The sequence below is a fragment of the Petromyzon marinus genome, unplaced genomic scaffold, assembly GCF_048934315.1.
Source record: "Petromyzon marinus isolate PM22_M1 ecotype Great Lakes invasive population unplaced genomic scaffold, UKy_Petmar_22M1.pri1.0 PM_Scaffold_25, whole genome shotgun sequence".
Taxonomy (NCBI): domain Eukaryota; kingdom Metazoa; phylum Chordata; class Hyperoartia; order Petromyzontiformes; family Petromyzontidae; genus Petromyzon; species Petromyzon marinus.
Genome location: NW_027423224.1, coordinates 736,967 through 809,055, shown reverse-complemented (window position 1 = coordinate 809,055; position 72,089 = coordinate 736,967). Strand labels below are relative to the sequence as shown.

Genomic DNA, 72,089 nt, shown 5'->3' with positions numbered 1-72,089 from the left:
TCGAAAAGGATTGCTCACAAAGATATGTTGTAACAAATGGTATAAAAAAAATCCAGGGCTTTCTTAGCAATAACTGGATACTTGTTCATTTGTCGACACCAAAACGTTGAGAGCGTTGTTGTTCTGAAGAGTTGCTGTTGAACCTGGCTCTGCTGAATTTCAATGATTTCGTCGAGGAATTCATCATTGACATCTGCTGTTTCAACAGCAAACGTGAACGGCTGTCTCACCCATGCTGGATATGACTCTCTTGTAGGGAAATATCCGTCGAGAGACTTTGCAAGCTCATCTAAGTGCGTGGCAATTGTTTGCTTCAGTTCCGTGGATACAGTAATATCTCCGATTCCAGACACATCTTCGATCTTACTTGCACAGTCGTCCAGAAGCGGGAAGTTTGCGAAGTTATTGTTCTCTGTTCGTCGTTTCCATAACGGTAGGTTTTTTTGAAAAGCCTTCAGGTGTTCTTCCGCTTCCATGATATTGACTCCACCACCCTGCATCTGCTGATTGAGATGATTGAGAGCTGCGAATATATCAGCCATGTACGCTAAAATGAGAATTAACTCAGGATTTTTGAAGCAATCTGCATGGCAGTGTTGGTGCTCTTGCAAAAACAGGGCTAATTCCACACGCATGGCAAAAACACAATTCAGCACCTGTCCCCGGGATAACCACCGAATATTAGAATGGAGCAGAAGTACCTCAAATTCAGAGCCCATTTCTTTACAGAGCTCACTGAAGATGCGGTGCCTCAGAGCACTTTTTCGCACATAGTTCACACATTCCACCACAGTTTTTAATACTTCTGCCATTTTTGGAGGTAAGGTTTTTGTTGCCAACGCATGCCTGTGCAGAATACAATGCGTCACAATGATGTGTGGTGCATCGGCCTTTACTAGCGCACCAAAACCAGACTTTCTTCCCAGCATGACTGGAGCTCCGTCCGTACCAACTGCAGAAACCATATCCCATGAAAGATTGTTGTCTCTGAAGAAGTCATCCACAAGCTTCTTCACATCGGCTGCCTTCGTTGTTGTTGTAAGAGGCTTACAAAAGAAAAACTCTTCTTTTATCATGTCGTCTTTCACATAGCGTACAAAAACAGCAAGCTGGCTTAGATCAGAAACGTCTGTGGTTTCGTCGAGTTGAAGGCTGAATTTTGCCGGGCTTGAAATCAGATCCGCGACTACTTGAGCCAAGATGTCTTTACTCATGTCTTCTATTCTGTCACTGACGGTGTCATTTGAAAGGGGAATTTGGGATAATTTACCTTCGGCCGCTGTTCCGAGTATCAGATTCGCCATCTTTAATGCAGCTGGTTTCACAAGTGTTTCACCAATGGTGTGTGGCTTGCCCTGCTTTGCGATCAGGTAAGCAACTTCGTACGATGCTGTCAGGATCGGTTTGTTAACAGGTACAAATCCAAGAGCAGGCAGAGTGGCCCTTTCATCGAATCTGGCTCTCTTCACCCTGAATTCAGCAAGTGTTGTGTTCTTGTATTCCCCGTCTCCATGCAGCTTCAAGAAGTGTTCCTTTAGTTTTGCCGGTGCAAGACTAGAGTTGCTCAACTTGGTGTTGCAAATCATGCAGATAGGACGCTCACTCCCATCACGTTCCGTGATACATGAGAATCCATGTTGTACATATTCGTCCGACCACTTTCTTCTTTTGCCCGACATAGTTAGTATGGATAAAATATTAAAGAAATCACACGACGTACGACAACAACAGTCACACGTTGACTACTGAGTACGCACTAAATTCCCCGCAGCGCTGATTGGCCAAGCAGTGTAGCATGATCATCTGCAGCCAGTGATGGCCAAGCGGGCCGTGTGTGTCATCACAAATTTACACAATAATTCAAGTGTGTCCGGACCTCTGTGGCGGGGGCTCTGCCGAACCCCTGAGATCGACTCACCGAACCCCTGGGGTTCGATCGAACCCAGGTTAAGAACCACTGTGCTAGTGTGATGCGAGTATGCCAGAGTCAACTCAGCTTCGTTGTTTAACTTCTTATTATCGATCAGTATAATACAATTATTCTTGCTTTAACATTTACTGAGTATGGATTAGAGTGTTTATGTAAGGTCACCAAGTTCATATCTCAACGCAGAACCAGTTCTTATGCATAGATTTCAGGAAAGAATCAAACAATCACTTATGCGTTAATCAATTTCATTTTCTAACTAAACTTTAATTCTAATATAATATTCGAACTCTCGAACTTGGAATTTCAACACAGTATCATCACAGTAACCATTACGACTGCGTTGTTTCACTTTGACAACAGCACCTGTGGTTAATTCCGCTGCATAACGCGAGCTCAGTTGGTGAGAGAGAGAGAGAGTCGTTAAACATCTAAACAAAACAAACCTTGATACTCTATTATGAAAGATTATACTGGAATTTGCACACACAGTACGGCATTCATTCAGAGATCCATAAGAAACCCTTATCACGTTGTTAGCACATTGGGTCATGGAACAGTTGAGTATTCTGTAGAGTACGCGAGTACATGCGGCAATCATTAACGAAGGTGTTTAAAGATTACATGACGAAATTCATACGAAAAGGCGATCAAAACAGTGATTATTCCCAAAGGCACAAATATATCAATAGATCCATCGGCAAGATCAGATGATTACAGAAATGGCTTGGATTGAGGTTGTGTGGTGGGGTGCGTGCTGTCTCATGAGAGATTAATTAATTCGTGGACGGAATTGTATAAGGAAACCGGTTTAATACGATTTCTCCCCGTGAGCGAAGCTCCGTGGCGAAGATGTCAGGAATTAATTTGGATTGATGGATCTGTTGGTAATTTATGCGATTAGAAGTACAATCCAAAACAAAATAGTTAAGATGGAAAAATGATTACTTATACTTATAAACGACGGATGGTTATCACTCGGTCTGTCACGATACCTTCACGGCCACTGATGGTTCCCGTCTTGAGAATTAGGCCTTTGTCAATGACTCGTGTGTTTTTAGTGATATGGATGGTGTACAGTAGGCCAGTGTTCGGAACGAATTCTTTGCGTCAAGCAGACGCCAGACTGGTCGTGTGGTGGGGGGCAGAGTACATCATACGTATCGTTTATTTCTTCTTTCACGACAGTCGGTTCGGGTTCGGCTGACGTAGGTTGACGAGTTGACACGTTATTGTAGTTGCGATGGTCGTCGGTAGATTGCTGGCTGCTGGCACGGTGGTGTCGTTGGCGTGATGACCACTGGTTGCACTATCGGGCGCTGGCGATACGCGTTCGTTGCGATGCTACTTTTGATGGTGCGACTCGCACCATGTAGCCCCGTCACTAAACAGTGAGTCCCGCCATTCTGGCGGGCGGTAGAGACTTCTTCTGCGTCGGTGGTGGTGGATCTTCTGCAGGGATGAGTTGAGCTGGTAAGCTGGTCTTGTCCGCTTGCCGATGAGCTGCTCTGCCAGCAACAACAGCGGCTGCTACTGCTGCACTCTACTGCTGAGAGTCGCTCCGCTGATGAGAGTCGCGCTCTGCTGATGAGAGTCGCGCTCTGCTGATAAGAGTCGTACCCTGCTGATGAGAGTCGCACTCTGCTGATGAGAGTTGCTCTCTGCTCATAGCAACAACAACAGATCCACCGGACAGATTATAGGATTACCGAAATGGCTTAGAGTGAGGGTGTGTGGCGGGACGTGCTATCTCACGGGAGATTAATTAATTCGTGAACAAGATTGTATGATCAGAAAACCGGTTTAGCACGATTCCTCCCCGGGAGCATAGCTCCGTGGCGACAGTGCCAAGGATTAATTTGTAGTGATGGATCGGTTGGTAATTTATGCGATTAGAAGTACAGCCAAAAACAAAATATTAAAGAAAAAATTACGAATATACTTATAAACGGAGTGTTCACCCTTGTCCGCTGTGGTGCCCTCACGGCAACTGATGATCTACGAACTTGAAAATTGTATTTTTGGTCAAGGACCCATGTATGCGTAAGTGATATGAATTGTCTTGGCGCGTCAGTGTTCGGAATTAATTCTTTATGTTAATGCAGATCCCTGACTTGTCGTGTAGTGGGGGGCAATGTGCGTCATACGTATTCGTTGATTCTTTCAAGGTAGTCGGTTCGGTTCGGCCCACACACAGGTTGACAGGTTGACGAGTTGACAAGTTGACACAGGTTGAAAAGTTGACACGTTGTTGTAGTTGCGACTGGCCTTCGGTAGATGGCTCACATATAGCATGCCCGTGGCGGCGCCGTGGTGTGCTGTGGCTTTGATGGCTCGCTGCTCTCTGGTGGCTGACGGCGCTCTGTGGCTGACGGCGCTCTGTGGCTGAAGGCTCTCTGGGGCTGATGAGCAGTTGAGCTGGCCCGCTGATAAGTCGAGCTGCTCTTAGCCCTTGCTGATGATGAGGTCGTAGCAGAGCCGACCCGCAGATCGTAGCTGGTGATGAGCCGAGCTGCTCTTAGCCGGCTGATGAGCTCGGTTGATGAGCCGAGCCGAGCTGGTGAACTCAGCTGATGAGCTGAGCTCCGCTGATGGTAGCTCAGCTGAGTTCCGGACAAACTCAGCCGAGTTCCTGACGAACTGAGTTTTCAATGTAGTAGCGTTCTCTTTTATGCCAAAATCCTTCCTGTTGGCTCCTCCCCACAAGGTGGGGCTTCTTTTGATTTAGCGGTGTGTCATGGTCTGGAACGTGTGTTCGTATGTGTGTTCGTCCATATGTGTGTCCTTGTGTGCGCCATTTACGGCATAGTTCTGTACAACCTTCTTCTTCCATAAACCATAACAACAGGTGTTCCAAATCGTTACACAGGCATCTCTGTCTGTCTTACACAATCTCTCCTTTGGCCTTCCCTTTCCATAAACCAAAAAAACCACAGACGTTACAAATCGTCTCAAGGCGTCTTTCTGTGGCTCCCTCCTCTCAGCTTGCCCATGGCGGCGTGTTATCCTGGCTGTGGTGGGGGAGCGTTATCTACGTTTTCCCATCCTTGTGAATGCAGGTGACTGGAATAATTGCTTGGCGTCTGTACGCTCTCTCACACTACGATTTAGACAAAGGCCCTCTGCTTCTCTCCCCACGCCCTTGAGTCAACACTGTCCTAATATTCGTCTATGTCCTAAAGCTACAGAATTCATTTTGACTTTAGTAAAACTCTGTGTTTGTCATGCTCTTTGGTCAGGTTGTACAGAAACTTATTAAAGATTAATTAACATTCAGTATTGGATTAACAAATGGGCAATGGTTCATTGATGTAGCTCGTAACTTGGTCTCCAATTGGAGCGAATGTGAGGATCGATAACTTTAGCCTACTCGTTGTTGAATTCGAACTTTTAACGTTACTGCAGTAGCAATGCAGGTCTATGGTTTTTAGCTGCTTCTATGTCTATCTGCTCTCTGCCTCTCTCCTCTCTGCCTGCACTTGGTTAAATTATTACTTGTTTTATGTTCAAGGTAGTTTACGGAGTCCTGGCTTTCTCGTGAGCGTAGGTGGCCATCATTATTCTGTTTGTCTCTGGTTTCTATCATTTATTTATATATTTCAATTCAACGGCCCTTTCTACGTTTTACGTGTGGTGTGCGCGTCATTCATTAGGCCCTATCTCTCCCCTGGACAAGGTTGCGAGTCCGTCATCCTGGCCCTCCTTCCGATGTATTAATTCTCAACACCTGGTGTTTTGCGAGTGCAGTTAGCTGCGTGTTTTCTTTATTAAAAAGACATATCTACCAGCAAATTTTATTAATTTTAATTTTGGTCACGATTATTAAAAATATATATGCAAATATGATTATTGATATAAATTATGGAAGAAGGTACATATCCAACAGAGTCCCAGCCTTCCCTTGAACACAGATAGCCGGTGATAATTCCTTGCCTTCTGATGTTATCTTTTCTCTCTCACGCTGCGGTAATCTCTCTTTCCCTCTGTTGCCCTTGAGCGCAGGTGGTTGCGATAATTGCTTGGCGTGGTTTCTGTCCTTGAGTCCACACTGCATCATTATTTGCTTAAGTCCTCTCTTCTGTCTGCTGTGAGTCTGGCGTACGTGTTTTCATTATTATTTCTTGTTAAAAATTATCGGCAAATATTAATTTTCATTTTGGAAAAAGGGGCATATCCAACAAGGTCTTTTGCCAATGTCAATACTCTCTCGAGGACCAGTGAGTTGACTCCATTGTGGTCCATCTTCGGGAAGGCAGGCTTTGCTAGCGCCAATAGTGTGCTATGGAAGGTGAGGGGCATCTAGGCCTTCCCTCTCCTCCGCGCAGCAAAGTTATGGCGAGCGTTTGATGGCGGTTCGTAGATTGCCACCATTTGAGCACAGGCTTGTTGTAACGTGGCCCTCTCCGATGGCGGGATGGTGAGAAACGCCACTAGGGCATCGTTGTCAAGCACTGCGGGCAGCACTCTCAGCACCTCTGCCTCCATCCACCCCGCCAAGTCACAGTTTGTCTAGAACCGGCGCCTGGGGGATGAAATCTCAACAGGCGAACTCGATGCAGTCTCAGATTTTGCGGGCTCGCCGCCCCACTCCACGAACAAAATGGCGGCCGAATACACTGGCTGCACCACGGAGCTTTCCCGCTGGCGGGAAATGGCGATGGGATGCTCGACCCCGCGGAGTCATGCGTCGGCGTGCTGTATCCCTTTAATTATGCACGAGACGGGGTTTCACTCCGCGGGCACGCTCACCGCAGCACGTCCGCCCCTGAGCCCGCGTAGCGCGTCAAAAGCGTAAAGCGGTCAGTTCCACTAAGTGAATCATGAATATGCGGGGGGCAGCAGCAAAGTCGGGGGTACAGGGGAGCGAGGAATTGGGGGGCGGTAGCCCGCACCCGACAGAGCAGTCGGGAGCAGTAACTCGGTCACGATGGAGGAGTCGGGGGACAACGGCCCCGACAAGTGTGTGTGATGAGTGTGTTAATGTGTTTGAGCGGGTCAGAGGATGTGTCTGTGTTTGGGTTGCTGAGAAGATGGAGTCTGCCTCAATGGCCCGCGATCACAAATCCCTATTTAGCTCCATCAAAAAAGTAACCTGCAGTGCCACAATTATTACCATCATTAGGGGTAAGAACGGTGATCCAATCTGCGACCCCCAGGAACAGGTTTGCAGATTTGCTGAGCATTTATGTGAGGTCCTGGGGGAGGGGAAATCCCTCAGCCTGGAAAACATCATGGAACAAAGTTGGGATGACCCTGCTGAGGCTGCGGTGCCTCAAATATTGGAAAAGGAAGTCACCCCCTGTGAGTGGCTGGCTGAGGTGCTATCTGTTGAGGAAGAACTAAGGCCGATCCAGAGTCTGAGATCAGGAAAGGCACCGTAAAGAGATGATCTCCGAAGAGAAATGCTGAGAGATGATGGCGGTTGTGCACAGACTGCCCGACATGACATCATAACAAGAGTCTGGGCCACTGGACGGGTTCGGCAGGATTGGAAGGATGCCCTGGTAGTCCCCCTATTTAAGAAGGGGGACCGCACAGACTTTAACAACTACAGGGACATATCACTCCTCAGTGTGCCGGGAAAGGTCCTGGCAAGGATTATTCAACATCGCCTTGCTAGGCACGCTGAGGAGAGGCTTGCGGAGCCCCAATGCAATTTCTGGAAAGGGCGGTCCTGCACAGATGCCATCTTTTCTGTCCGTCTGCTACAGCAGAGGTGTAGGAAATTCCAACAAGACCTACATCTCTGCTTCATTGACCTGGTCAAGGCCTATGATACCATCAGCAGGCCTGGGCTCTGGGTTGTTCTTCGTGCTTTCAGAGTCCCTGACCCTCTGCTCACGCTCATTAAGGACCTTCATGATGGTGAGCGGGCCCGGGTAAAACTACGTGGCCGGGAGTCAGAGACATTCCCTGTACACCTTGGGGTGCGACAGGGATGTCCTCTGGCTCAAACATTATTTAACATCTATTTTGACCACGTAGTTCGTGAAGCCTTCAATAGCAGTACCGGAGGAATTTCCATCAGGTACATATACCATGGGAGTCTGATCGATGCCCGGGTGTGGTAAAGGGATGGCTCCCTATTGGTCAATTACTTCACGTATGCCGACGACATGGTAATTGCGGCTATCTCAGAGGAGGACTTGGAGGCACTGCTGTTGAAACTGGAGTGTTCCACTAAGAGGTGGGGCCTTACCATGAGCCCTACCAAAAGGAAGCACCTGCCTGGGTATTTTGTACCATCGGGCACTCCACCCCCACAACTCCCAATCGGTGATGGGGCAGTTGTGGAGAGAGTGGAGCGTTTCCTATACCTGTGCAGTGTGCTCATGACTGGCTCCGGTTTAACAGCAGAGGTCTCACTCCGAATCAGTCGAATGGCATTATCTTTTCATTGTTTGCGTAATGCTGTGTGGAAGATACCTGGTTTGTCGCTCCGCACGAAGCCTCAGGTCTTCTCGGCCACGATCATTCCTTCCCGTCTCTACGCTTGCGAAACGTTGACCCCCCTAATGGAACATCTTCGCTGGTTGGAAACATTCAAGCTGGCCTGCCTACTATCAATCCTGGGTTTAAACAGGCTGGATTGTGTGAGGAGCTCACAAATCCTAGAAAGATCTGGACAAAGTCCCATCGGTGAGCACCTCCGGCAGGCAAGGCTGCGTTGGCTAGGTCATGTAACCCGCATGCCCAATCACAACATGCCTAAACAGCTTTTGTTCGGCCGGATAGAGGAGGATAAACGGGCGTGACACGGGCTAGAGAAGAGATGAAGTGATGTGGTACAGGAGGACGTGGAGCTGAGTGGACTTGCCGATGACTGGTAACATAGGTGTCAAGATCGGCCTCTGCTGAGGAGGCTTGTGAAGGACACTTCTGGGCAGTTGGAGGCAGTCGCCCTCCAACAACAACAGAGGGCGGAGGAGCAACGCTCACAATGAGCGGAGCGCCGGGTTGCTAAAGCACAGCAATTTGGCACAGTAGGGGGCACAGGTGATGCATCAGCCAGTCATCTCAGTAAGTCGACCCGTGGCACCTGGGTCTGGGGAGCGGTAGTGTAGCGTTTAGCGCACTTTTCTATGAACCTCACGACTCGGGTTCGATTCCCGCTCACGGCCAACACCAGAACCGATTATTTGAACTGGTCTTGGGCCTCCCTTAGGTCGACTCAGCCTTAAATGAGTACCTGGTGCGGTGTGTAAACATCGCCACTTGGGAGACAAAGGCGGTCGGGCGTGGTGCTGGCTACCTACCTCCTCGTATACCGTTCCGGCCTTCATAGGTGCTCGCTAACAGCACTTTCCCCTACAGTATGTTAAGGCTATACGGGGGGTCTTTGATCTTTCTGAGGGAGTGTGTGTTACTGTGTGTGAGTGTGTTACTGTGTGAGTGTGTGTGTGAGTGGGTCAGTGGGTGTGTGGGTGAGGGAATGTATTGTGAGCGTGTGTGTGTGTTACTGTGTGTAAGTGGGTCAGTGGCTGTGTGTGAGTGTGAGTGCATCAGTGTGTGTGTGTGGGTGAGGGAGTGTCTGTAAGTGCGTGAGTGTGTTACTGTGTGTGAGTGGGTCAGAGGCTGTGTGGGTGAGTGTGTGTGTTTGAGTGTGTGTGATGAGAGTGTTAATGTATATGTGAGTAGGTCAGTGGATGTGTGGATAAGTGTGGGGTTGAGGGATTGTGTATGAGTGTGTGAGTGTGTTACTGTGTGAGTGGGTCAGTGGCTGTGTGGGTGAGTGTGTGGGTGAGCGAGTGTGTTTGAGTGTGTGAATGTGTGTGTGAGTGGGAGAGTGAGTGTGCGTCAGTGTAAGTGCGTGAGTGGGGAGAGGAAGTTAAGTGACAGGGTGCCATCTTTCGATTTAAAGCTTTCGTGACTGCAAGGATTCATCTTCTTTGGTTCTTTCTGTAAAGTCACGTAGAATGAGAATAAAATAATAAAATAAAATAAGATAATACAATTCTCACGACGTTTCGGCCATAACACAAGTAGCCTTCTTCAGGTGAAAGAACAGAACTGTCGGGACGACAGAGCTTCAATTAACGCTGCTAAGATTCCCAGCGTCTTTTAAGCTCGGTGAGAGGCGTGAAGAGCCTTGACAAAGGAGTTTACATATTAAAGCAGGAGAATTTAGCATTTAAAAAGCAGAGGGAATTAGCTCAGGGGTCGGCAAATTTTGAGACTCGCGGGCCACAATGGGTTCTAAAATTTGACAGAGGGGCCGGGCCAGGAACAGATGGATGGAGTGTTTGTGTGAACTAATTAAAATGACATGTAAAAATCATTACATGAAAGGATTTGGCCTTTAACAGGTAGCAAAGCATTTATTTGCACGGCAATTTAACAAATTGCACGAACATGAACAATTAAAAAAACATGTCGAAACTCCCGGTTAAAGTGCGCCATCTAATGGGGGCATTACTGGAGAAAGGTAAAATTTTATTTAATAATAATATTTGGACAAGTTCGGCGGGCCTGATGAAAAGCCCAACGGGCCATATACGGCCCGGGGGCCGTACTTTGCCCATGTCTGGATTAGCTTGTGACAGAAATAGCTGTGTTACAGTCAAAGTTTACAAATCCACAGAGGCATTTAGTATATGGACGATAAAGGCCTCCAACTACCAACTATCATAAAGTAAACAATAGCGTCTTTTAAGCTCGGTGAGAGGCATGAAGAGCCTTGACAAAGGAGTTTACATATCAGAGCAGGAGAATTTAGCATTGAAATAGCAGAGGGATTAGCTTGTGACAGAAATAGCTGTGTTAAAGTCAAAGTTTACATATCAACAGAGGCATTTAGTATATGGACGATAAAGGCCTCCAACTAACCACCTATCATAAAGTAAACCGATGTGAAAAAATTAAGTCTATATCACATCAATATAATAAATGTACTTAATATATTTTTCAATAAGCTGAGCTATTAATCATACAGTAACTGGGTATAAATTACACTATATAATGAATACCATATAGTAAACCAATAAAAAACTAAAATATAAGCTCCTCAATGTTATCATTAAACTCTATATACTCTCCAATCAGCTGAGCAACTAACAATACGTCGTTATATATCACAATGTTACATGGTGAAAAATGCGTTTTTTCTTCCACTCAACACCAGCACCACGGACAGCGACATTCAGGCGGACGAGTCAATCCATGCTCGGAAGGGAGGAGGGGGGAGAGAGAAACAGTCACAATGCCAGCGAAAGAGCTGCGGTCTGACGGTCACCGTAAAATACAATTAATTAAGAACCGAAATTGTTTAAAATATCTTTCCAATGGTTACTAAGCCAGAATCCATCTTCACGGTTGAAATTGCCTCTGTGCTTGTATATGTGGATGGCCTCATGAACGAATCTCTCATGGTAGCTGGTTGGCTTGCAAAGAACCTCCGTCTTGGAGAAGTCAATGTCATGTGAACCCACTGAATTATAACAGTGATCTGCCATGGCAGAAGAGTTCGTCCTACCTTGTTTCAAGTCTGCTTTATGTTCGCGGATGCGGTCTGAGATATGTCGTTTGGTTTCCCCAATGTAGTTGCTACCACAGAGGCACTTTAGTTTGTAAACGCCTTGGTACTGTATGTCTGGAACAGCATCTTTTACAGATGGAACCAGATCACGGATTTTATGTACTGTGTTGAATCGGACCTGGATCTTGTGTTTATTCAGGATTTTGGAGATCTTTTTGGTGACCTCTGCAGCGTTAATTGAAGCTCTGTCGTCCCGACAGTTCTGTTCTTTCACCTGAAGAAGGCTACTTGGGTTGTGGCCGAAACGTCGTGAGAATTATCTTGTCTTATTTTATTTTATTCTCATTCTACGTGACTTTACCGAAAGAACCAAAGAAGATGATATCCTTGCAGTCACGAAAGCTTTAAATCGAAATTTAATCGCCTCTACGGGGAGGGTTTCCACACATTCTTAAGATCATTCAACAGACTCCAGGACAAGAAAGCTCAACTAATCGAGTCTCTCATCTTTCTGAAGAGATTCCGCGACTCTAAGGTAATACCAACCGCATTTACACTAACCTCTGCTGCTGCAACTTCTTTTAATGCAAAACGAATTCTAGCTAGATCCAGCTTAACTTTTAGCTCCGAAAAAATCAGACTTACACGCAACGAACTAGATCAGTTAGACAAGATACTCTATAAATCACACTTAACATTGACAGCAACGATGTCTACATCGGATTGGGAACATATAGACAATATGACTACCTTGGCTGCCACTATGTCGACCAAATGTAGGGACAATTTGATTTCTAATTTGAATCGCCTCTCCAACAAAAAATCGGATCCACACACCGAAAAGATAGACGTTAACAAAGTCGTAATTAATCGCAGTAACAGTTCCATTTCTGATGGCCTGAAATCCGTTTTAGCTAAAGGGCTAAACTTTGCTGTGACACCGAGACACATACCAGTTAATGATATCATTGCCCATGTTGTCGTTGCACTCAACGGCCTGAGTCACATTGCTGCAGACGTAGCAAGATCTGAAATCGCTGCAACCCTCAAAAACGCTAAGATGCCACCTAGCAACATCAGCAAAGATGAACGCTTTGAATTATCTCAATTAAAGAAGAGAGATGATATTGTCGTCCTCTCAGCCGACAAGGGCAATGCCACTGTCATCATGGACAAACAGAATATAACAACAATATTCAAGAACTACTCAACTATGGCAGCTATACAATAATAAAAAGAGATCCCACCAACAGCCTGGTTACCAAAACGAACAAAATCATCTCTGATTCAACAGCATCAATTGATCAGACCAAACAGTTCTCGTTGAAACCCTCTGCTGCCAGACCACCAATATTATATGGCCTCCCAAAGATACACAAAGAAGAAACACCTCTTCGTCCCATCGTCTCTACTATCAACTCCCCCACTTATAAACTGGCACGTGTTCTGGCTGATGTACTGCGACCTTTTACTGGAAAAACCACCTCTGCGGTACTAAATTCTGCTCACCTGGTATCGGCAATCAAAAGCATTTCTCTGTCTCCAGACGACCTGCTTGTCAGTTTTGATGTGGTGTCCTTATTCACCAAAGTTCCGGTACCTGACACCATCGCAATCATTGAAGACTTGGTTCATCAAGGACTGCATACTGATGTACCCCCTCTGGTGAGACATTGCTTAACCAACACATAATTCACCTGGAATGGAACTTTCTACAAACAGACTGAGGGCACCCCAATGGGCTCCCCCTTGTCTCCGTTTGTAGCCAACATTTTCATGGAGAAATTTGAGACTGAGGCCATCCAGACTGCCACTCTACGCCCAACCTTATGGAAGAGGTACGTGGATGACACTTTTGTCATCTGGCCACATGGCCAGCCTGCTCTAGACCAATTTCTTGACCACATCAATTCCATGCACCCATCCATCAGATTTATCATGGAGGTCGAAAAAGATGGCAAGCTACCCTTTTTGGATGTCTTAATTAAAAGGAAACTTGATGGTTCAATGAGCCACTCTGTCTATAGAAAAGCTACCCATACAGATGCTTACTTGAAACCGGATTCCCACCCCCATCCATCCCAGAAGAACTCCCTCATCAAGACTCTATACCATAGAGCCCAATGCATTTCCGACCAGGAACACATTACCAGTGAATTCAAACACGTACACCAGGCTCTCAGGGCTAATGGTTACTCCAACTACCCAATCCGCAAAGCCATCACTCCAGTCATGAAGAAGGATCCTCTTGAGGAGCCATTCAAAACCATCACTTTACCCTACACTGCAGGGGTCACTAAAAAGATCTCCAAAATCCTGAATAAACGCAAGATCCAGGTCCAATTCAACACAGTACATAAAATCCGTGATATGGTTCCATCTTTAAAAGATGCTGTTCCAGACATACAGTACCCGGGTGTTTATAAACTAAAGTGCCTCTGTGGTAGCAACTACATTGGGTAAACCAAACGACATATCTCAGACCGCATCTGCGAACATAAAGTAGACTTGAAACATGGTAGGACGAACTCTTCTGCCGTGGCAGATCACTGTAATAATTCAGTGGGTTCACATGACATTGACTTCTCCAAGACGGAGGTTCTTTGCCAGCCAACCGGTTACCATGAGAGATTCGTTCATGAGGCCATCCACATATACAAGCACAGAGACAATTTCACGCGAGAAGATGGATTCTGGTTTAGTAACCATTGGAAAGATGTTTTAAACCATTTCGGTTCTAAATTAATTGTATTTTACGGTGACCGTCAGACCGCAGCTCTTTCGCTGGCATTGTGACTGTTTCTCTCTCCCCCCTCCTCCCTTCCGAGCATGGATTGACTCGTCCGCCTGAATGTCGCTGTCCGTGGTGCTGGTGTTGAGTGGAAGAAAAAACGCATTTTTCACCATGTAACATTGTGATATATAACGACTTATTGTTAGTTGCTCAGCTGATTGAAGAGTATATAGAGTTTATTGATAACATTGAGGAGCTTATATTTTAGTTTTTTATTGGTTTACTATATGGTATTCATTATATAGTGTAATGTATAACCAGTTACTGTATGATTAATAGCTCAGCTTATTGAAGAATATATTAAGTACATTTATTATATTGATATGATATAGACTTAGTTTTTTCACATCGGTTTACTTTATGATAGTTGGTTAGTTGGAGGCCTTTATCGTCCATATACTAAATGCCTCTGTTGATATGTAAACTTTGACTTTAATACAGCTAATTCTGTCACAAGCTAATCCCTCTGCTATTTTAATGCTAAATTCTCCTGCTCTGATATGTAAACTCCTTTGTCAAGGCTCTTCACGCCTCTCACCGAGCTTAAAAGACGCTATTGTTTACTTTATGATAGTTGGTAGTTGGAGGCCTTTATCGTCCATATACTAAATGCCTCTGTGGATTTGTAAACTTTGACTGTAACACAGCTATTTCTGTCACAAGCTAATCCAGACATGGGCAAAGTACGGCCCCCGGGACGTATATGGCCCGTTGGGCTTTTTATCAGGCCCGCCGAACTTGTCCAAATATTATTATTAAATTAAATTTAACCTTTCTCCTGTAATGCCCCCATTTGTCGTGCAAATAAATGCTTTGCTACCTGTTAAAAGCCAAATCCTTTCATGTAATGATTTTTACATGTCATTTTAATTAGTTCACACAAACACTCCATCCATCTGTTCCTGGCCCGGCCCCTCTGTCAAATTTTAGAACCCATTGTGGCCCGCGAGTCTAAAAATTTGACCACCCCTGAGCTAATTCCTCAGCTTTTTAAATGCTAAATTCTCCTGCTTTAATATGTAAACTCCTTTGTCAAGGCTCTTCACGCCTCTCACCGAGCTTAAAAGACGCTGCGAATCTTAGCAGCGTTATTTGAAGCTCAGTCGTCCCGACAGTTCTGTTCTTTCACCTGTAGAAGGCTACTTGTGTTGTGGCCGAAACGTCGTGAAAATTTTATTGTCTTATTTTATTATTTTATTCTCATTCTACGTGACTTTACAGAAAGAACCAAAGAAGATGAATCCTTGCAGTCACGAAAGCTTTAAATCGAAAGATGGCACCCTGTCACTTCACTACCTCTCCCCAATCACGCACTTACACTGACGCACACTCACTCACCCACTCACACACACACTCACACACTCATACACAATCCCTCACCCCCACACTTATCCACACATCCACTGACCTACTCACATATACATTAACACTCATCACACACACTCAAAGACACACACTCACCCACACAGCCCCTGACCCACTCACACACAGTAACACACTCACGCACTTACAGACACTCCCTCACCCACACACACACACTGACACTCACACACAGCCACTGACCCACTTACACACAGTAACACACACACACGCTCACAATACATTCCCTCACCCACACACCCACTGACCCACTCACACACACACTCACACAGTAACACAATCACACACAGTAACACAAACTCCCTCACAAAGATCAAAGACCCCCCCGTATAGCCTTAACAGACTGTAGGGGAAAGTGCTGTTAGCGAGCACCTATGAAGGCCGGAACGGTACACGAGGAGGTAGGTAGCAAGCACCACGCCCGACCGCCTTTGTCTCCCAAGTGGCGATGTTTACACACCGCACCAGGTACTTATTTAAGGCTGAGTCGACCTAGGGGAGGCCCAAGACCAGTTCAAATAATCGTTACTGGTGTTGGCCGTGAGCGGGAATCGAACCCGAGTCGTGAGGTTCATAGAAAAGCGCGCTAAACGCTACACTACCGCTCCCCAGACCCAGGTGCCACGGGTCGACTTACTGAGATGACTGGCTGATGCATCACCTGTGCCCCCTACTGTGCCAAATTGCTGTGCTTTAGCAAGCCGGCGCTCCGCTCATTGTGAGAGTTGCTTCTCCGCCCTCTGTTGTTGTTGGAGGGCGACTCCCTCCAACTGCCCAGAAGTGTCCTTCACGAGCCTCCTCAACAGAGGCCGATCTTGACACTTATGTTACCAGTCATTGGCAAGTCCACTCAGCTTCACGTCCTCCTGTACCACATCACTTCATCTCTTCTCTAGCCCGTGTCACGCCCGTTTATCCCCCTCTATCCGGCCGAACGAAAGTTGTTTAGGCATGTTGTGATTGGGCATGCGGGTTACATGACCTAGCCAACGCAGCCTTGCCTGCCGGAGGTGCTCACCGATGGGACTTTGTCCAGATCTTTCTAGGATTTGTGAGCTCCTCACACAATCCAGCCTGTTTAAACCGAGGATGGATAGTAGGCAGGCCAGCCTGAATGTTTCCAACCAGCGAAGATGTTCCATTAGGGGGGTCCACGTTTCGCAAGCGTAGAGACGGGAAGGAATGATCGTGGCCGAGAAGACCTGAGGCTTCGTGCGGAGCGACAGACCAGGTATCTTCCACACAGCATTACGCAAACAATTAAAAGATAATGCCACTCGACAGATTCGGATTGAGACCTCTGCAGTTAAACCGGAGCTGGTCATGAGCACACTGCGCAGGTATAGGAAACGCTCCACTCTCTCCACAACTGCCCCATCACCGATTGGGAGTTGTGGGGGTGGAGTGCCCATGGTACAAAATACCCAGGCAGGTGCTTCCTTTTGGTAGGGCTCATGGTAAGGCCCCACCTCTTAGTGGAACACTCCAGTTTCAGCAGCAGTGCCTCCAAGTCCTCCTCTGAGATAGCCGAAATTACCATGTCGTCGGCATACATAAAGTAATTGACCAATAGGGAGCCATCCCTTTACCACACCCGGGCATCGATCAGACTCCCATTGTATCTGTACCAGATGGAAATTCCTCCGGTTCAGCTACTGAAGGTTTCACGAGCTACGTGGTCGAAATAGATGTTAAATAATGTTTGAGCCAGAGGACATCCCTGTCGCACCCCAAGGTGTACAGGGAATGGCTCTGACTCCCGGCCACGTAGTTTTACCCGGGCCTGCTCACCATCATGAAGGTCCTTAATGAGCGTGAGCAGAAGGTCAGGGACTCTGAAAGCACGAAGAACAACCCAGAGCCCAGGCCTGCTGATGGTATCATAGGCCTTGACCAGGTCAATGAAGCAGAGATGTAGGTTTTGTTGGAATTTTCTACACCTCTGCTGTAGCAGACGGACAGAAAAGATGGCATCTGTGCAGGACCGCCCTTTCCAGAAATCGCATTGGGGCTCCGCAAGCCTCTCCTCAGCGTGCCTAGCAAGGCAATGTTGAATAATCCTTGCCTGGACCTTTCCAGGCACACTGAGGAGTGATATGCCCCTGTAGTTGTTAAAGTCTGTGCGGTCCCCCTTCTTAAATAGGGGGACTACCAGGGCATCCTTCCAATCCTGCCGAACCCGTCCAGTGGCCCAGACTCTTGTTATGATGTCATGTCGGGCAGTCTGTGCACAACCGCCACCATCCCTCAGCATTTCTCTTCGGAGATCATCTCTGTACGGTGCCTTTCCTGATCTCAGACTCTGGATCGGCCTTAGTTCTTCCTCAACAGATAGCACCTCAGCCAGCCACTCACAGGGGGTGACTTCCTTTTCCAATATTTGAGGCACCGCAGCCTCAGAAGGGTCATACCAACTTTGTCCCATGATGTTTTCCAGGCTGAGGGATTTCCCCTCCCCCAGGACCTCACATAAATGCTCAGCAAATCTGCAAACCTGTTCCTGGGGGTCGCAGATTGGATCATCGTTCTTTCTCCTAATGATGGTAATAATTGTGGCACTGCAGGTTACTTTTTTGATGGAGCTAAATAGGGATTTGTGATCGCGGGCCATTGAGGCAGACTCCATCTTCTCAGCAACCCACCCACACACACAGACACATCCTCTGACCCACTCAAACACATTAACACACTCATCACACACACTTGTCGGGGCCGTTGTCTCCCGACTCCTCAATCGTGACCGAGTTACTGCTCCCGACTGCTCTGTCAGGTGCGGGCTACGGCCCCCCAATTCCTCGCTCCCCTGTACCCCCGACTTTGCTGCTGCCCCCCGCATATTCATGATTCACTTAGTGGAACTGACCGCTTTACGCTTTTGACGCGCTACGCGGGCTCAGGGGCGGACGTGCTGCGGTGAGCCTGCCCGCGGAGTGAAACCCCGTCTCGTGCGTAATTAAAGGGATACAGCGCGCCGACGCATGACTCCGCGGGGTCGAGCATCCCATCGCCATTTCCCGCCAGCGGGAAAGCTCCGTGGTGCAGCCCGTGTATTCGGCCGCCATTTTGTTCGTGGAGCGGGGCGGAGAGCCCTCAAAATCTGAGACTGCATCGAGTTCGCCTGTTGAGATTTCATCCCCCAGGCGCCGGTTCTAGACAAACTGTGACTTGGCGGGGTGGATGGAGGCAGAGGTGCTGAGAGTGCTGCCCGCGGTGCTTGACAACGATGCCCTAGTGGCGTTTCTCACCATCCCGCCATCGGCGAGGGCCACGCTACAACAAGCCTGTGCTCAAATGGTGGCAATCTACGAACCGCCATCAAACGCTCGCCATAAGTTTGCTGCGCGGAGGAGAGGGGAGGCCTAGATGCCCCTCACCTTCCATAGCACACTATTGGCGCTAGCAAAGGCTGCCTTCCCGAAGATGGACCACAATGGAGTCGACTCACTGGTCCTCGAGAGAGTATTGACATTGGCAAAGGACCTTGTTGTATATGCCCCTTTTTCCAAAATGAAAATTAATAATATTTGCCGATAATTTTTAACAAGAAATAATAATGAAAACACGTACGCCAGACTCACAGCAGACAGAAGAGAGGACTTAAGCAAATAATGATGCAGTGTGGACTCAAGGACAGAAACCACGCCAAGCAATTATCGCAACCACCTGCGCTCAAGGGCAACAGAGGGAAAGAGAGATTACCGCAGCGTGAGAGAGAAAAGATAACACCAGAAGGCAAGGAATTATCACCGGCTATCTGTGTTCAAGGGAAGGCTAGGACTCTGTTGGATATGTACCTTTTTCCATAATTCATATCAATAATCTAATTTGCATATATATTTTTAATAATAGTGACCAAAATTAAAATTAATAAAATTTGCTGGTAGATATGTCTTTTTAATAAAGGAAACACGCAGCTAACTGTACCCGCAAAACACCAGGTGTTGAGAATTAATAAAACGGAAGGAGGGCCAGGATGACGGACTCGCAACCTTATCCAGGGGAGAAATAGGGCATAATGAATGACGCGCACACCACACGTAAAATGGAGAAAGGGCCGTTGAATTGCAATATATAAATAAATGATAGAAACCAGAGCCAAACAGAATAATGACGGCCACCTACGCTCACGAGAAAGCCAGGACTCCGTAAACTACCTTGAACATAAAACAAGTAATAATTTAACCAAGTGCAGGCAGAGAGGAGAGAGGCAGAGAGCAGATAGACATAGAAGCAGCTAAAAACCATAGACCTGCAATGCTACTACAGTAACGTTAAAAGTTGGAATTCAACAACGAGTAGGCTAAAGTTATCGATCCTCACACTCGCTCTAATTGGAGACCAAGTTACGAGCTACATAAATGAACCATTGCCCATTTGTTAATCCAATACTGAATGTTAATTAATCTTTAATAAGTTTCTGTACAACCTGACCGAAGAGCATGACAAACACAGAGTTTTACTAAAGTCAAAATGAATTCTGTAGCCTTAGGACGTAGGCGAATATTAGGACAGTGTTGACTCAAGGGCGTGGGGAGAGAAGCAGAGGGCCTTTGTCTAAATCGTAGTGTGAGAGAGCGGACAGGCGCCAAGCAATTATTCCAGTCACCTGCATTCACAAGGATGGGAAAACGTAGATAATGCTCCGCCACCGCAGCCAGGATAACACGCCGCCATGGGCAAGCTGAGAGGAGGGAGCCACAGAAAGATGCCTTGAGACGATTTGTAACGCCTGTGGTTTTTTTTGGTTTATGGAAAGGGAAGGCCAAAGGAGATATTGTGTAAGACAGACAGAGATACCTGTGAGACGATTTGGTGCACCTGTTGTTATGGTTTATAGAAGAAGAAGGTTGTGCAGAACTATGCCGTAAATTGTGCACACAAGGACACACATATGGACGAACACACATACGAACACACGTTCCAGACCATGACACACCGCTAAATCAAAAGAAGCCCCACCTTGTGGGGAGGAGCCAACAGGAAGGATTTTGGCATAAAAGAGAACGCTACAACATTGAAAACTCAGTTCGTCAGGAACTCAGCTGAGTTTGTCCGGAACTCAGCTGAGCTACCATCAGCGGAGCTCAGCTCATCAGCTGAGTTTACCAGCTCGGCTCGGCTCATCAACCGAGCTCATCAGCCGGCTAAGAGCAACTCGGCTCATCACCAGCTACGATCTGCGGGTCGGCTCTGCTACGACCTCATCATCAGCAAGGGCTAAGAGCAGCTCGACTTATCAGCGGGCCAGCTCAACTGCTCATCAGCCCCAGAGAGCCTTCAGCCACAGAGCGCCGTCAGCCACAGAGCGCCGTCAGCCACCAGAGAGCAGCGAGCCATCAAAGCCACAGCACACCACGGCGCCGCCACGTGCGTGCTGTGTTCGCCATCTACCGAAGGCCAGTCGCAACTACAACAACGTGTCAACTTTTCAACCTGTGTCAACTTGTCAACTCGTCAACCTGTCAACCTGTGTGTGGGCCGAACCGAACCGACTACCTTGAAAGAATCAACGAATACGTATGACGCACATTGCCCCCCACTACACGACAAGTCAGGGGTCTGCATTAACATAAAGAATTAATTCCGAACACTGACGCCCCAAGACAATTCATATCACTTACGCATACATGGGTCCTTGACCAAAAAGCCAATATTCAAGTTCGTAGATCATCAGTTGCCGTGAGGGCACCACAGCGGACAAGGGTGAACACTCCGTTTATAAGTATATTCGTAATTTTCTTCTTTAATATTTTGTTTTTGGCTGTACTTCTAATCGCATAAATTACCAACCGATCTATCACTACAAATTAATCCTTGGCACTGTCGCCACGGAGCTATGCTCCCGGGGAGAAATCGTGCTAAACCGGTTTTCTGATGATACAATCTTGTTCACGAATTAATTAATCTCCCGTGAGACAGCACGTCCCGCCACACACCTTCACTCTAAGCCATTTCGGTAATCCTATAATCTGTCCGGTGGATCTGTTGTTACATTTATGCCTTTGGAAATAATCACTGTTTTTATCGTGTGTTTATATGAATATCGTTGCATCTTAATCAATCGCCTGTGATACTGTGCTGACGATTTCAAGCATAATAATCGTTCATATTATAATGTGTAAGCTTTTGTTTAGCATAGCATTTGCATGTTTTAATAACTTATAAAGTTAATGTTTAGTTAGAAAATAAAATTGATTAACGCAGAAGTAGTTGTGTGATTTCTTTCTAAATTGCTGCATAAGACTGGTTCTGCGATTGAGATATGAACTTGGTGACCTATTACATAAACACTCTAATACACACTCAGTAAACGTTAAAGCAAGAACAATTGTATTATACTGATCGACAATACGAAGATAAACTATGAAGCCGAATTGACCAATCTGGCGTACTAGCATCACACTAGCATAACTGCATAAGAATAATTGTATGAATTCTGTTGATGACACAACCCTAAACAACGAACCGGGACCTAATTATCATAAAGACCATCATTAACATAACCACACCCACTCGCATAAATTAATATGATTATCTATCGATTTAGCATAATTTATGTGCATAATTGCACACATTAACATAATTTCGGATTAATTATGTAAATTACAATTTTCATTTTTTTTTATTATTTTGCATCAATTTTCACAACACCAATATATACAACTCCGTAAACACCCCCCCCCACCACCGCTGGACGAATGGCACGCCATGCCCGCGCGGGCAGAGAGGGGGTGGGGGGAGATTCCTTGTGAGCGAGGGCATCAGCGGACCTCAGCGGACAAATTAAGTTTAAGATATTGCACGACGTAGTCACACAGAAATTAATAACGGCTGGAGAAGGGCCAGGATAGCGGGGTGAATCACCACCTTGTTGAACATAAACAAAGAATAATTGAGTTATGGTAAGCGAAGGGCAACGGAGAGGCGAGAGGCGCCTTTGTCTCCCCGCAGCGTGAGGGAGAAAAGATAACACCAGAAGGCAAGGAATTATCACCGGCTATCGGGGTTCAAGGGAGAGCTAAAGCCTAATGAACAACACACACACCACACGTGCAAGCAAAGGGGAGGGGGCGTGGGGAGAATTGCCTTGGAGTGCGCAACGTGTGTCAGCAAAACCAGGCGAACAGGTTTTAAGTTGAAGAAATCACAATACATAATTCATACATAACATCAATGTTAACGTTATTCACCGTAAACTATATTCCGTTATATAACATTACAGAACCAAGGGATATGTCACAGAATTGAGGAACTTGCCTCATAACTCAAGATAAAAATTATTATTTTTAAATAAATAATACCTCCATCATAACAACGCGAATCTCGGTATAACCCGAGAGGTGCGTCGGGCGGACAGAGTTACAACAAACTGAACTTGATGGACGTAAAACGAAATGATGTTTGAGCGATGTTAAACCGGGGGCCAAAGAAAAAGAGTCTCCCGGCCGCCTTTGTCTTCCTGTAGCACATGATAAGAATATGCATACGTGCAAGACAGCACCTTCCCTTGAAATGAAATCAAACACCACGATGGAAAACTAACACAACAGACCTCGAATCACATACAGAATCATAACTGTAAGACTATGATGGAATGAACTATGGTGGGATAAAATGTAACTTAAAAACCTTAACCAACTTTTGGGCGTCGGGGAAGGTCATACATGACGCACATCGCCCTCCAGATTGTGTAAGACATAGAGAGGCCCTTGAGACAATTAGTAACACCTGTTGTTATGGCTTACGGAAAGAGGAGGGCAACCGAACCATGCCGTTAATGACACATACACGGACCCACATACGGACGGACACACATACGGACGCACATACGGACACACACTCCCGACCATGACACACAGCTAAATAAAAAGAAGCTCCGCCTTGTGGGGAGGAGCCAAGAGGAGGGATTTTGGCATAAAATAGGACACTACAGCATTGAAACGGTAGTAGGTCGTCGGAGCTGATCCTCTCATCGGAGAGGCAGAGGCAGAAGCAGCAACAGCCGCTGTTGCTGCTATGAGCAGAGAGCAACTCTCATCAGCAGAGCGCGACTCTCATCAGCAGAGCGCGACTCTCATCAGCAGAGCGCGACTCTCATCAGCGGAGCGACTCTCAGAAGCAGAGCGACTCTCAGCAGCAGAGTGCAGCAGTAGCAGCCGCTGTTGTTGCTGGCAGAGCAGCTCATCGGCAAGTGGACAAGACCAGCTTACCAGCTCAACTCATCCCTGCAGAAGATCCACCACCACCGACGCAGAAGAAGTCTCTACCGCCTGCCAGAATGGCAGGACTCACTGTTTAGTGACGGGGCTACACGGTGCGAGTCGCACCATCAATAGTAGCATCGCAACGAACGCGTATCGCCAGCGCCCGATAGTGCAACCAGTGGTCATCACGCCAACGACACCACCGTGCCAGCAGCCAGCAATCTACCGACGACCATCGCAACTACAATAACGTGTCAACTCGTCAACCTACGTCAGCCCGAACCGACTGCCGTGAAAGAAGAAATAAACGATACGTATGATGTACTCTGCCCCCCACCACACGACCAGTCTGGCGTCTGCTTGACGCAAAGAATTCGTTCCGAACACTGGCCTACTGTACACCATCCATATCACTAAAAACACACGAGTCATTGACAAAGGCCTAATTCTCAAGACGGGAACCATCAGTGGGCGTGAAGGTATCGTGACAGACCGAGTGATAACCATCCGTCGTTTATAAGTATAGTAATAATTTTTCCATCTTAACTATTTTGTCTTGGATTGAACTTCTAATCGCATAAATTACCAACAGATCCATCAATCCGACTTAATTCCTGACACCTTCGCCATGGAGCTTCGCTCACGGGGAGAAATCGCATTAAACCGGTTTCCTTATACAATTCCGTCCACGAATTAAATAATCTCCCGTGATACAGCATGCATCCCACCACACAACCTCAATCCAAGCCATTTCTGTAATCATCTGATCTTGCCGATGGATCTATTGATATATTTGTGCCTTTGGGAATAATCACTGTTTTGATCGCCTTTTCGTATGAATTTCGTCATATAATCTTTAAGCACCTTTGTTAATGATCGCCGCGTACTCTACAGAATACTCAACTGTTCCATGACCCAATGTGCTAACAACGTGATAAGGGTTTCTTATGGATCTCTGAATGAACGCCGTACTGTGTGTGCAAATTCCAGTATAATCTTTCATAATAGAGTATCAAGGTTTGTTTTGTTTAGATGTTTAACGACTCTCTCTCACCAACTGAGCTCGCGTTATGCAGCGGAATTAACCACAGGTGCTGTTGTCAAAGTGAAACAACGCAGTCGTGATGGTTACTGTGATGATACTGTGTTGCAATTCTAAGATCGAGAGTTCGCATATTATATTAGAATTAAAGTTTAGTTAGAAAATAAAATTGATTAACGCAGAAGTGATTGTGTGATTCTTTCCTGAAATCTATGCATTAGAACTGGTTCTGCGTTGAGATATGAACTTGGTGACCTTACATAAACACTCTAATCCATACTCAGTAAATGTTAAAGCAAGAATAATTGTATTATACTGATCGATAATACGAAGTTAACAATGAAGCCGAGTTGACTCTGGCATACTCGCATCATACTAGCATAACTGCATACGATTAATTGTATTATCCCGATTGATAACTGACCCTCGTCAACGAGGCAGGGCCTGATTATCATAAAGGCTGTCATTACCATAACCACACCCACTCGCATAAATTAATACGAATTAGCATAATTTATATGCATGATTACCCAAATTAACATAATTGCGGATAAATAATGCAAATTTCAAACTTCATTTAATATTATTATTTTCATCAAATTTTCATAACCCACGTATACAACAACCTCGACATCGTCCTGCCATCCGTCGACAAAGACGACTTGTCTTCTCTCAAAGTTGCAAGATGCATCCAGGCGCACCTGCTCTTGCAACGACATGAGGGGTTGGCGGCGTATACTGTGCCTAGTGAGATGCGAGATACACCCGAAGATGTGGAGCCCATCCAAGCCTGTGCTTCAACCCAAGGCGGAGGCTGGCGGGGGGGGGGATGGCATGGTGTGACAGGATGAACAACTTCGATGGCAAGATACCTCTCCTCATTCTGAGAGCGGGCACCACAGTCATCCACCTGACTGTCCACCACTCCACTGCACCCGAAGGCGAGTCGCCTTCGGCCCCTGAATCCACCTCACTCATCACGTTCGGTCGGTTTTCATTCCCGTCGTGTGTCGGTGCATGAGGGTTCAGATATTGCTCAGGCTGACTGGCTGCTCCGACCGGGTCGGTGATTGGAGTTGGTCCATAGAGCGATTGCTGTGACCGCAGGTTCATCCGCTGTTATCGGATTGATAGAGGGGGTTGAAATCAGAATGTTCGTCGATACTGGTGCATCCGCGACTATCATTTCCAAGTTGATTTTTATCATTCTGTCCCCTTTTATGCAAATGGCTGCTCATTGGGCCTCACTGGGAAAATAACAGCGGAGGTGTGTATTGGAGATATTAAATTTATGAGGCCAGTTCTTGTATCAACGTCCCTTGCTGTTCCTTGCTTGCTCAGGACTGACTTCTTGAGGCAGATGCCCCTGAAAATTTTGATCGATCAAGGTTCCCTTGAGTTACCATTGGGCCATCGAATGGCCTTTTGCCTTCTCCCACTCGATTGTTCTTTGCCAACGCTACTGTACAAGCGCTTGCGAGTAAGACCGTAAAGATTCCCCCCAGCACGCAAATGTTGGTTCCTTTACGATTGCCCAAGCCGCTAGACCAGGAGGCGACTGAGGGGGGAATTCTTCTAGGATCCTCAAACAAAGACATTTGTGGTTTGCCGTTGGTGGGGGCCCAAACTATCATAGCCAATTACCAGGAACCGCTCATTCAAGTCCTGAATGCAGGGTTAGACATGTTTGTCATTCAGGAGGGCACCGTGCTAGCTTACGTGTCGTCCATGCTTCACGAGGGAAACATCATTGGCGGTGTAGGGGGTCACGTTGAATACGAAGCCGCAACAGGTTTCTGATGAAAAGTGGATGGATACGCTTTGTTCCGAAAATTCGGAATTGTTCGAGTCCCAGAGTCACCACATCGATATGGGCGACGCCGCTCCCATCCAGCAGAACCCCTACCGGCTGAGCCCTATGGAAAAAGAACACGTACAGCTGGTAGTTGATGAAACGTTGGCCGCCGATATTATCTCACCATCCACCAGCCCGTGGGGAGCCCCGATTGCTCTTGTTAAAAAGGCAGGATGGTAGTTTGCACTTCTGTGTTGACTTCTGTAATCTTAATAAGATCTCTGTAGCTGACCCGTACCCTCTTCCTCGGATGGACGATTCCTTGGACGCTCTCGCAGGGGCATATTATTTTTCGACTCTTGACCTATCTTGATTTTCGCAGTTGCCCTTGGATGAATCCTCTAAACCGAAGACAGCTTTTCGCACATCACAAGGCTTATTTGAATTAAATCAGCTTACAATGGGTCTTCACTCCACTCGGCTACGTTCCAGCGATTGACGCAACTAGTTCTGGCAGGCCTTCAGTGGGACTCATGCCTAATATATCTGGACGATGTTATCGTTTTTAGCCGTACGTTTAAAAAACATCTGGAATGGTTACGTGCTGTCTTTCTTAACATGCCTGCGGCGAATCTCAAATTTAAACTGCAGAAGTGTCAACCTGCTCTAAAAATGGGTTCGGTATCTTGGCCACATAGTCAGTAAATCAGGGATAGCGATGGACCTGAACAAAACCACATGTGTCCATACTTGGCTGACCCCCACGTCGGTGGGGAAGGAGGTGCGGAGTTTCATTGGATTTGCATCCTATTACCACCGTTTTGTCACCGGGTTTGCCACGATCGCCAAACCTCTCCACACCTTGACGGCAAAAGGTCAGAAGTTCCATTGGGGGCAGTAGGAGGAGGCCACATTTGTTGTGCTCTGGGATGGCTTGGTGAACGCCCCTCCCCTCCACTACCCCGACTTTTCCTTGCCGTTCATCCTTGATACGTATGCTAGCAACACCGGAATTGGCGCTGTTCTGTCTCAAGTCGTTATGGCATGGAAAGTGTTGTAGCATATGGCAGCAGAGTGATGTCTCCGGCGGAACTTTTGGCAACTGTTTTTTTTTGTGCAACAGTATCGCGCCTATCTTTATGGCAGACGCTTTGAGATGCTCTCTGACCATGCAGCGCTACAGTACGCGCTGCATATTGTGCAACCATCTGACCAATTTTTATGTTGGTTGGAAGTCCACCAGGACTATTCCATTACTGTTTCCTTTCGTAAAGGTACCCAACACACGAACGCGGATGCCCTTTCGCGATTACCAACGAGCGACGGGTGAACGTGTTTCTCGGGCCGGGGCGCTGTAAGGCACCTGCTGAAGACTCGCCTCGTCCCCTTCTGGCATTGGCTGAGGTTGACATCTCTGAGGAAAGCCGACGGTCCTGTGGCGCATGACGCCGTTATTGGCATGAACCATGCAGACTTCGGACGCCTTCAGGTGGAAGACGCTTCCCTGTTCAAGTTACAACGCCGTGTCAAGGAGGTGGACGGGGGTGGGAATCGACGGGGTGTAGCCTCTGTCATCCTCAGAGGCAGATTGCTCATGCATTGGAATGGAGGATTGACACGTTACAACATTGTCGTGCCTACTGCCCTACGGAGTAAAGTCATCTGGGCTGTGCATGAGCGACTGTTGCACCTTGGGGTGCATAAGATGCTAGCCACACTTAAGCTCGACTTCTTCTGGCCTGGCATGGTGGAAGATGTCGCTATTGTATTCAAGGGGTGTGTGCAGTGTGCACGGCGGAAACCCCCGTCCAAACTCTGCTGTCCACCATTGCAATCCATTCAGGTTTCCCGCATAAATGAGCTGGTCGCTCTTGTTATCCTTGGTCCATTTCCTACCACCCCTCGTGGCAATAAGTATTTACTGGTGGGCGTCGAATATTTTAGCCGATGGCTTGGCCGCCGCCCAACCAATCGGATTTGGCCATCACCGAGGCATTCCTTGATTGCTATGTGATGGACAAGGGGGGCCCTGAGCATCTTCTGACCGATCAGGGCAAGGAATTTTCTTCAAAATTGCTGCGGGAGGTGTACGACTTGTTGGGAACAAAGAAAATACGCACGTCACCATACCACCCCCAGACGGATGGAATGGTGGAGCGGCTGCAGAGGACTCTGACCTCCATGTTGAGCCATCAGGTCAGTGAGTCCCAGCTTGACTGGGACTTGCATGTTACCGGGGTCCTGGCTGCCTATAGAATGGCCCCTCACCCATCCACCGGCTTCTCACCATTTTTTAAATGTATGGAAGAGAACACGACCCCAAGATTGATGTCCAATTATGAGCCGAGCCAAACAAGGCTAAATCTAAAATTTCGGAGTCCATGCGCTTTACCCATCAGAGGCTTTCAGAAGCACGCGAGGCTTCCAGAGAGAATTCCAATTCGTGCCAATTGTCAAATGAGGGGTCTCCATCTTTCCGGACATGAGTGGCCTTCAGGCGACAGAGCCTGGCTGCACTGTCCCCACATACTGGTGGGTACTTCACTGAAATTGTTTAAACCCTGGAGGGGGCCGTTTGGCGTGATTTGGGTCGTTTGGCTCCAGTGTGAAAAAAATTTGCTTGGGTCGGCGGAGTTGGTTTGTACATCCCTCTCGCCTCAAGCCTTTCATCACGCTGCGTGAATTCATCCCATCTACACTACACAGGGGCCAAGTGTCAGATGTGTCTGGCGAGCTGAGGTGTGTACCCACTGAGGTTGGTTCTCAGGGGAGTCATGTGATCCCATCCTCAGATGCCGCACGTTTTAACATCCCCCAAGCCGCCACCTGCGCCGTCTTCACAAGCTTCGGGAGCGGAAGGCTCGTCTGCCCGGCCGACTGCTCTTTGCTCGATGGGACATTTTGAAATTCCCCCTGGGACCCCCGAGGAGAGTACGCCCACCTCTCCTGGGAGCCTGGCCACAAGGACTCGATCAAAGACTCTTCGGTTTTTGTATATATTGTATATATTGTATAGATGGGTTGAAGTATTTATTTGTTGATGCACACTAACGGGTTGTTCGTTTTGTTCTTTTATTGAAGGGGGAGTTGACAAAGGGGCCCTAAGTGAGGGCTAGGGGGGGTCACGTGTTTGGGATCCTGATCCTGCTCTAGGATTCTGTAAGGTGGTCGTGACCAAGGGTGGAGCCAGCCATGCCGCAGAGAATATAAGCCGCGTCCCGAGAGGGACCAGGGTTGTTGTTGTTGTTTTTCATCCTGGAAGAAACATTCGTCGACGGTCTACGTTCTATGATCTACGTTCTCCGTTCAACGAGTCTCCAACACGTGTACCTGGACCCGAGCTGTTGGTCTCGGTCTGCAGTAGCTAGTTACGTTGTAATTACTGTAGTTAGCCTGGTGGTCACCACCATAGGTTGTTATTCTAAGGGGAAGTTACCCTGTGTGTTGGAGTTAAATAAATGTGTTGCCTCCAAGTCTACGTCTGCGACTCAGTTGAACTCACTACACATTTACAACTTAGAGCGTTATTACTACGGCTATCAGTCAGCCCTGATGGTTTCCACCTTATCGCTCCACAATTAGTCTGTCCCAATCTCGTCCACCTTGTTCTTTGTGCATCCCCGGGCAAGTGCGGAGATCGCGGGCCTCGCTCCCCTAATATACCCCCTTGGCCCCGCCCCTATGAGACAGTGCCCCCACTCCACTGTGGCAAGTGTATTGTTTATTGGATAATTTATTATCATCAATACAGTACCTTCCGGCCACCTGTTTCTAATTATCTCAACGTGTACGCTCTAGCACTTTCTCTTTACAGTCCCCTACACAAATACAATGTCACTGCTTATAGTCAACACATCTTCTATCCTCTCACATATATTCCTTCTGCATTCTCCAATCCATACTCACCAGCAACGTGAATTATGATGAAAAAGCAACATTCGACCACTCACTTGGCATTGAAAAACCCTCTCCCAGCCTTGTTGTGATAAATTATTTTCCTGATCCTGTTCAGGTAATGCCATTAAGAATTGTATATTTCTCTGTGCACTTGCACCAACCTGGATCCATGGTACCACCGTCAAATAATCATTGCAAATTCATCACCTTAATACAGCAGTGACATTTTTCCTACGGTGTTGAAGTAGATAGTGCCTCCAACTGATGAAACAATTAAATTCTGAGTATTCCAGATGTTGGCTCTACAGATATCCATAGATTTACAGACGTTCGGATTACGGAATTTCGCGTTCATGCAATTGACAAATGATGGACATTTTTCTATTTACGAAATCGAATTTCCATGTTAACGAAATTTTACACGGCACACGCCATGAAAGCATCAAAGAAGAAGCACCCAGGAGGATGCGTCATCCATCCGCGACACTGTCACAGTATATCCCTACAGCTCACCAGTAACGCCTCACATCACCTTTCTAGGCATTCCAACATGCAGATCGTTTGGTGAGTTCCCTTAAAAGTATGGATCCTTGCAGTCGCGAAAGCTTGAAATCTAGAATTAATTATTCGTCTTAAATTAGTTGTTATTCAATCTTCTTAACATTTATGTACTTTCTTATTATTTCTGATTTGTCAATATGTGAACAATTTTTGGTTAGGAGTGGGGTGGAATGATTGTCTGAAACTCATCCCTAATTTTTTGTGTTGAATATAATGGGAAAATATTTTCTGATCACGAAATTTTGTTTGACTCGTGTTTTTCCAGAACTCATCCATTTCTAAAGTAGAGGGAAGCCAGTACTATGCATGATGTTATCAGGCTCATGTCTAATCTGACATTATCATGTTGGAGGACTTGTGACATCCGACTGACGACGTTCATGATGATCATGGCCTTTCTTTTAGTGAACAGAAAAACACATTGTATCAGTTCAATACTGTAAAATACAGTAATTGAGAAAAAAAGGCAATCGGAGGGGTAACCATCTCGTAAATATTAAAAATGAAATGTCTTTGTTTAAAAGAGCCTGCGGCAGTGGCACCAGGTCAATGGCAATTATGAATGCCTATCATTGTTGGCACTTTCCAAGGAATAGCTCATGTTAATGTCCCACAAAGAGGTACTCATCAACTCCAGAGGGATGAAAGGATGATTCAGTACCTTATCGAGATATTAAGTTATGATCTTTAATGCTAGCTCTCTGTCTTATTGGACCCCTCACCCTCCAAAAACTATTGACAATGGCCATCAAAATCATTTGGAACAATATGACATGGTTCAAACGAATAACTGCCCACTGGAAGCATTTCTGAAGACAACAGATGAATAATTTAGAGAATGCAGAAATCTCTTGTCAACCTTAATTCACTGTGTTCCACTAAATCTTCTCATCTCAACTAATTTTTTTCATCTGCTTCCTTTTTCCCTTCCATAATTTGGCCACCATTGCATTGTTAATGTTGACCTTACATCTGATGTGCTAGATAATCACCTGCCAACTCTAGTTGGCAGGTGATTATCTAGCTAGTTTTATATATAGGATTTTTTACGGAAATTTTTTTTTTTGCCGTTGGTCAGTTCCATTCTTTGTCCAATTTTAGCTCAAAAGAGAATGCGTCCTGCCTTGAATCTCGTTGAAAATTTCACGCTCAACGAGGCTGCTACAGAGAGCAATGCACATTATACCATCGGCAAGCCAATGTTTTATTCGTATATGTGACATTTAGTAAGATCAAGTGCAGATGCAAATGTAATTTCATTATTTGTGCAGTCATTGATGACCTGGCTGAGGCCATGAAATATCTGCACTAGAAAAGTCGCTCAATAACAGGAAGCTGATGAAGGACATTGGCAGTACCAGCTTCGCGCTCTGCCCTTGGAGCTGCCTGGCTACTGTTTTCATGCCTTCTTGACTGATAGCATGACTGAACTATTAATGGGGATGATATAACGCTCTAACGTTGTTCACGTCTCACAGCCGGAATACTGCCGACTGCTTCGCTCCTGACAAAGCGCTGATACACCGCTGGATCGAGTAGGATGGTCCTTGTGGCGAGGCTCTCAAAGTGGAAGATACCAAATCAGCTTCAACCCAATGGTGGTGTTTAGGAGAGCATTTATCTATGAGTATATATAGGCTGGCTGACAGATATGAAGTTATTTCTTCGGTGGTAATAAACAACAACAATAATAATAATAATTGTTACCCTTTGTCATACCACTTATGGGTGAAGTCTTTCCATACTGGATAAGTCGTGGAGATTGCTTGACCATACTCCATCATGCTTGTCAACGTGGGTTGATGACGAGAAGGCTCAAGGCCAGTTTGCTTGATGGTAACTATGACTGAGAATCAAACTAAAGTGGTCTGATTCATATTGCAATGGCCAACCATTGTGCCACCGTTACACTCGTATGCATAAGTTAACAGGGAAAAAAACTATACCATTTTTGTTACTGTGAATAAAATGACAAAATAACATTGCCACTTTGGTCAACTCGTCGTCTTGAAATTACGGAATGTACAAATCTAAAGTCTTAGGTATAATGGAAAGAAGGGTTTCGCTAATTGGGCGATCTCAGAATGGGTAGCAGGTGGCAATCCTAATCAAATGCCATTTTTCATATTTCGTGTGTTTAGGTCTGTTGTAGACAAAAAACGGCCTGCGATGAAACATGTCCTCTATTCCGACATGTGTAAAGAAGCTCATTCGCAGGGTACATTTTCATGATGATTTATTTCGCGATAACATTTACAGGCGAGAGTACGACTCACACGTTTCACAAGGCTATAACTACCGCAGTCCTGGTGGTTTCTAATAGAGTAATATCGAACAGTCTTTGTTGATGGTTTCTCCCATGTAGATCTCCAACAGTCGGCCCCGATGTCGTCCACCTGCAGTTGTTCTTCAGTCCCCAAGGAATCAACCCATTCGCGGGCCTCGCTCCCCCTTATATACCCCTACGGCCACGCCCTGGTAACTTCCAGCACTTGCCCCCGGTAGATTCTATCAGCAAACTCTATCGTCATCTACTTCCCTTCTCTTCGATGGCAAAGGTTATAGTGGTGTCAGTGTTGATGGGTGGAGACAGGTACAGGGTACTTTACGGGGGAAGGTTCGTAAAAGTCGTACTCCTGCGTTGTAAATACTTTATCGTGAAATAAATCATCAAGAAATTGGAACCTGCAAAGGAGCTTCTTTACACATGTGAGTGTAAGCCTGAGTACAATCTCACGTGTTGTTGCTGTAGAGTATTTTCATTTTACCAGTGGGTCAATGAGATAAGGGGATGGTGATTAAGGTAGTGAGTGATAGGATGGGTGGGTCATTCTTGAGAGCATGAAAAAGTGCGGGAGTGAGGTTGACACAGTGAATGATCAGGTGATTGTGTGAATGATCAGGTAAATATATGACTCATGAGGAGGGAGAGGGAGCATTTATGTAAGTCATAGAGTAAGGGAAGTGGGTGAGTTCATAATGGAGTGAGTGAGTACCAGTTTATTTAGTTGAACAAGGCGAGAACTAAAGCGACCAGGATGAGTCTCATTTGCAAGAGAGACCTGGATCACCCAAATGACCAAAGCTAAATAAACACACAGAGTTACAGTAATGAAAGCAAATATAAATAATACAAAACAACTGATGCGTCACATGGGAAATCGACGTAATGGAGTTAAGGGATGATAGAATATGTGAGTAAGGTGCGACACGGGTGTCCTCTGGCCCTTTCACGACTTAACATTTTTTTTGACTACGTAGTTTGAGACGATTTCCATGGATGTACCAGTAGAATCTATATCTCGTATAGATATAATGGGAGGCTGATCGATGCCCCAGTCCGGTCATGGTATGGCTCTCTATTGTTAAACCATATTATGAATGCGGATGATCTGGTGATTACTTCCCACTCTAAGGAGAAGTTGGAGACACTACAGCTAAACATGGAGCATTATCCTAAATTATGGGCCGTTACCATCAGCCTCACAAAAACAAATCACCTCCCTGGGTATTTTACATCATCAAAATGCTCCCCTCCCTCAATTCCCCATGTATTTTGGGGCAGTTGTGGAGAGAGTGGAGATATTTCCGTACTTGGGCAGTGTGCTGATGACCAACTCTGTTTCAGTAGCCGAGGTCTCACTTCGAATCATTCGAGCGGCATTCTATTTTCATCAGCTGCTGAATACTGTGTGGAAGCTACCTGGCATGTCACTCCATACAAACCTTCATGTCTTCTGGACCGCAGTTATGCCCTCCCGTATCTCTCTCGAAAGGAACATCTGCACTGGTGTGAAACATTTTGGTTAGCCCACGATCTATCCAGGGTTTAACCAGACTGGACTTTGTGAGGAGCTCAGATTCCTGGAATATCTGGACAAATGCCCATCTGTGGCCTCCTCCAGCAAGCGAGGCTGCGTTGGTTGTGTCATGCAGTCCGTATGCACAGTCACGGCATCCCCAAGCAGCTTCAATTTGGCTGGATAGATGGTGCTAAATGGGCGTGGTACGGGCTAGAGAAGAGATGGACTGATGTGGTACAGAAGGATGTGGAGCTGATTGGACTTATTGATGACTGGTATCAGCAGTGTCACGATCGGCTTCTGTGGAGGAGGTTCATGAAAAGCGCTGCTGGGGAGGTGGAGGCAGTCGCCCTCCAGCAACAGCATAGGGCAGAGGAGCAAGGCTCAAAACAACGAGCAGAGCGCCAAACAACTGACACAAATAAAGTTGGCACAGTGGGGAGCACGGCTGTTGCATCTGCCGATCATTTTCCTTAGTCAATCCATGGCACCTGTGTCTATTTACATGACCTCCTGCCAGCCAGCCTTCGACACTTCACGTGGCCTCAAAATGCACCGAGCATGGCACAAGTGCTGTGGTGATACTCTTTGGTTATATTGGATAAAGTCACGTAGGTAAAAAATAAAATAACAAAAAATCACGACGTTTCGGCCACAACACAAGCGGCCTTCATCAGGTGAAGGGACGAGACTGTCTGGAGGACAGCGAAAGCTTTAAATCTGCTGTGGTGATGTCACCGCCACTTAGGGGTGAACGACGGTTGTTTCGTTGTTGTGCGTGTGTGCACGGACGTATGTACGCCTGTGAATCTCGTGTATGGAGAGATAAAGAGAGGCAGCCGTGCGTTGTGCTGGCCCGTGTGCCATTCTGAGCTTCATAGGCGCTGCTCACTAACAGCGCTTGCCCCAACATTCTGGTAAGGCTATACGGCGAATGATTGTCGCTGTTGTGTGTGTGTATGGACGTTCACCCCCCTCCCACCGCCCCCGTGTGTGCAGTTTTAGGGACTCATTACGCCCCCTCCCGACAAGCAGGCCAGCATCCGAACTAAAGGTAAGTGACAATAAAAACAGATTTTTTTTCCATTTAAGTAACTTTATGTTTTGCTCACAATACAGTATTTATTACATTGTTGCATGCAAATGTACGATATTTTGTCTTACATATGACTTTGACAATGTTTCCATGTTTTGCTGAACCATGATAACATCTTAAAAAACTTACAGTATGTGGATTTAAATACAGTACACTATTGTATTCAGACTTATGAACCGTTCGACTTACGGACAGTTCTCAGGAATGGAACCGATAAGTTGTATTATTCGCTAACAGCACCTTCCATTGGTATGGTTGACTACATACGATGCAAAGAAAGTTAAATATAGATACATATATATTGTACAGCACTTTCCCCAATAGTATGTTGATGTTCTATGGGGTATGTTTGTCTTTCTGAGTAATGTTTTAATTGGGGCGGTGTCATTTTCACAATTTCCCCAATGTTTTTACATTGGCCGACTTGCGCGTCAGCAATTTTCGCACCCAATGGATAAATCTCTTCTTCTTCTTCTTCTTGGGCTTGGTGGTGGCAGAAGTGGTGGTGGAAGCTGTGGCAGCGGCGGTGGAAGGGGCATCGGTGGCATCATGGTACATTTGAGACACGGCGCATTTCAATTCTTTCAGCTGGCTACTGAGATGAAGGTTCTCTTCATGCAGCCTCTCTTCCCCATGCCACATGTCCTCGTGACGCACCAGCTTCCCGCGTAGCCTAAACTGTTCCTGGCCTCTCTGCGGATCCAGGAAGTTCAACTCCGTCAGGTGGGCATGCAGCGACCTCCGGAGATCTTTGTTTTCACAGCGCAGCGACATTTGCCGCTGTGCTGCATTGCAGTCTCGGAGAAAATCCGCATGGAGAGACTTGCTCTCCCTGCAAGGCACTCTCGTGGACTCCAGCTCCAACTGGCACTCTTTAAGCTGTTGAACCAGGCTCCTGTTCTCTCTCTGGAGAGTCTCTCGGTTCTCCATCAACTCCTCCTGCTGCTGCTGTAGCTCCAGACGGAGCATCTTGTTCTTCTGACAGAGCTCCACATTCTGCAGGCTCATCCTCTCCATAGACAGCGTCGTGACCTCATGGTCAAAGTCTGAAATGGATAGCGTAAAAAGAAGATAAATGAAGATCCCCATCCCAAGCATGGCCATGACCAGAACGTCAACGATCAGCAGCAACATGCTCAGCTCGTGTTGACGGCACGCGGGACGGAAGGAAGTGTGAGACGCGTCACGAAGGGGCGTGTTATTTATACAAACGTCATTACCGGATGTGACGTACGCTATGACGTAACAGCCATCCCTGCCCACTTATTGGCAATCATTGCCCACCACGTGACTCTACGGCCCCGCCCCTAACAGCGCAGCTCCTCCCCCATACTCTTCTTCCGCCTTCCCCACGTGACGCGAATCGAGCCAATCACGCGAGAGGCGGCGCGCGGTAGGCCCCGCGACCGCTTCCCGCCATTCTTGCAATGGGCGGCGGGGCCGCGCAGGGTGGGGGGGGCGGGGCTGAGTTCACTCCACGTCGCGAGCGGGAGGAGGAGGAGGGACGAGAGGGAGGGGCCAGGAGGGACGAGGGGGAGGGGCCAGGAGGGACGAGGGGGAGGGGCCAGGAGGGACGAGGGGGAGGGGCCAGGAGCGGGAGGGGGGGAGGCCGTGGCGCCGCTCTTGGGCCGCGAGGCCTCCCCCTGGGCCCGCGGCGCCACGCGGAGACCGCGACAGCAGCAGCAGCAGGAGGTGGTGGTGGTGTTTGTGGTTGTAGGCACGGGAGAGGTGGTGGTGGTGTTTGTGGTTGTAGGCACGGGAGAGGTGGTGGTGGTGTTTGTGGTTGTAGGCACGGGAGAGGTGGTGGTGGTGTTTGTGGTTGTAGGCACGGGAGAGGTGGTGGTGGTGTTTGTGGTTGTAGGCACGGGAGAGGTGGTGGTGGTGTTTGTGGTTGTAGGCACGGGAGAGGTGGTGGTGGTGTTTGTGGTTGTAGGCACGGGAGAGGTGGTGGTGGTGTTTGTGTTTGTAGGCACGGGAGAGGTGGTGGTGGTGTTTGTGGTTGTAGACACGGGAGAGGTGGTCACGGACAGGCGGTGAGTGCCGGGTGATGGAGGGGGGGCGAGGGAGTGGATTGCAGGGTGAGTGAGTTAATGAGGAGAATTAATAGGTGAGGAGGGTGAGTGAGTTGAAGGGTGAGGTGAGTGATTGGTGAGTTCACGACAGGGAGATTGGGGCTGAGTGAGTGAACGCAGCGCACGGTAAAGATCCCCTGAGAGCATTCGCAAGAGTTGGACATTGAGTGCCGCTGTCAGTGTCCACACGCAAATTACTCACTTGGCATGATATACAAATTAACCATTGTAAACGATTATAACTTTAAAAAAGTCCGCTATTTGTCAGAACTAATGCGATGTGCGTTTACCATATTTGTAGCACGTTATAACCATCGTCAACATCGTCATTTAGAGTAACCATTAGTCCATACGTGTCACTTGCTAATAGTCCACGGGTCAATCACAACTTTGCCGTGCGTGCAGTCTTTGTCTCTGGCTGCTCGCTAGGGCTGCGATGCCTTTCCATGCCACAAGATGACGTTCATTGCTACAGTACCATTGCTACAGTACCATCAATACAGTACCTTCCGGCCACCTGTTTCTAATTATCTCAACGTGTACGCTCTAGCACTTTCTCTTTACAGTCCCCTACACAAATACAATGTCACTGCTTATAGTCAACACATCTTCTATCCTCTCACATATATTCCTTCTGCATTCTCCAATCCATACTCACCAGCAACGTGAATTATGATGAAAAAGCAACATTCGACCACTCACTTGGCATTGAAAAACCCTCTCCCAGCCTTGTGATAAATTATTTTCCTGATCCTGTTCAGGTAATGCCATTAACAATTGTATATTTCTCTGTGCACTTGCACCAACCTGGATCCATGGTACCACCGTCAAATAATCATTGCAAATTCATCACCTTAATACAGCAGTGACATTTTTCCTACGGTGTTGAAGTAGATAGTGCCTCCAACTGATGAAACAATTAAAGTCTGAGTATTCCAGATGTTGGCTCTACAGATATCCATAGATTTACAGACGTTCGGATTACGGAATTTCGCGTTCATGCAATTGACAAATGATGGACATTTTTCTATTTACGAAATCGAATTTCCATGTTAACGAAATTTTACACGGCACACGCCATGAAAGCATCAAAGAAGAAGCACCCAGGAGGATGCGTCATCCATCCGCGACACTGTCACAGTATATCCCTACAGCTCACCAGTAACGCCTCACATCGCCTTTCTAGGCATTCCAACATGCAGATCGTTTGGTGAGTTCCCTTAAAAGTATGGATCCTTGCAGTCGCGAAAGCTTGAAATCTAGAATTAATTATTCGTCTTAAATTAGTTGCTATTCAATCTTCTTAACATTTATGTACTTTCTTATTATTTCAGATTTGTCAATATGTGAACAATTTTTGGTTAGGAGTGGGGTGGAATGATTGTCTGAAACTCATCCCTAATTTTTTGTGTTGAATATAATGGGAAAATATTTTCTGATCACGAAATTTTGTTTGACTCGTGTTTTTTCCAGAACTCATCCATTTCTAAAGTAGAGGGAAGCCAGTACTATGCATGATGTTATCAGGCTCATGTCTAATCTGACATTATCATGTTGGAGGACTTGTGACATCCAACTGATGACGTTCATGATGATCATGGCCTTTCTTTTAGTGAACAGAAAAACACATTGTATCAGTTCAATACTGTAAAATACAGTAATTGAGAAAAAAAGGCAATCGGAGGGGTAACCATCTCGTAAATATTAAAAATGAAATGTCTTTGTTTAAAAGAGCCTGCGGCAGTGGCACCAGGTCAATGGCAATTATGAATGCCTATCATTGTTGGCACTTTCCAAGGAATAGCTCATGTTAATGTCCCACAAAGAGGTACTCATCAACTCCAGAGGGATGAAAGGATGATTCAGTACCTTATCGAGATATTAAGTTATGATCTTTAATGCTAGCTCTCTGTCTTATTGGACCCCTCACCCTCCAAAAACTATTGACAATGGCCATCAAAATCATTTGGAACAATATGACATGGTTCAAACGAATAACTGCCCACTGGAAGCATTTCTGAAGACAACAGATGAATAATTTAGAGAATGCAGAAATCTCTTGTCAACCTTAATTCACTGTGTTCCACTAAATCTTCTCATCTCAACTAATTTTTTTCATCTGCTTCCTTTTTCCCTTCCATAATTTGGCCACCATTGCATTGTTAATGTTGACCTTACATCTGATGTGCTAGCCAACTAGAGTTGGCAGGTGATTATCTAGCTAGTTTTATATATAGGATTTTTTACGGAATTTTTTTTTTTTGCCGTTGGTCAGTTCCATTCTTTGTCCAATTTTAGCTCAAAAGAGAATGCGTCCTGCCTTGAATCTCGTTGAAAATTTCACGCTCAACGAGGCTGCTACAAAGAGCAATGCACATTATACCATCGGCAAGCCAATGTTTTATTCGTATATGTGACATTTAGTAAGATCAAGTGCAGATGCAAATGTAATTTCATTATTTGTGCAGTCATTGATGACCTGGCTGAGGCCATGAAATATCTGCACTAGAAAAGTCGCTCAATAACAGGAAGCTGATGAAGGACATTGGCAGTACCAGCTTCGCGCTCTGCCCTTGGAGCTGCCTGGCTACTGTTTTCATGCCTTCTTGACTATAGCATGACTGAACTATTAATGGGGATGATATAACGCTCTAACGTTGTTCACGTCTCACAGCCGGAATACTGCCGACTGCTTCGCTCCTGACAAAGTGCTGATACACCGCTGGATCGAGTAGGATGGTCCTTGTGGCGAGGCTCTCAAAGTGGAAGATACCAAATCAGCTTCAACCCAATGGTGGTGTTTAGGAGAGCATTTATCTATGAGTATATATAGGCTGGCTGACAGATATGAAGTTATTCCTTCGGTGGTAATAAACAACAACAATAATAATAATAATTGTTACCCTTTGTCATACCACTTATGGGTGAAGTCTTTCCATACTGGATAAGTCGTGGAGATTGCTTGACCATACTCCATCATGCTTGTCAACGTGGGTTGATGACGAGAAGGCTCAAGGCCAGTTTGCTTGATGGTAACTATGACTGAGAATCAAACTAAAGTGGTCTGATTCATATTGCAATGGCCAACCATTGTGCCACAGTTACACTCGTATGCATAAGTTAACAGGGAAAAAAACTATACCATTTTTGTTACTGTGAATAAAATGACAAAATAACATTGCCACTTTGGTCAACTCGTCGTCTTGAAATTACGGAATGTACAAATCTAAAGTCTTAGGTATAATGGAAAGAAGGGTTTTGCTAATTGGGCGATCTCAGAATGGGTAGCAGGTGGCAATCCTAATCAAATGCCATTTTTCATATTTCGTGTGTTTAGGTCTGTTGTAGACAAAAAACGGCCTGCGATGAAACATGTCCTCTATTCCGACATGTGTAAAGAAGCTCATTCGCAGGGTACATTTTCATGATGATTTATTTCGCGATAACATTTACAGGCGAGAGTACGACTCACACGTTTCACAAGGCTATAACTACCGCAGTCCTGGTGGTTTATAATAGAGTAATATCGAACAGTCTTTGTTGATGGTTTCTCCCATGTAGATCTCCAACAGTCGGCCCCGATGTCGTCCACCTGCAGTTGTTCTTCAGTCCCCAAGGAATCAACCCATTCGCGGGCCTTATATACCCCTACGGCCACGCCCTGGTAACTTCCAGCACTTGCCCTCGGTAGATTCTATCAGCAAACTCTATCGTCATCTACTTCCCTTCTCTTCGATGGCAAAGGTTATAGTGGTGTCAGTGTTGATGGGTGGAGACAGGTACAGGGTACTTTACGGGGGAAGGTTCGTAAAAGTCGTACTCCTGCGTTGTAAATACTTTATCCTGAAATAAATCATCAATAAATTGGAACCTGCAAAGGAGCTTCTTTACACATGTGAGTGTAAGCCTGAGTACAATCTCACGTGTTGTTGCTGTAGAGTATTTTCATTTTACCAGTGGGTCAATGAGATAAGGGGATGGTGATTAAGGTAGTGAGTGATAGGATGGGTGGGTCATTCTTGAGAGCATGAAAAAGTGTGGGAGTGAGGTTGACACAGTGAATGATCAGGTGATTGTGTGAATGATCAGGTAAATATATGACTCATGAGGAGGGAGAGGGAGCATTTATGTAAGTCATAGAGTAAGGGAAGTGGGTGAGTTCATAATGGAGTGAGTGAGTACCAGTTTATTTAGTTGAACAAGGCGAGAACTAAAGCGACCAGGATGAGTCTCATTTGCAAGAGAGACCTGGATCACCCAAATGACCAAAGCTAAATAAACACACAGTTACAGTAATGAAAGCAAATATAAATAATACAAAACAACTGATGCGTCACATGGGAAATCGACGTAATGGAGTTAAGGGATGATAGAATATGTGAGTAAGGTGCGACACGGGTGTCCTCTGGCCCTTTCACGACTTAACATTTTTTTTGACTACGTAGTTTGAGACGATTTCCATGAATGTACCAGTAGAATCTATATCTCGTATAGATATAATGGGAGGCTGATCGATGCCCCAGTCCGGTCATGGTATGGCTCTCTATTGTTAAACCATATTATGAATGCGGATGATCTGGTGATTACTTCCCACTCTAAGGAGAAGTTGGAGACACTACAGCTAAACATGGAGCATTATCCTAAATTATGGGCCGTTACCATCAGCCTCACAAAAACAAATCACCTCCCTGGGTATTTTACATCATCAAAATGCTCCCCTCCCTCAATTCCCCATGTATTTTGGGGCAGTTGTGGAGAGAGTGGAGATATTTCCGTACTTGGGCAGTGTGCTGATGACCAACTCTGTTTCAGTAGCCGAGGTCTCACTTCGAATCATTCGAGCGGCATTCTATTTTCATCAGCTGCTGAATACTGTGTGGAAGCTACCTGGCATGTCACTCCATACAAACCTTCATGTCTTCTGGACCGCAGTTATGCCCTCCCGTATCTCTCTCGAAAGGAACATCTGCACTGGTGTGAAACATTTTGGTTAGCCCACGATCTATCCAGGGTTTAACCAGACTGGACTTTGTGAGGAGCTCAGATTCCTGGAATATCTGGACAAATGCCCATCTGTGGCCTCCTCCAGCAAGCGAGGCTGCGTTGGTTGTGTCATGCAGTCCGTATGCACAGTCACGGCATCCCCAAGCAGCTTCAATTTGGCTGGATAGATGGTGCTAAATGGGCGTGGTACGGGCTAGAGAAGAGATGGACTGATGTGGTACAGAAGGATGTGGAGCTGATTGGACTTATTGATGACTGGTATCAGCAGTGTCACGATCGGCTTCTGTGGAGGAGGTTCATGAAAAGCGCTGCTGGGGAGGTGGAGGCAGTCGCCCTCCAGCAACAGCATAGGGCAGAGGAGCAAGGCTCAAAACAACGAGCAGAGCGCCAAACAACTGACACAAATAAAGTTGGCACAGTGGGGAGCACGGCTGTTGCATCTGCCGATCATTTTCCTTAGTCAATCCATGGCACCTGCGTCTATTTACATGACCTCCTGCCAGCCAGCCTTCGACACTTCACGTGGCCTCAAAATGCACCGAGCATGGCACAAGTGCTGTGGTGATACTCTTTGGTTATATTGGATAAAGTCACGTAGGTAAAAAATAAAATAACAAAAAATCACGACGTTTCGGCCACAACACAAGCGGCCTTCATCAGGTGAAGGGACGAGACTGTCTGGAGGACAGCGAAAGCTTTAAATCTGCTGTGGTGATGTCACCGCCACTTAGGGGTGAACGACGGTTGTTCCGTTGTTGGGCGTGTGTGCACGGACGTATGTACGCCTGTGAGTCTCGTGTATGGAGAGATAAAGAGAGGCAGCCGTGCGTTGTGCTGGCCCGTGTGCCATTCTGAGCTTCATAGGCGCTGCTCACTAACAGCGCTTGCCCCAACATTCTGGTACGGCGAATGATTGTCGCTGTTGTGTGTGTATGGACGTTCACCCCCCTCCCACCGCCCCCGTGTGTGCAGTTTTAGGGACTCATTACGCCCCCTCCCGACAAGCAGGCCAGCATCCGAACTAAAGGTAAGTGACAATAAAAACAGATTTTTTTTCCATTTAAGTAACTTTATGTTTTGCTCACAATACAGTATTTATTACATTGTTGCATGCAAATGTACGATATTTTGTCTTACATATGACTTTGACAATGTTTCCATGTTTTGCTGAACCGTGATAACATCTTAAAAAACTTACAGTATGTGGATTTAAATACAGTACACTATTGTATTCAGACTTATGAACCGTTCGACTTACGGACAGTTCTCAGGAATGGAACCGATAAGTTGTATTATTCGCTAACAGCACCTTCCATTGGTATGGTTGACTACATACGATGCAAAGAAAGTTAAATATAGATACATATATATTGTACAGCACTTTCCCCAATAGTATGTTGATGTTCTATGGGGTATGTTTGTCTTTCTGAGTAATGTTTTAATTGGGGCGGTGTCATTTTCACAATTTCCCCAATGTTTTTACATTGGCCGACTTGCGCGTCAGCAATTTTCGCACCCAATGGATAAATCTCTTCTTCTTCTTCTTGGGCTTGGTGGTGGCAGAAGTGGTGGTGGAAGCTGTGGCAGCGGCGGTGGAAGGGGCATCGGTGGCATCATGGTACATTTGAGACACGGCGCATTTCAATTCTTTCAGCTGGCTACTGAGATGAAGGTTCTCTTCATGCAGCCTCTCTTCCCCATGCCACATGTCCTCGTGACGCACCAGCTTCCCGCGTAGCCTAAACTGTTCCTGGCCTCTCTGCGGATCCAGGAAGTTCAACTCCGTCAGGTGGGCATGCAGCGACCTCCGGAGATCTTTGTTTTCACAGCGCAGCGACATTTGCCGCTGTGCTGCATTGCAGTCTCGGAGAAAATCCGCATGGAGAGACTTGCTCTCCCTGCAAGGCACTCTCGTGGACTCCAGCTCCAACTGGCACTCTTTAAGCTGTTGAACCAGGCTCCTGTTCTCTCTCTGGAGAGTCTCTCGGTTCTCCATCAACTCCTCCTGCTGCTGCTGTAGCTCCAGACGGAGCATCTTGTTCTTCTGACAGAGCTCCACATTCTGCAGGCTCATCCTCTCCGTAGACAGCGTCGTGACCTCATGGTCAAAGTCTGAAATGGATAGCGTAAAAAGAAGATAAATGAAGATGCCCATCCCAAGCATGGCCAAGACCAGAACGTCAACGATCAGCAGCACCATGCTCAGCTCGTGTTGACGGCACGCGGGACGGAAGGAAGTGTGAGACGCGTCACGAAGGGGCGTGTTATTTATACAAACGTCATTACCGGATGTGACGTACGCTATGGCGTAACAGCCATCCCTGCCCACTTATTGGCAATCATTGCCCACCACGTGACTCTACGGCCCCGCCCCTAACCGCGCAGCTCCTCCCCCATACTCTTCTTCCGCCTTCCCCACGTGACGCGAAGCGAGCCAATCACGCGAGAGGCGGCGCGCGGTAGGCCCCGCGACCGCTTCCCGCCATTCTTGCAATGGGCAGCGGGGCCGCGCAGGGGGGGGGGGCGGTGGGGGCGGGGGGGGCGGGGCTGAGCTCACTCCACGTCGCGAGCGGGAGGATTGACGAGGGGGAGGGGCCAGGAGGGGCGAGGGGGAGGGGCCAGGAGGGACGAGGGGGAGGAGCCAGGAGGGACGAGGGGGAGGAGCCAGGAGCGGGAGGGGGGGGGCCGTGGCGCCGCTCTTGGGCCGCGAGGCCTCCCCCTGGGCCCGCGGCGCCACGCGGAGACCGCGACAGCAGCAGCAGCAGGAGGTGGTGGTGGTGGTGTTTGTGTTTGTAGGCACGGGAGAGGTGGTGGTGGTGTTTGTGGTTGTAGGCACGGGAGAGGTGGTGGTGGTGTTTGTGGTTGCAGGCACGGGAGAGGTGGTGGTGGTGGTGTTTTGTGGTTGTAGGCACGGGAGAGGTGGTGGTGGTGTTTGTGGTTGTAGGCACGGGAGAGGTGGTGGTGGTGTTTGTGGTTGTAGGCACGGGAGAGGTGGTGGTGTTTGTGTTTGTAGGCACGGGAGAGGTGGTGGTGGTGTTTGTGGTTGTAGGCACGGGAGAGGTGGTGGTGGTGTTTGTGGTTGTAGGCACGGGAGAGGTGGTGGTGGTGTTTGTGGTTGTAGGCACGGGAGAGGTGGTGGTGGTGTTTGTGGTTGTAGGCACGGGAGAGGTGGTGGTGGTGTTTGTGGTTGTAGGCACGGGAGAGGTGGTTACGGACAGGCGGTGAGTGCCGGGTGATGGAGGGGGGGGTGAGGGAGTGGATTGCAGGGTGAGTGAGTTAATGAGGAGAATTAATAGGTGAGGAGGGTGAGTGAGTTGAAGGGTGAGGTGAGTGAGTGGGTGAGTTCACGATAGGGAGATTGGGGCTGAGTGAGTGAACGCAGCGCACGGTAAAGATCCCCTGAGAGCATTCGCAAGAGTTGGACATTGAGTGCCGCTGTCAGGGTCCACACGCAAATTACTCACTTGGCATGATATACAAATTAACCATTGTAAACGATAACTTTAAAAAAGTCCGCTATTTGTCAGAGCTAATGCGATGTGCGTTTAGCATATTTGTAGCACGTTAACCAACGTCAACATCGTCATTTAGAGTAACTATTAGTCCATACGTGTCACTTGCTAATAGTACCCGGGTCAATCACAACTTTGCCGTGCGTGCAGGCTTTGTCTCTGTCTGCTCGCTAGGGCTGCGATGCCTTTCCATGCCACAAGATGACGTTCATTGCTCCTTCCACACCGCGACAATATTTACTGCAGTGTTCTATAACGCGGTAGTTGCGTTGCTGAATAACACCACGTTGTGTAAACTCCCTCGTTACAATGACTAATACAGGGTAAAGCACAGTCCGTGATAACAGCGTGAGATGCGTGTGTCGGCTGAACAAAGACTGAGGCGCGTGGGGAGCATCAGGAAGCATCCAGCAGCATCCCAATGCCTCGTGTGACGCTGTGCCCAGGCAGCCGTACAACCGCACATTCCTACTCGCGCGACGTGGTTCTGTTGACTCAATCGCGTTATATCCACTTAGCATCCGCGTTATAAAACGTGTTCCCTAATACATCCATCGTGCCATATCCAAATGGCGTTATGAAAACACGCGTTGAGGCAGAACGAACTCTATAAACTATTTTTATTTTACCAGGTGAGACCCACTGAGCTATGTGGCTGTTTTTCAGAAGCGACCTGTCCACAAATGATAGATCAGCGAAATGGCTAATCACGTAGAAATGTGTAGCACCAGCCAAACATACTCTAGACAGCTTTACACCGAACTCCTTGCTTGTGGTAAAACATGTTTGCGACTTTGCTGATCGAGAACTATGCAGATTTAGATTTATAGTAACATGTACTTGGTGTGAGATGAACTTCCAAACAATTTCCTTTGCTCAACATCTTGGAATTAATGTCTTTTTAAATGGTCAGCTTAAGTGATTCCGTGATGTTTATGTAACTTGACCATTAAGATAATCTATGGAGCACAATTATTTCAATATTACTTGTCATAAACTTTAAAATGAACCCATATGTGATATAATATTGCCTGATTATTTTATTTTTTAATGTAGTCTACATGCTCTTCTGGGGATATTACCCCACATTTACCATTCATTGATGTTCCCTTTGACATTGGTAATTGGCATTGTCACACCATAGTAATTCATGGGCAATTATGTAATTCTCTCTGTGTCTATCTTTCTCTGCATCTGTCTGTGTGGGTGTCTCTCTGCCGGTGTGTTTTTCTCTATATGCGTCTCTCGTGTGTCTCTTTGTGTGTGCCTCTCTCTGTGTGTGGATGTCTCTCGGTGTCTGTGTCTCTCTTTCCTTTTCCACGATGTGGTGTTGTATTTACATGCAAATTCTACCTCTAGCCCCGCCCACTTACCCTTGGGCTGAGCTTATCTCAAGCCAATATAACTTCGTGTTTCAGCAGCTTTCTCGCTATATTTTTTCACCTGATGATGATTGCTTGTGTTGCGATCGAAACGTCGTGATCTATTATCTTTTCTACCTACGTGACTTTACCGAAAGAACCAAAGAGTATTGTGATTGTAATTTTGATTGTGATCGTTGTGGTGGAGGTGGTGATATTGATGGTGGTGTTAACGATAGCGGTGATTTTGGTGGTTGTAATGGTGGTATTGATGGTGGTAATGGTGGTTGACTATTACCCCTCTCGTGTCCTTACTTCCACCACCAGGTTTAAGAATCTGCTGGTGTCTGTGCTGGAGGTGGACGTCTGGATATCTGTGCGGTCTGGAGCGGTGGACAATAGACTCCTGCAGCTCAACCAGGTGGACGCACTGGGCAGGGGGCAAGATTGTGGTGGCCTTAGAGACCCACTTACTCCTACAGAGAGCCATAGACTCACTCACAGAGTACACTCACACAGAGAGCCAAAGTCTCACTGACACAGAGCCATAGGCTCACTCACATGGAGACACATAGACTCACTCACACAGAGAACCATTGATTAACTCATTTTTTTTTTCGGTAAAGTGACGTATGTAGAAATACCATAAAATTATATTAAAATAAATCAAGCACGACATTTCGACTGCAACACAAGCGATCTTCATCAGGTGTAAAAACAAATAGCACATAGGGTGACATCAGCGCAACACATAGAGAGCGTTAAACTGCACGGAGGTAAATACAACAAGAAGATGAGAGACGAGAATTCAAAAAACCTAAGAAAAATTTACGTGATGCAATACCAGTCGGCCAACGACACAGTTAGACACTTGCCTGGCAGACCACGAATTTCAGAAGAGTGCTAAATTTCGTGTTCATCCTCTGGGTTGAACATACCAGCATAGACAGAGTGAACAAATACGAGGTACAAGATAGCAGAAATACATATACAGGGACACAAGAGGTAAGAAGAGGAAAGACGGACAGAGAAGCAAGAAAAAAGGGGCCGGAGGAATGAACAGAGGCTTAAAATAAGTAGCAGAGGTGGGGGGAGGGGCCGAAGGAAGCAAAGGGCACCCCACCCACCCCACCCACCCCACCCATCCCACCCCACCCCACCCACCCCACCCCACCCACCCCACCCACCCCACCCACCCACCCCACCCCACCCACTCCACCCACTCCACCCACCCCTCCCACCCCTCCCACCGATCCTCCCCCCAACCCTCCCCTCAACGCTCCTTTCACTCCTCCCGTCACCCCTCTCCTTTTTGCTGCGTCAGGGCCAGAGGCTGAGAGCACGGCAGAGGAGGCTACACGGGGAACTGGGCCGCGTCAGGGGCGAGAGACGCGGGGCGACTCGACACTTCACTGCGTGGGTGAGTGTGGGGAGTTCGTGGTGCATGGTGGACGGTGGGTGGTGTGGTCCAGAATATAAACCACCTGTGTAGGATACACGGGGGATTTTTGATTGGTGCTTAAATGTGTGTGTGTGGAAGACGGTGTAGTGTGTGAGTGTGTGTGCGGTGGGGGGTAGGGAGGTAAATGTGTGTGTAACGCAAATGAGTATCTGGGGCGGTGTGTAAACATCACACATTGGGGAGACAAAGGCGGTCCGGCGTGGTTCTGACCACTTACCATTTCGTGTACTATGCCGGCCTTCATAGGGGCTCAATAACAGCACTTGCCCCACCAGTCTGTGGAGCTCCATGGGGGATGTTTGTGTCGGAGCTCGTGCTGTAGGCGTAGACCACGCGCGACCGTGGATCCTCTATAGGGAGCGCGCGTCTGCTGTGGGTCGCATGGAGCTGCACGAGCGGACACCGCCGCAGCGATTCCCATACCGACTCAAGAGATCGGCGCTGGGAAACAATTGCGCTGAAGTGTGTTGCTGGGTGGATGAAGCGAGCACCACCATGGTGTGCTTGCCTTGTATGGTCAGTCGTGTGACTGATTATTATAATATATTAATTCACACCTTTGCACCGTGTCATGGCAGTTTCTCTGTTTTTCCTTCATTGCATTTTTATTTCAGAAATATTTCACCTGCAAAATAGATTGAGTTTGAATATCTCATGCGAAAGGGTGCCCAGGGCATGTGGGGTCGTCCAATTGCACAGTACTTAGCGCACATCACTACACACCCATGGACTAAATCCAGAGGCGAGTGACAAATGAATCAGTTCTGCCCCCCTCGCTTCACCAATCCGCACTAGTCGGCGTGGAGAAATATGGTTAAAAATCAACACGACCGACAGGGCATAGGGTGCCCATTATCCAGAAGGGCTTTACTTTATTTTCACATCCACATCTAATTGTGGATTTGGTTATTTTTCTTTAGTTATCTTTGTTGTATAAATACAACTTGACAAGATGTGTACTGCTTCATTCTGGTACATTTACTGTTTTTCAGTGCATTTCAGCACTGGGTGTGTTTGTTGGATTCATTGTTTGTCGATTTTTCATTGAACTGACAAATGGTGTAACCTGGTCCCTTGGGTACCCAGGCCTTCCTATAGTATAACTCCAGGAATCGGCAGATTTTAATTTTATTGTACCAAGTAAGGACCACTGAGCTATATAGCTGTTTTTCAAAAGCAACCTGGCCACAAATCATAGCTCAACGAAGTGGCATATCACATGGAAATTTGTAGCAGCCAAATACTGTAAACGCATATTTCTAAATGTGGAGGGAAAAAAACTCGAGGATCCAGAGAAAAACCCACGCCACCACGGGGAGAATATGCAAACTCCAAATATCCAGGCGTTGGAATCGAACCCACGATCTCCTGCATTCCAGGCGAAGGGGATAACTTGTTGCCACCACTGAGCCCCTTGTTAATCTGATGTGGTATACTGGTACAGCCCCTGGTGGCCTCGGTCACTTTACTGACCTTTGCACCATTGTGTAGTCGGTTCAATTGAGTCGCAGACATACTCTTTGGAGGCAACAAATTTATTTATACCAACACGAAGGGGTAACTTCCCTTTTACCAGATAACAACCTATGGTGGTGGACCACCAGGCTATCTGCGCTAACACTCTGGGATAGCTACAACGAGCAGGACTCCAGCTTGAGTCCTGCCTATGTGTTGGTGACTCTTCACGGATGTTGAATGTAGATCTTTCAGAAGACAACAGCAAAGCTGAACCCTGTTCCCTCTGGGGACCCGGTTTATATGCTCACCAGTCGTGGCCGGCTCCGCCCTTGGCCACGACTACCTTCTTGATTCCTATTGCAAGATCTCGCCCTGACACGTGACTACCCACTAGCCCCAACTTGGGGCCCCTGTGTAGACTTTACCCGTCATGTACCTTCCAGGGTCAACAAGAGTGCAATGGCCCACATTAACCTCATTCATGGCTGACACTTTCACACCCCTTCTATAGAGGACAGCACTGCACGCCACGCGTGGTACCACTCAGCGCCATGACTCAGCGCTCACCAAGCCCCACTAGGGCTGGTACTACACCCACATATATGGGGTGTCGGTGATGTAATTACATCGCACTCCGTGCCTCTCAGGCCGGCACTACACAGTGGTATTCCCGATGTCACTACATTACCCCCCCCCCCATTCGTAGCATTCAGCCGTCCTGGCTGTCAACTCCCCCTTAAAACTAACTAAGTGAATAAGTTCTAGATTTGAAGCTTTCGTGACTGCAAGGATCCATACTCTTTGGTTCTATTCGGTAAAGTCACGTAGGTAAAAAATAAAACAACAAAAATCATGACGTTTCGGCCACAACACAAGTGGCCTTCATCAGGTGAAGGGGACCGTACTGTCATGAGGACAGCGTTGGAGTGAAGACAGTCCAGCCCAGGTCGCGTCCTTTTAAGCTGTGTGGGAGGAAACAAAATGCTTTGACAAAGGAATTAGCATAAAATAACCGTAACGCACAAGAGGACCGGCACGGAGGGGGGGAGGGGGTGTGAAGTGGAACGTAGAGGACCGGCACGGGGCGGGGGGGGGAGTTTACAAATGTAGGTGTGAAGTGAAATAAGCTTCTATGAATGTTTGGTATATCACTATTTGGATAAATACCATTGAAAATTACTTTAATGTTTGGTATGATTTAGAACATCTTTCCAATGGTTGCTTAAGTGAATAAGGTGATAAAAAGCGAGTAAAAATGACTAAACGCTATGTGTGCCTCAATAATTAACAATAACAAATAGCATATAAATACCCAAGCCCACCTATACAATATATACACTAGCTACAAATGTACAGAACAACACGAGAAAATATAAAACGCGAATGCACGGAATCCCCTCCATCACCAACAACTCCCATCCTCACCGTGTAGCAATACCCATAAGCACAACAAAGGCTAGGTTCAGCCAATAACCGATATGGCCTACTGAGTGTGACAAGCAACTGATGGTGTGGGAGTGTGTGTGCATGGGTGTCACAAAATCCGAAGAGTTTTTGAGCGAGTCCTCGTGGCTGGGCCTCCAGTGGAGGTGGGCTCACTCTCCCTGGAGGTCCCAGGGGGAATATGCAACTGTCCAGTCGAATCCGGCTCCTCACGAAGAGCAGTAGGCCGGGTCGACGGGTTCTCCTCTCCCGAATCAAGTGAAGACAGCGCAGGCGGCGGCTCGGGGGACATCAGGCGCGCGGCACCTGAGGGAGGAAGCACACGACTCCGCTGAGGACCAACCTCAACGGGCACACATGCCAGCTCGCCGGACACATCTGTCCCTCGGCGCCCACAGTGTGGAGATGGAACAAACTCACAGGGAGCAATAAAGGGCTTAGGGCAAGAGGAGTGTACAAAACAACTCCGCCGCCCCAAGCGGATCTGGACACACTGCGGTCGAATGACCCGAATCACATCAACCAGCCCTCTCCAGGGTTTGAGCAATTTGGGCGATGTACCCACCGGTACCTGTGGACAGTGCAACCAAGCTCTGTCCCCAGGTGCCCACTCATGTTTTGAAGTATGGAAGCCCCTCAGCCATTCATTGGCCAATCGGCACGAATCAGAATTTACCCTGGAAGTCTCCCGCACTTCGGAAAGCTTTTGAAGGGTACAGCACACGGAGTCAGAGATTTAAGATTTTGCCTTGTTGGGTGCGGCTTGTAACTGAACATGAATCAGGGGGTCGTGTTCTCGCTGACCTGATGACTCAACATGAAGGTCAGAGTCCTGTGCAGCCACCTCAACCATACCATCCGTCTGCGGATTGTGCGGTGACATGCGTACTTTCTTGGTTCACAACTAACGCACACCTCTTGCAATAATTTTGAAGAAAATGTTTTGCCTTGATTGTTCAGAAGACGTTCGGGAGCACTCTTGTCCATAATGTAGTGGGTAATAAACTGGAGGAAGCTTACTCTGAGGCAACACATTTATTATAACATTAACAGGTTATTACAGAATGGGGTAATGGCCCCTTTCACGCGATACTCTATGGAGGTAGTCCCTCCAGACTAGCTTGCCTCTCACTGGCTATCACGGCATCTATAGTGCTGGGGCTTGAGTCTTCCCTTGAGTCTTCACTGGTTATCAGCTGGAGCTTTCACTGGTACAAGCTCAAGCCGACCCTAGCCAGGGGTTCTGCTCTGCCCATTGGGCTTTTCTCTTCAGGGCTCCAGGATGCTCTTCAGTCTTCGGCCGGACAACAACTGCTGGGACCGCTCAGGGACCTGACTTATATATAGGCTCCTGGCTCACTCCGTCCCTGGCCACGCCTTCCTTCTAGGACCGTCTCCGAGGGTCTGGAGAATGACATCATCTCCCCAGCCCCCTTCCCGGGATCTGGGGTCCCGACCGTTGGTCACGATGCTCCCCCAGGGATTGCCTTGGCAAACGGCCCGTCATCATTAATCCAGCAGGTTCAGCCTCCCCTCTGCTCCCTACTGACACAAGCTAGTACTGCCGGCTATGATTAGTGGCGATCATGTTCAACCATGCCACTACAATTACGTAGCCATTGAGGAATGCCTCAGTGATCTTTGCCGCCAACTGTTTGGGAAGCGGCCAGGCCACAGGCCATCATGAGAAATACTCGACTCCCACCAGAAAATATTTATTCCCACAAGCGGCTTCTACCGCGTGCACTGCACACACCCCTTCAACAAATTAGCAGCATCCTCAGCCATGCCAGGCCAGAAGAAATCCGACTTACGTGTGGCCAATGCTAGTTTATGCACACCCAAGTGCAACAGACGCTCGTGCACCGCCCAAATGACCTTACTCCGCAGGGCGGTGGGCACAACAATGTTGGAACATCGCATCTCTCCGCCCCAATGCATGAGCAATCCGCCTCTGAGAATGAAAGAGGTGACACCCCATCGATCCTCGCCCCCATCAGTCTCTCTGACACGGCATCGCAATTTAAGCAGAGAAGCGTCCTCAACCTGGAGGTGCCCCCATTCTTCGTGGTCCAATCCAATGACAGCATCACGCGCCACTGGATCCCCAGCCCCCTCAGATGTTACAACCTCGGCCGATGCCGTAAGGGTAGGGGGCGAGTGTTCGTTGCGCGGCTTACAGCGACCGGAGCCCGAAAAACTTGCGCAACTCTCGTTCGTGGGTAATCGCGACAGGGCGTCCGCGTTTGTGTGATGGGAGCCTTTGCAATAGGTAACCTGAAAAGAGTAGTCCTGGAGGACCTCCAACCAGCGTGAAAGTTCGCCAGATGGCTGGTCAACCTGCAGCGCGTACTGCAGCGCCGCGTGGTCCGAGCGCACCTCAAAGTCTCTCCCATACAAATATGGAAGATACTGTTGCAAGAAAAACACGATAGCTAACAGTTATCAGCATGTGACACAGTACCGCTGTTCAGCCGGAGACAGCACTCTGCTTCCTTATGGGATAACACTCGACGCCATTGACAACTTGAGACAGAACAGCTCCAATGCCAGTGTTACTAGCATGTGGATCAAGGACAAACGGCAAGGAAAAGTCGGGGTAGTGGAGGGGAGGGGCGTTCACCAAGCCATCTTGGAGTGCAACAAATGCGGCCTCCTCATGGGTGGTGCCGATGTCACAAGTCGAGGAGACTGAAGTGCTGTGACAAAAGGGCCATTGCCTGAATCGTCTCTTACTATAAACATTTCATTTCAAAGCGGTGTTATCGAAGAAGTTTTTTTGGAAGATGAATAACATCGCGATGGGGGGAGGGGGACATAGCGGGATTGAGGGGGAGCGATTTGGGGTGTTATAGAGGTGGGTGTTGAGTAAAATAGTATCAGTGTCTTGTGCTCGAGCCTAGGGGCTATGCCAAGGGGCTAGGACATTGAGAACACGGATTCGAATGAACGTCTCATCTTGCCACATGCTTTTTTTACTATCTCCATCAGTAAAAAAATCAATCTACAAAGCAATGCTGCTTCTAAAATGGGTATAGTACTCTGAAGCATGTAAAAATGGTAATGTACTGTCAATCGTATTTTAACAGGAGCATTGTCTCTTTAAAGGTCACGGTTTTTGTTGTTGACATGAACTTTATTGGCTTCCACCTCCCTGTTCACAGAGATCGTCAATAGAGGCTGAAGTCTGTTACTCACGCACAGTCAGTCGAGGGAGTGATAGCCCCCACTGTGCCCTTCAGCCCGTGGCGTTGCCTATGGGACTCATTGTCCCGTAACATCCCGAGTTCACAATGTCGATTAAAGCGACACCTTTGTTTAATAACGATCCATGAAATGAGTGGGACTTTATATAGTGTGACAGTCTTGTCTTTGGTAATACTGTACTCATGTTTGTTTCTGTTGCCTGGTTTTTAATTGGTAAAGCTGTGATCGTGTTTGATACCTCCACTGGTATCCGATTAATTTCTGCATCAAGCACAATATCCCCTTTGCTGTCTTCAAGTTCCACCATGGACACGCTCCTGTTTGCCTCTCCCATCATCTCATTCCCCTCCCAATGTTCTCCTATATCGTCCCTACCATCTCGCTTTACTCCCCTTCACTCATTCTCCGCCCAGCAACCAAGGCTTCCTGTTGGAACTTCTAATCAACCTTTACTCATTCGGAGGTCACTCATTCCCTTTTCTTTTGATGCAATTATTTGGGCCTGTCACTTACCATCCACAGATTTCTCCTGTGATCATCACTGTATGTTCTCTCTTTAGAAATGTAGGCTGAATGTACACCACCTTGTTCCCAATGATGATTGTATCTCACTGATGTGCACATCACCTTGACAGAGGCTCTTTTTAAAGGCACTCTAATTGATTATTTCTCATTTCACAGCCTCCACTACACTACTCAGCAGATTATACCCCACTTTGTTCGTCAAGACTTGCTTGAGGCAAATATAAGTATGGTCCAACAACTTCTATGACTGACACGGCACGAGTAAGACTGCCTGCAGTCCAACCAAAAAGGCTGCATCTTTGAAAGCTGGTTTCAAGCCTGCCCTCCACGTGTGTTAAAAGATCTTACTCACCCATGTGATGATAGTTGAGCCTCTGGGTGTCAGCATTTCTACTCTGATATTGCAAGTGTTGGTTACTAGTGATTTCTTTCATTTTTCTTAGGGTACCTCTCACTTTATACTCAAATGGCTCAATGCAGAAGGTGTAGGGTCTTTGGTTGCTGTGGCTTGCATGAGCTCTTCAAAGGGATATGACGAAGAGCGATTCTGCATTTGGGAGCATAATTACTTCTAGCATGCTAGTTTCTGCCTTCAACTGCTGAGGAGCTTGCCACTGGCATTTGTAATTGCGCAGGAAATATTGAAGTAGGCTCCCCTGAGCTGACTGAAGTTTGCAAAGTCATCCTTTATTTGACTGAGAGTTATTATTCAACTACTGCAGCTTTTCCATCAGGCCCCCTCTGTTCATGCCAGATCTGAGTTTTGCATTGCCTTCTTAGGCCCTTGTAGCAGTTTTTACGTTCTTTTTTCAATTAAACACCACGTTTAATCACTAATCCATTCATTTCCAATATTGCAACAGGTTGTTGGGCTGGTCTTGGCGGCGTTGTTTACATAATCTTGAAATTGTCCCAAACTGTTGGTTCCTCATTAGACAGGAGCGTGCATTACCACTGCCCACCTCCACATTACAACCATCCCCACCATAAGAATTATATCCAGTATGAGCTGGAGAAGCTTTTGTTGAACTTCGAGAGTACTACTAAGAAATGGGGTTTACGTTCATCCCCACATTAAACAAAGCACCTGCCTGGGTATTCTGTGTCATCGTATTCTCCCATCCCTCCACTCCCCATGAGCAGTGGGGCAGTTTTGGACAGAGCAGAACAATTTTTCCATACCTGGGGTGCATGTGACTAGCTCCAGTTTGGCAGCAGAGGTCATGCTCCGAATCGGTTGAACATAATTATCTCAGCTGCGTAACACACTGTGAATGCTGCATTGCCTGTCGCTCCATGTAAATCTCTGGGTCTTCTCAGCCAGATATCCCCTCCCTTCTCTACATTTGAGAAATTTGGATTCCTTTTAAAGGAACATCCACACTGGTTTTGCATATTCAAGTTGTCTACGATCCACCGTGGGCTTAACAAACTAGATTATGTGAGCAGCTTAGATCCTTGAATGATCTGGACAAATGCCCATCAGTGAGATACTAAGGCAGGTGAGGCAGCATTGGCTGGGTCATGTAGCCCAAATGCCCAGTCACTGTGTACCCAAACAGCTTCTGTTTGTCCAGATATAAGGGGCTTATCGCTATAGGCAAGAGTTTGACTGCTGTGTAACAGAAGGATGGTGGAGCTGTTTGGGCTTGCCAACAACTCGACCAGTGGTTTCAAGATCAGCGTCTCTGGAGGAGTTTTGTGAAGGATGTCCGCCTCCAGCAATAACGGAGGGCGGAGGAGTGATGCTCACAACAACGAGCGGAGTGCAGAATGAGTAAAATGCAGCAAGGTGGAACAGTAGGGAGCACAGGTGGTAGATTTGCCAGTCATCCCTGTCACTCAACCCATGACACCTTTATCTATCCTGTAACCTCCTGCCCATGAGCCTTCGACAGTCCACATGACCTCAATGTGCACTTAGCCTGGCACAAACACTTTGTTGACGTCACCAATTTTGAGTGGCGAATGGCTTTTATTGTTATTGTGTTTATGTATCCACCCCTTCATGTGCCGTACTGGCCTGCTTATGTGCTCGCTAGCAGAACTAATCCCAATAATGTAAAAAACGATATGGGAGATTTTTCTCATTTGTATCTTGTATGTTTGTGTACATCGCCTATGTGTGTTTGTGGCGAGCCATGCTGCACAACAAACTCAGCCACAGTTATCAATAGGACGTGATATCTACACTGGTTTTGGGTCCTCTAGTTTGTGTCTGCATTAAATGAGTGCCTGGTACAATGGGTAATCAGTATAACCTATGAGACTATGAGACAAATGTGGCCAGGTGTGGTGCTGGCCATTTCTACCCCACTTTGCGTGCGGGTCTTCAAATGGGCTCACTAACAGCACTTGACCCACCAGTCTGTGGAGCTACATGGGGGATGTTTGTGTTGAAGCTCGTGCTGTCGGCGTAGAAGACGCTCGACAGTTTATCCTCTGTAGGGAGCACGCGTCTGCTGTGTGTAGCGTGGAGCTGCACGATAGTGAAACCAATAGAGTTGTTGCGCCTTGGGCGTAAACATCAATGTATGTCCATTTGCCAGGTGTTATTTTTTTCATTTCCTGTGGAGATGTGTGCTGTATGAGAGAAAAAGCGACTGAGCTCACGCCCTCACCCCCTTCTCCCTATTGCATTATCTCCTCGTACTATTTGACTATTCATAAAATCATACGTATATAGTGACACCCCAGGGATAAATTAATATTGCTTGTTATAGCACATTCTTGTAGAAAGAACGCTGGTTAAGTCAGACCGGCCTGTATATGTACAGTTTAGATATTTAGTTTGCAGCAATGCAATACACACAGCTCAATACACAAAGAGTTAAATGTATAAATATCTCATACTAAAGAATGGATTACTTGGGTTTACAAACATGATGTACAAAACTCGTTATAGTCTCATGCTCTGCATGCTGTTGTAAATGCATGTGGTGCATACTCACTGACCAGACGCTTCGTTATTATTGATACTAATAAAAAATGTTAAATTAAGATTTTTTTTCATTAATTTCTCACTTTAAACAAATATAGGGAGGCGTTCATCCAGCGGTAGAGAGACAATGGCTGCTGATGATGATGTAACGTGCCGCTCATTTTGAAGGATTCCTAAGAGACAGTGCAAATGGAGATTCAAAGGCATAGGAAGGTGGTTGCACAGACACCTGGACCACTGCTGTCCTGTATAAGTGATTTATTTAACATAATGAACATTATAGTAACATTGACGCTGCCTCATGTGTGTACTTTAAGTTTTGGCTTCCCCACACAAACACACTACCTCCACAAAAGGTCATGTTTACTCATTTCTGTGAAGCGTATTCAAGTTTAATTTATTACGTATAGCCCTGTGAGCCATGCGGCTCTTAAGTCGGGTGCAACCGCAACAAACAAAATATGAATCTACATTGCAGAAAACTATTAAACCACAACCAGACCAAAATAAAGCTACAAAAACAATGTAACAGCAGTAATCATAGGAACTGTGATTTTAAAATTAACAATAAACGATATACATAACATGTACGACAAAACCTGCAGCCATAGCTGGCAGCACGACACTCCCAGTGTATGATGTCTGAGTGAGTCAGCAGCAGCGTGAGTGAGTGTATGATGTGCGAGTCAACGTATGATGTGCGAGTCAGCGTATGATGATTGAGTCAGTATTAGGTTGAGTGAGTATATGATGTGTGAGTCAGCGCACAATGTGTTAGTCAGCGCATGATGAGTGAGTCAGTGTATGATGTGTGAGCGAGTCAGCGGCAGAGTGTATGATGTGCGAGTGAGCCAGCACACGATGATTGAACCTATGTATGATGAGTGAATGGGTCCCGTTCAGACGGACGAGTTCATCGATGGTCGGAACACAGGAGGGGGAGAGACACAGCTGCGAGGCGCTGTTATACTCCATGTTGTAAACCATACCATTAACCACGGTTAAGCTATCTGTGTTGCTAAAGTTGAGGGTAAGAATCCACCCATTTTTCGCCATATAGCATTGTGATATATAACGACTTATTGTTGGTAGCTTAGCTGATTGGAGAATATAGAGTTTATTGATAACATTGAGGTAATTTATATTTTAGTATTTTTTATTGGTTCATGATATAGTATTCATTATATATTGTATTGTATACCCAGTTACTGTGAATAGCTCATATGTGTAGGCCTTAACTTCAACATAGCCATTTCTGTGACCAGTCACAAGCTAATCACTCAGTTATTTCAATGCTAAATTCGCCTAGTTATTTCAATGCTAAATTCTCCTGTTTGATTTGTACTAGGTGCCTCGGTGAATGTATATGCTCTGACTTTAACATAGCTATTTCTGTGACCAGTTACAAGCTAATCATTCAGCTATTTAAATGCTAAATTCTATGCTAATTCCTTTGTCAAGGAGTGCCTCTGCGGATGTGTATACTTTAACTTAGCTATTTCAATGCTAAGTTCTATGCTAATTCCTTTGTCAAGGGGTGCCTTTGCGGATGTGTATGCTTTAACTTTAATATAGCCTTTTCTGTGACCAGTCACAAGCTAATCACTCAGCCATTTCAATGCTAAATTAAATGCTAATTCCTTTGTCAAGGCGCTTTGTTTCTTCTCACACAGCTTGAAGGTCGTGATCTCAGCGTGGCTTTCTCACTCCAGCGCTGTCCTCCAGACAGTCTCGTCCCCTTCACCTGATGAAGGCCGCTTGTGTTGTGGCCGAAACGTCGTGAGAATATTATTGTGTTATTTTATTTTATCAATTTATTATTTTATTCTCATTCTACGTGACTTTACCGAAAGAACCAAAGAAGATGAATCCTTGCAGTCACGAAAACTTTAAATCGAAATTTAAGCTACCATTCTTAGATGTTCTGTTTGAGAGGAGACCTGATGGCTCATTGGGGTATTCTGTCTACAGGAAACCCACCCACACAGATTCCTACTTGAAACCTGATTCCCACCACCACCCAGCCCAAAATAATTATCTCATCAAAACTTCATACCATAGGGCTCATTGCATTTCGGACCAACACCACCTGACCAGTGAATTAAAACATGTACACCTGGCCCTCAAAAGGAATGGTTACTCTGACCGTACCATCCGCCAAGCTGTTTCTCCCTCGATACAGAAACAACCACTTGATACTCCGGCCAAAACCATCCCACTACCATATATAGCAGGCGTTACTAAAAAGATTTCAAAAATTCTAAACAAACACAAGATCCAGGTGCAGTTCAATACATTACACAAAATTCGTGATCTGATCCCATCCGTGAAGGATGGCATTCCTGACTTACAGTACCCCGGGTTTTACAAATTGAGTTGTACCTGCGGTGATTGCTATATAGGGGAGACAAAGCGACATGTCTCTGACCGAATTCGCGAGCACAAATCAGATTTGAAACACAGCAAAACGAATTCTTTGCTGATCACTGTTACAACGCTGTGGGTGATCACGATATAATTTTCTCCGATACCAAGGTTCTTTGCAAACCCACGGGTTTTTATCAGAGATTTGTTCACGAGGCAATTCAGATCTACAAACACAGACACAATTTCAACCGAGAAGTTGGTTTCAAATTAAGCAACCATTGGAAAGATGTTCTAAATCGAACTAAACATAAACTAATTTCTGTGGTACAGTATATTTTTCAAGTAGTGGTACCCCAAACTTTCGCAGCTCTCAGCTCCCCCCCCTCCCGCTCCTGGCCCCTCCCCCTCGTCCCTCCTGGCCCCTCCCCCTCGTCCCTCCTGGCCCCTCCCCCTCGTCCCTCCTCCCGACTCGCGACGTGGAGTGAACTCGCCCCCGCGCCCCGCGCCCCACCCTGAGCGGCCCCGCCGCCCATTGCAAGAATGGCGGGAAGCGGACGCGGGGCCGACCGCGCGCCGCCTCTCGCGTGATTGGCTCGCTTCGCGTCACATGGGGAAGGCGGAAGAAGTGTATGGGGGAGGAGCTGCGTGGTTAGGGGCAGGGCCGTGGAGTCACGTGGTGGGCAATGATTGACAATAAGTGGGCAGGGATGGCTGTTACGTCATAGTGTACGTCACATCCGGTAATGACGTCACGATAAATAACACGCCCCTTCGTGACGTGTCTCACACTTGCTTCTGTCCGCGTGCCGTCAACTCGAGCTGAGCATGGTGCTGCTGATCGTTGGCGTTCTGGTCTTGGCCATGCTTGGGATGGGGATCTTCATATATCTTCTTTTTACGCTTTCCATTTCAGACTTTGACCATGAGACCACGACGCTGTCTACGGAGAGGATGGGCCTGCAGAATGTGGAGCTCTGTCAGAAGAGCAAGATGCTCCGTCTGGAGCTACAGCATCAGCTGGAGGAGTTCATGGAGAACCGAGAGACTCTCCAGAGAGAGATCAGGAGCCTGGTTCAACAGCTTAAAGAGCGCCAGTTGGAGCTGGAGCCCACGAGAGTGCCTTGCAGGGAGAGCAAGTCTCTCCATGCGGATTTTCTCCGAGACTGCAATGCAGCACAGCGGCAAATGTCGCTGCGCTGTGAAAACGAAGATCTCCGGAGGTCGCTGCATGCCCACCTGAGGAAGTTGAACTTCCTGAATCCGCAGAGAGGGCAGGAACAGTTTAGGCTGCGCGGGAAGCTGGTGCGTCACGAGGACATGTGGCATGGGGAAAAGAGGCTGCAAGAAGAGAACCTGCATCTCCGTAGCCAGCTGAAAGAGCTAATATGGACCGTGTCTCAAATGTACAATGCCACCACCACCGACGCCACTTCCACCGCCGCTGCCACAGCTTCCACCACCGCAACCGTTTCCACCACCACTTCTGCCACCACCACCAAGCCCAAGAAGATGAAGAGATTTAGCCATTGGTTCCGAAAATTGCTGAAGCGCAAGTCGGCCATTTAAAAATATTGGGAAAATTGTGAAAATGACACCACCCTAATTAAAACATTACTCAGAAAGACAAACATACCCCATAGAACATCAACAAAGTCATATATAAGACAAAATATCGTACATTTGCATGCAACACTCTAATAAATACTGTATTGTGAGCAAAACATAAAGTTACTTAAATGGAAAAAAAATCTGTTATTGTCACTTACCTTTAGTCCAGATGCCGGTCTGCTTGTCGGGAGGGGGCGTAATGAGTCTCTGCACACACGGGGGCGGTGGGAGGGGGGTGAACGTCCATACACACACACAACAGCGACAATCATCCGCTGTATAGCCTTACCAGAATGTTGGGGCAAGCGCCTATGAAGCTCTGAATGGCACACGGGGTGAATGGCCAGCACCCCGCCCGGCTGCCTCTTTATCTCTCCATACACGAGACTCACAGGCGTACATGCGTCCGTGCACACACGCACAACAACAACGCAACAACCGTCGTTCACCCCTAAGTGGCGGTGACATCACCACAGCACTTGTGCCATGCTCGGTGCATTTTGAGGCCACGTGAAGTGTCGAAGGCTGGCTGGCAGGAGGTCATGTAATAGACGCAGGTGCCATGGATTGACTTAGGAAGATGATGGGCAGATGCAACAGCCGTGCTCCCCACTGTGCCAACTTTATTTGTGTCAGTTGTTTGGCGCTCTGCTCGTTGTTTTGAGCCTCGCTCCTCTGCCCTATGCTGTTGCTGGAGGGCAACTGCCTCCACCTCCCCAGCAGCGCCTTTCATGAACCTCCTCCACAGAAGCCGATCGTGACACTGCTGATACCAGTCATCAATAAGACCAATCAGCTCCACATCCTTCTGCACCACATCAGTCCATCTCTTCTCTACCCCGTACCACGCCCATTTAGCACCATCTATCCAGCCAAATTGAAGCTGCTTGGGGATGCCGTGACTGCATACGGACTGCATGACACAATCAACGCAGCCTCGCTTGCTGGAGGAGCCCACAGATGGGCATTTGTCCAGATATTCTAGGAATCTGTGAGCTTACAAAGTCCAGTCTGGTTAAACCCTGAATAGATCGTGGGCAAGCTAACCTTAATGTTCCTTTCGAGAGAGATAAGGGAGGGTATAACTGTGGCCGAGAAGACATGAAGATTTTTATGGAGTGACATGCCAGGTAGCTTCCACACTGTTGAACAGCTGATGAAAATATAATGCTGCTCGAATTATTTTAAATGAGACCTCGGCTCCCAAAACGGACTTGATCATCAGCACACTGCCCACTCCACTCTCTCCTCAGGTGCCCCAAATACATGAGGAATTGAGGAAGGGAGCATTTTTATGATGTAAAATACCCAGCGAGGTGATTTGTTTTCGTGGGGCTGATGGTAACGGCCCATATTTTAGTAGCATGCTTCATGTTTAGCTGTAGTGTCTCCAACTTCTCCTTAGAGTGGGCAGTAATCACCAGATCATCCGCATTCATAATATGGTTTAACAATAGAGAGGCATACCATGACCGGCTCAGGCATCGATCAGCCTCCCATTATATCTATACCAGATAAATTCTACTGGTACATCCATGGAAATCGTCTCAAACTACGTAGTCAAAGAAAATGTTCAGTCGTGTAGGGGGCAGAGGACATCCATGTCGCACATTACTCACATTCTATCATCCCTTAGCTCCATTACGTCGATTTTTCATGAGACAGCAGTTGTCTTTCTATTGTTTATATATGCTTTATCGAAAGAAGAAAATAGTATATTTGCTTTAATTACTGTAACTCTGTGTTTTATTTAGCTTTGGTAATTTGGGTGATCCAGGTCTCTCTTGCAAATGAAACTCATCCTGGTCGCTTTAGTTCTCGCCTTGTTCAAAGAGTGGAGGAGTGGGTGGAGAGTGGAGGAGTGGGTGGAGAGTGGAGAGTGGAGGAGTGGCTGGAGAGTGGAGGAGTGGGTGGAGAGTGGAGAGTGGAGGAGTGGGTGGAGAGTGGAGAGTGGAGGAGTGGGTGGAGAGTGGAGGAGTGGGTGGAGAGTGGAGAGTGGAGGAGTGGGTGGAGAGTGGAGAGTGGAGGAGTGGGTGGAGAGTGGAGAGTGGAGGAGTGGGTGGAGAGTGGAGAGTGGAGGAGTGGGTGGAGAGTGGAGAGTGGAGGAGTGGGTGGAGAGTGGAGGGTGGAGGAGTGGGTGGAGAGTGGAGGGTGGAGGAGTGGGTGGAGAGTGGAGGGTGGAGGAGTGGGTGGAGAGTGGAGAGTGGAGGAGTGGGTGGAGAGTGGAGAGTGGAGGAGTGGGTGGAGAGTGGAGGAGTGGGTGGAGAGTGGAGAGTGGAGGAGTGGGTGGAGAGTGGAGGAGTGGGTGGAGAGTGGAGGAGTGGGTGGAGAGTGGAGAGTGGAGGAGTGGGTGGAGAGTGGAGAGTGGAGGAGTGGGTGGAGAGTGGAGAGTGGAGGAGTGGGTGGAGAGTGGAGAGTGGAGGAGTGGGTGGAGAGTGGAGAGTGGAGGAGTGGGTGGAAAGTGGAGAGTGGAGGAGTGGGTGGAGAGTGGAGAGTGGAGGAGTGGGTGGAGAGTGGAGAGTGGAGGAGTGGGTGGAGAGTGGAGGAGTGGGTGGAGAGTGGAGAGTGGAGGAGTGGGTGGAGAGTGGAGAGTGGAGGAGTGGGTGGAGAGTGGAGGAGTGGGTGGAGAGTGGAGAGTGGAGGAGTGGGTGGAGAGTGGAGGAGTGGGTGGACAGTGGAGAGTGGAGGAGTGGCTGGAGAGTGGAGAGTGGAGGAGTGGGTGGAGAGTGGAGAGTGGAGAGTGGAGGAGTGGGTGGAGAGTGGAGAGTGGAGGAGTGGGTGGAGAGTGGAGAGTGGAGGAGTGGGTGGAGAGTGGAGAGTGGAGGAGTGGGTGGAGAGTGGAGGAGTGGGTGGAGAGTGGAGGAGTGGGTGGAGAGTGGAGAGTGGAGGAGTGGGTGTAGAGTGGAGGGTGGAGGAGTGGGTGGAGAGTGGAGGGTGGAGGAGTGGGTGGAGAGTGGAGGAGTGGGTGGAGAGTGGAGGAGTGGGTGGAGAGTGGAGGAGTGGGTGGAGAGTGGAGAGTGGAGGAGTGGGTGGAGAGTGGAGGAGTGGGTGGAGAGTGGAGGAGTGGGTGGAGAGTGGAGAGTGGAGGAGTTGGTGGAGAGTGGAGGAGTTGGTGGAGAGTGGAGAGTGGAGGAGTGGGTGGAGAGTGGAGAGTGGAGGAGTGGGTGGAGAGTGGAGAGTGGAGGAGTGGGTGGAGAGTGGAGGAGTGGGTGGAGAGTGGAGAGTGGAGGAGTGGGTGGAGAGTGGAGAGTGGAGGAGTGGGTGGAGAGTTGAGAGTGGAGGAGTGGGTGGAGAGTGCAGGAGTGGGTGGAGAGTGGAGAGTGGAGGAGTGGGTGGAGAGTGGAGAGTGGAGGAGTGGGTGGAGAGTGGAGAGTGGAGGAGTGGGTGGAGAGTGGAGGAGTGGGTGGGTGGAGAGTGGAGCAGTGGGTGGGTGGAGAGTGGAGGAGTGGGTGGGTGGAGAGTGGAGGAGTGGCTGGGTGGAGAGTGGAGGAGTGGGTGGGTGGAGAGTGGATGAGTGGGTGGGTGGAGAGTGGAGGAGTGGGTGGGTGGAGAGTGGAGGAGTGGGTGGGTGGAGAGTGGAGGAGTGGGTGGGTGGAGAGTGGAGGAGTGGGTGGGTGGAGAGTGGAGGAGTGGGTGGAGAGTGGAGGAGTGGGTGGAGAGTGGAGGAGTGGGTGGAGAGTGGAGGAGTGGGTGGAGAGTGGAGTGGGTGGAGAGTGGAGTGGTTGGAGAGTGAGTGGGTGGAGTGAGTGGAGAGATATAAGCAGCTGTGAAAGTTTGGGATACCACTACTTGAAAAAAAAATACTGTACCATTGAAAATTAGTTTAATGTTTGTCTCTGACCGAATTCGCGTGCACAAATCAGATTTGAAACACGGCAGAACGAATTCTGCCATAGCTGTGGGTGATCACGATATAGTTTTCTCCGATACCAAGATTCTCTGCAAACCCACGGGTTTTTATCAGAGATTTGTCCACGAGGCAATTCAGATTTACAAACACAGACACAATTTCAACCGAGAGGATGGTTTCAAATTAAGCAATCATTGGAAAGATGTTCTAAATAAAACCACACATTAAACTAATTTTCAATGGTAAAGTAATTTTTTTTCTTCAAGTAGTGGTATTCCAAACTTTCACAGCTGCTTATTTCACTCCACACACTCACTCCGTTCACTCACTCCACTCACTCACTCCACTCACTCACTCCACTCACTCCACTCACTCCACTCACTAACTCCACTCACTACTCCCCCCCCCCCCCCCGCTGCTGGTCCGTCATGGTCCCCACCCGCTCCTGGTCCATCATGGCCCATGCACCTCCTACGTACATCATGCTCATTTTTATGCTAATTCCTTTGTCAAGCGTTTTGCTTCCTCCCATATAGCTTAAAGGACGCGACCTGGGCTTGGCTGTTTTCACTCCAACGCTGTCCTCATGACAGCACGGTCCCTTCACCTGATGAAGGCCACTTGTGTTGTGGCCAAAACGTCGTGATTTTTGTTATTTTCTTTTTTACCTACGTGACTTTACCGAATAGAACCAAAGAGTATGGATCCTTGCAGCCACGAAAGCTTCAAATCTAGAATTGATAACCTCTACGGGGAGGGCTTTCACCTATCTGTTAGAGCTTTCAACAGACAACGGGACAATAAGTCAAAGCTCATCGATACGCTGACCTTCCTCAAAAGATTCTGCGAAAACAAGGTAATACCCATCGCTTTCACACTAACATCTGCTGCTGTATCCTCACCGAATTCTAAACAGATTCTGTTTAAGGCCAGCCTATCTTTAATCTCAGAGAGGATAAGACTACTCCGTTTTGACTCGATACTTTAGACAGGACTCTCCTACAAGCTCATTTAACGCTAACACAAAAAATGTCACCTGCTGATTGGAACCACGTAGACAACATGACTGCTTCTTCTGCCGATTCACTTTCAGTCAAATACAAAGCTAACCTGATTTCTTAATTCAACCACCTATCGAAGAAGAACCCAGTCCCACATATAACAAAACTAGACGTTAACAAAATCGTCATTAATCAGAGTAGCACCCCGATTTCGGACAATCTGAAAACAGTACTGGCTAGAGGGCTAAATTTTGCTGTCACCCCGAAACATATTCCTGTAGATATCATCTCTCAGGTCGATGCGGCCCTTAAAGGCATAGGACATATCCAAGCATACGTTGCGAGAGCTGAAATAGCCACTATTCTTAAGAATGCTAAGAAATTTTGATTTAAAGCTTTCGTGCCTGCAGTAATTCATATTCTTAGCTCTTTCGGTAAAGTCACGTTGAAGGGAAACAATAAAATATATAAAACAATAAAAAAAATCTCACGACGTTTCGACCATAACACAAACCGTCGTCATCAGGTGTGTTGGTTTGCATCAATTTATTTATTTTTAAACGGTGTATTTTAAACGGTGTTCTTTGTAAGCCATCTGGCTACCATGAGAGATTCGTTCATGAGGCTATCCACATATACAAGCACAGAGACAATTTCAACCGAGAAAATGGATTATGGCTTAGCAATCATTGGAAAGATTTGATAAACCATTTCAGGTCTTAATTGATTGTTCACGCTTACAGTGGCTTTCAGACAGCATACATTAATTTTTCGTCTCCCCCCTCCTCTTTTCAGAACATAGATGGACTACTCCTTCTAAATAAACTGCCAAATCGCTGCGCGTGGCGCTGACGTTTTTTTTTATAAATATATAAATGCACCGTTTAAAAATAAATAAATTTATGCAAACCGCCACCCCTGATGATGACCGTTTGTGTTATGGTCAAAACGTCGTGAGAATTTTTTATTGTTTTATATATATTTTATTATTTATTGTTTCCCTTCAACGTGACTTTACCGAAAGAGCTAAGAATAATGCTAAGAAACCCATTAGCAACATAGGCAAAAATGAACGCTCTGAACTCGCGAATTTAAAAACCAGAAGTGATATAGTCATCCTCTCAGCCGACAAAGGCAACGCTACTGTAATTATGGATAAAGATTGTACAACAACAAAATCCAGAACCTACTCAACGATTGAAGTTACTCAAACATTAAAAATGACCCTACTAATAGCCTAACTATAAAAACCAACAAGATCATCACAAGTTCGACCTCCCTAATCGAACCAACTAAACGTCCCTCCTTAAAACCTTCTGCTGCAAGACCCCCTAGATTCTATGGTCTCCCCAAGATTCATAAAGAATGCACTCCACTACAACCCATCGTATCCACGATCAACTCCCCTACCTATAAGCTAGCACGTTTTCTGTCAGATACCTTGCTACCTTTCACTGGCAAGACCTCCTCAGCAGTACTTAACTCAGCTCATTTGGTCTCTATGGTCAAAGACGTTGTACTGTCCCCTGACGATATCCTTGTCAAGCTTCGATGTGGTCTCTCTGTTCACCAAGGTCCCGGTACCTGATACTATTGAAATAATTGAAAATTTGGTCCAACATGGACTAGACCCCGATACACCTGCGCTGATTAGACACTGCCTCACCAATACCTACCTACTTTACTTGGAATGGCAGCTTCTACAAACAAAATGAGGGTACCCCCATGGGTTCTCCCTTATCACCAGTGATAGCCAATGTTTTCATGGAGAAATTTGAATCAGACGCCATCCAGACTTCCACCCTCAGACCTTCCCTGTGGAAGAGATATGTGGATGACACTTTCGTCATTTGGCCTCATGGCCTCCCAGCTTTGAACCTTTTTCTACACCACATCAATTCTAGACATCCCGCCATCAAATTCACCATGGAAGTGGAGAAAAATGGCAAGCTACCATTCTTGGATGTTCTGTTTGAGAGGAGACCTGATGGCTCACTGGGGCATTCTGTCTACAGGAAACCCACCCACACAGATTCCTACTTGAAACCTGATTCCCACCACCACCCAGATCAAAATAATTATCTCATCAAAACGTTATACCACAGGGCACATTGCATTTCGGACCAACAACACCTGACCAGTGAATTAAAACATGTACACCTGGCCCTCAAGAGAAACGGATACTCTGACCATACCATCCGCCAAGCTGTTTCTCCCTCCATACAGAAACAACCACTTGATACTCCGGTCAAAACCATCACTCTACCATATATAGCAGGCGTTACTAAAAAGTTCTCCAAAATTCCAAACAAACACAAGATCCTGGTCCGGTTCAATACAGTGCACAAAATCCGTGACCTGATCCCATCCGTGAAGGATGTCGTTCCTGACTTACAGTACCCCGCGGTTTACAAATTGAGCTGCACTTGTGGTGATTGCTATATCGGGGAGACGAAGCGACATGTCTGACAGAATTCGCGAGTACAAATCAGATTTGAAACACGGCAGAACGCATTATTCTGCCGTAGCTGACCACTGTTACAATGCTGTGGGTGATCACGATATAGTTTTCTCCGATACCAAGGTTCTCTGCAAACCCACGGGTTTTTATCAGAGATTTGTCCACGAGGCAATTCAGATTTACAAACACAGACACAATTTCAACCAAGAGGATGGTTTCAAATTAAGCAATCATTGGAAAGATGTTCTAAATCACTCACTCCACTCACTCACTCACTCCACTTACTCACTCACTCCACTCACTCCACTCACTCCACTCACTCACTCACTCCACTCACTCACTCACTACACTCACTCACTCACTCTACTCCCCCCCTCCCCCCCACGGTGCTGGTCCATCATGGCCCATGCACCTCCTACGTACATCATGCTCATTTTTATGCTAATTCCTTTGTCAAGCGTTTTTCTTCCTCCCACACAGCTTAAATGACGCGACCTGGGCTTGGCTGTTTTCACTCCAACGCTGTCCTCATGACAGCACGGTCCCTTCACCTGATGAAGGCCACTTGTGTTGTGGCCGAAACGTCGTGATTTTTGTTATTTTCTTTTTTACCTACGTGACTTTACCGAATTGAACCAAAGAGTATGGATCCTTGCAGTCACGAAAGCTTCAAATCTAGAAAAAAAAGCATTACTACAGATAATACATAGGAAGGCCTTTATCTAGCAGTACAGCAAGTGGGTCTGTGAATTCCATCTGGTTGCAGAACTGTGAGTGTTATTCTCTCATGTGCAAGGTGGAGTTTCTCCCGGTACTCCGGTTCCCTCCCACACAAAGCCAAACACCTGTTTCATGGAAATGGTCAGCCGTTCCAGGGCAGGCTTAAAAAAAGTCTTGGGATGCCGGTGATGTTATCGCAGATAGATGGACAACATTGTTATTATCATATTTGAAATTCTCTCTCTCTGCTAAGAGCACTCTTTCCCTCTCCTCCACACAATAAGCTGAGACAAAGAACCCCTAATAGCCATACAGGCTCTAGAGTCAAGTGCTCTTTGGGAAAATGGCTCAGCCTATTTCTTATCTCGTAACACCCATGTCCCCAAAATGCAGCTCTCCCCTGAGCGCCGTCTTTAGCAAATACACTCGGCTCCACATTCTCCTTTACTGCATCAATCCATCTCTTTTCCAGCCTGTGTGATGTCCGTTTATAACTCTCTATCTGCCCCAACATAAGCTACTTGAGCATGTGGAGGCTGGGTATGTTGGCTAGATGACCCAGTCAACTCAAGCATTGCCCGTTGGAAGAGCTCACGTGATGTGAGCTCACAATCCAGCCTGGTTAAACCCAGGATGGATGGGCATAAGTAGGAGAGGGGGACGATGCCAACCCCAACTGCAAGCGATGATGAAATTATGTATTACAACTTTCATCAGCTGGCTGAAACCAGGCCACTGTCGGTTTTAATGGGGTCCGAGATGGACACCCACCACCAGAGTGGAAGACTCTCAAGCGCATCTTCCTGTGACCAAGCCACCATTACCTGACTCCCGATAATGGGGAGGTGAGCCCACCGTTACTTGAGATTCGCAGCTTCCCACACCGCATTCATTGTTTTATTCAAAAGAAGAGTTACTCCCTGTTTTGCAGTTTCCAATCCCATGTTTAGGACTGTCCATGCCTCAGTGGTTGGTACTATGCAACCTACGACTAAAATTAAAATGGACATCCAGAACGCAATGAGAAGAGGCACTCGAGAACAAGGAGACGAGGAAATATGAAGAGGAAATCTTCAGCAGAATCAGGGGGGAAAAATTTAAAAACCTTAGTATAGCAGGGAGA

At 47.1% G+C, this 72,089-nt stretch overlaps 1 protein-coding gene across 1 annotated transcript; it reads left to right on the top strand.

The window, feature by feature from the left end:
• Positions 1-49,250: 49,250 nt before the first annotated feature.
• LOC142923017 (uncharacterized) lies at positions 49,251-63,118 on the top strand. Its single transcript, XM_076063952.1, has 2 exons — positions 49,251-49,343; positions 62,240-63,118. Exon 2 carries the CDS (start codon positions 62,278-62,280, stop codon positions 62,890-62,892), a length of 615 nt encoding a protein of 204 aa, XP_075920067.1. The 5' UTR covers positions 49,251-49,343; positions 62,240-62,277; the 3' UTR covers positions 62,893-63,118.
• Positions 63,119-72,089: the final 8,971 nt, after the last annotated feature.

Coding starts and splice junctions, on each gene's coding strand:
- LOC142923017 (XM_076063952.1), top strand. CDS start 62,278: ATGGGCCTGCAGAATGTGGAGCTCTGTCAGAAGAGCAAGATGCTCCGT.